The sequence below is a fragment of the Sesamum indicum genome, linkage group LG15 (assembly GCF_000512975.1).
Source record: "Sesamum indicum cultivar Zhongzhi No. 13 linkage group LG15, S_indicum_v1.0, whole genome shotgun sequence".
In the NCBI taxonomy this organism is placed as follows: domain Eukaryota; kingdom Viridiplantae; phylum Streptophyta; class Magnoliopsida; order Lamiales; family Pedaliaceae; genus Sesamum; species Sesamum indicum.
This window is the reverse complement of record NC_026159.1, coordinates 7,652,642-7,724,730: the sequence shown is the minus strand read 5'-3', so window position 1 is coordinate 7,724,730 and position 72,089 is coordinate 7,652,642. Positions and strand designations below refer to the sequence as shown.

The window sequence follows — 72,089 nt, the reverse complement described above, 5'->3', positions numbered from 1 at the left end:
GAGCCTCTAGAGCTTTTTATTTGAGAGAGCCACGAAATAGAATATGCTTTGAATTAGATCCATTCGCTATATTTTAATATGCCATATGCATAGTTGCATCGATCCTTTTTCAAAGTGGACTAGCAGCATTATTAATGGTCATGTGCTCTTATGTTGATTCTCACGAGAGTTCGTAGGATTTACTCAAATTCAGAGCCACGGTAGACATGACAATATGTTAATCTCTTAGAGCCATATCATCCTCGCCCTTCCACCCCGTCCCCTCAATCCCCCTTCCCCTCGGCCTAACAACAATGCCCTAACACAACCCCTTCAGCCCCCCTTCCCGGCCTCTCACCCCTCGGCCCTTTCCACCTCTATTTTTATTTATAAAAAAAGAAAGTTCTAACTACCAACAAGTATTTTTTTCCCAGTAGTAAAATGAATTTCAAAATGAACAGTACAATTTATTCATTTTTTCAAGAAGATTGCATTCAATAGTTCTTGAGATGGAACGCCACCGCAGTCTCTTCTTCAAAATAGAGAGGTTGAGAAGTCCGTTCTACCATTGTTACAAAAGAAGCAGGTCAATTAGTTATTATCTACACAATTAGGGATTATGAGGTAATTTGGTTGCAAATATTTGAGGACAAAATTAGAAGTCATTAGCTCGGGTGACATCATAATACTAAATTGATGGACCTGATTGCGATCAAGCAAATATCATCTACAATTACAAATCTGAACTGCTAACATTGGGCCGACTCAAAATGAAGTAAATAAAAAATAAAGAGTGATTAAGGGTGAGATCACCCAAACTAAAGGTGGCCTAATACTTTGCTAACCTTTCTTAAATACATAAAGTGTCATACAGTTTTCCATGACTAAAAATATGATTCGACCAATAGATTCCAATATTTCAAATGGTTTTTCCTTAAGATTTGTTATTTGTCAATATAAAACTCAACCAAATTGGAAATTATTCGCAAGATATTTCAATATTTGGATTTGCTGCACTTTTCAAAGGGAAAAAATGCAAATAATCCCCTTGTGATATTGCAAATGAGTAAATTATTTCTTTATGAAAAAATAAATAGTTATTTATCTCCCTATATTTTTAGAATACAAATTGCTTCATTTTAAAAAATATAAGAGAGTAAATTGCTATATTTTTTTTTTTATAATTTTCAATATCACAAAGGAATAAATTGCTATTCACCCGATACTTATTACTTAAATATTTCTACTTTTGTGACATTTGAACTAAATGGATGGCATATAAGTTCGGTTGCATTGCACAAATCAATCTTTGGCACAGTGTTGCCGAGGAGCATAATTAGAGAACATCACTTGAGTATCAACCAATGAAGTGGAATTCACAAGTGGCCTGGAATTCAACAACTTGGGTAGGTACGAAATCTTATGTATCATCAGACACAGAGTCAAATAAACTATATGTCACTTCGCCTTCCTCACTTTTTCACTCCACTGCTTCACTTAATCATTCAAAGGAGTTATTGTTCCATTAGACCAATGCCCCAAGATTTAATTAATTGAATTGTGGATTTGATATTTTAAATTAACTAGATCAATTTATTTCACTTATAAAATAAAATATAGTAGACTTGAATCTTTTAATTAAATTAAAAAATATAAAACTTTTTTTAATGGGCTTAAAATTAAATTAAATTAAATTTAAATGAAAAGGCCATTGGACGTTGGGCAATTACCACCAAAGTATCTTATTGCAAAATAATCTCCACGACATAATTAAATTTTCTATTTCAAATTCTTTTAAATGTTTAATCCATTTAGCATATACATGTTTTATGTATAAAAACTCCTTTCTAAATAAAATATACAATATTATTTTTATACACGATACATACATACATGTTACAAGAAAGGAAAAATACCAATTTTTTATCCTTAAGTTAGATTTGTTTCACTCTTAATCTCATCCATTATAAGATTAACCTTTTTAGTTCCGTAACTTACAAAAATCAGTATTTTTTGTTCTCATCCACTATTTTCATCTACAATTCTACTGTCTTCACAGTCTACGCCGTGAAGTGAATGAAGACCAAAATTATTAATTTTTATATGTTAAATAACTGAAAATATTAATCTCGTAAAAAATGAAACAGACGTAATTTACAAAACAAAAAATACTATTTTTCCGAAATCTTAAAATAGAAAATCCGATTCGCGGTCACATGTGAGTGCTTGAGGGATGGAGTAGAGAAGTTCAACGGTAACCTTGTCGTGGAAATTATGAAGGTGTTGAATAAATCTACCACCTTCATTTCATGGTGCCAACCTACGTACGTAGTTGTAGCTTAAAAGCACTGTAGCAGAAATCTAAAGTGGCTGACTGACTGCTCCATCATTAGATACAACCACTCAATTATGAGAAAAGGCTGGAAAACCGCGTTCTCCCTTTTTATGCTTCCCTTCATACATTCAGACCCATATAAATCCCACCTACCCACCACCCTTCTCTCCTCACTCCTTACTCTCTCACTCTACATCTCTGCGGTTCAAGAATGGCGTACTGCAGTTCCCTCCTTTTTCCTCTGTTGGTGCTATTGATTCTCAATTCTTTCGACCTTACAGTTGAAGAAAACACGATTTCATTATCTTTCCCTCTGACCTCAGCCCCTCTCTCCAAACCTCCAGCTTCTAGAGCAAAATCTCTGTCTTCTCTGCTCATGTCACGGCGTTCCAATCAAACGAAGAAGACGCTTCCCCCGTTCGATTACAACTACAAGACATCGTTCAAGTATTCAATGGCCCTGATTGTTTCTCTCCCCATTGGGACCCCACCTCAGTCCCAGCAAATGATTTTAGACACCGGCAGCCAGCTTTCCTGGATTCAGTGCCACCGGAAATCCCCCAGGAAGCCTCCTCCGCCGACGTCGTTTGACCCCTCCCTATCTTCTTCCTTCTCCGTCCTCCCCTGCAACCACCCTGTCTGCAAGCCCCGAATTCCCGATTTCACTCTCCCCACCACGTGTGACCAAAACCGCCTCTGCCACTACTCCTACTTCTACGCTGACGGGACCCTGGCCGAGGGCAATCTCGTCAGGGAGAGGTTCGCCTTCCCCGGTTCGCGAACTACCCCTCCCTTGATTCTTGGCTGCGCGGCGGAGCCCGGCGAGGCTGAGGGCATTTTGGGAATGAATCTTGGGCGGCTGTCGTTTATTTCCCAGGCTAAGGTGCCGACATTTTCTTACTGCGTCCCATTCAGACGCGGCAACGAAAAGATTACCCGCACGGGCACGTTTTACTTGGGCCAAAATCCCAATTCCCACACATTCCAATACATTAATCTGTTGACTTTTCCTCCAAGTCAACGCATGCCCAATTTTGACCCCCTGGCGTACACAGTGCCAATGGTTGGGATCAAAATTGGCGGAAAAAAATTGAACATATCCACGGCTGCTTTCCGGCCAGACGCCGGCGGCTCTGGCCAGACGATGGTCGACTCTGGCACCCAGTACACTTTCCTAGTGGAAGCCGCTTATGCCAAGGTAAGGGAAGAAGTCGTGAGTTTGGTGGGGACGAGATTAAAGAAAGGTTACGTCTACGGAGGTGCATTGGACATGTGCTTCAATAGAAACGCATTGGAGATTGGGCGGAAGATAGGGGACATGGTTTTTCAATTCGAGAAGGGCGTCGAGATATTAATTAGTAAGGAGAGGGTCGTGGATGATGTGGGGGGTGGTGTCCATTGCGTTGCCATCGGACGATCAGAGTCCCTCGGTATTGCTAGCAACATTATTGGGAACTTCCATCGGCAAAATCATTGGGTCGAATTTGACCTAAGTCGTCGACGAGTAGGGTTTGGAATAACTGATTGTAGTAGATCGATATGATAATTTTTTTTGTAAAATATTCTTTAAATTAGCGCATAGTTTTTAAAAGGTATAGTAGAAATTAAGTAGAGTAGAAAAGTGATCAATTGGTACAATTCTTCTTTGCATTGATGCAAACTTTTGTTACCCAATTAGAAGGAAAGAATATATAACAAATTAAGCGGTATTTGCAATAATTTTTGATTTTGTGTTGGAAATAAGTTAGTAGTTAAATTTTATTGTATTTTTTAACTAAAATAAGGCGCGATGTGACTAAATTTATGTAAATAAATATGATAAGCTCTAAATGTTTATTGAATGTTATGAAACTTATAAAATGTTAGGTGTTATTTTGAAAATAAATTATAAAGTGCTTGTTTATAATTAAATCATGCATGAAACTTGTAATATGTTATGAAGTGCAGTTTTATCATTGATCATCTATATGGTTAACACTAAAGTAGTTTGATATTAAAAAAAAAAAATTATTTATTAACATTTTCTTTTGGAAACATCTAGAATTTATTTTTAAAAAGTTAAATATTGTCTAGCATTTTTTATATATTTAAAAAATTTATTAAATATTTTAAAAACTTTATAAGCTCAGTCACAACTGTAAAAAAACAACCCAATAATTCAGAAACCCTATAATTGCAAAATGATGGAGTCCCCAACCTTTCCTAGTTGACAATGGACCACCCAACATCAAATGACTTGCCGTGGCCAGTGGAAATTTGCCGGCCCCCTCATGAATAAATGTCTCTCTCTCTATCTCTCATATACACAAAGATATTAATATGGTAATATCAATATATATATATATATATATATATAAAATTATTCGACACGTCGATTCAATCGATACAGTATTAATATAATAAGGGATACTTACATTTTTTTTTCCTGAAATTTAGTATAATTACACGTAGATCCCCTATGGTTTGAGAAAATTAAATCTAGCACCTCCATTAATGTTTGCTTTTATAAATAGTACATATTAGTTTAATTCTAAATAAAAATTAATAGATAATCTTTTTATAATAACAAAAAAATAATGATTATTACCTAAACTTCTGAATAAAAATAATATATATGTACATTAATGCTAGCCGAATATTAATATACATATAATTGATATTTTCTTTGTTAATGTAATGATTATTTCTAGTAGTATAAATGTCTTAAATTTATATTTTCAGTAAATATAATATCAATATCAATCTTATTTTTATTTATCTATAATAATTTATTATTAAATAGTAAAGTATTTTTTCTTACTTGAATATTAGAAAAATTAAATAGCAAAACAAAATTAGTCCTAGAGAGAAAATGCGTGTGTGTTTGTGTTTGTGTGTGTGTGTGTGTGTGTGTGAGAGAGAGAGAGAGAGAGAGAGAGAGAGAGAGAGTGCATGTAAGTATATGAAATAGAGATATTTTTGTCTTATGACATTAATTTTAAGGATAATTACACTTCCTCTCCTAAAATTTGGTGTAATTACACATAAACCCCCTATGGCTTGGAAAATTATTTTTAGCACCCTTGAAGTTTGATTCTATCTAGCAAATAAGTTTTATCGTTAGTCAAAATTTATCGAATTTGCTGATATTAACAAAAATATACAAAATTTTTTTTTTGTATTTACCTATGATTAACTTATTACTGACTTGTTGAATGTCAAATAAATCTTTTGAAGATCAAATTACCCTCATACGTATTCACGCGTTAATCTATAGAAGCAGGTTCACAGTTATAAGTGTAGTTTAGTCTAAAAAAATTATTTAACCTGTAATAAGTCAGTAGTAAATCAGTCGAGGGTACATATCAATTTGAATTCAATGTTATTGTTAATATCAGCAAATTCAATAAATTTTGACAAATAGATGGATTTATTTGTTAGACGAAAGCAAACTTCAGGGGTACTAAATGCAATATCTCAAACCATATGAGGTTTACGTATTAATTACACCAAACCTTAGGGGAGGGGAGTGTAATTTCTCTCTTAATTTTATATAGCTTATAAGATCTTAATTTTCATTTTATAATTTTGATACTTTGATATTTTTATCTTTTATTTTTCTAAAATTGCAAAATAGTCCTAAATTTTTTTGACATTACACAATTTTGGAGAAATGTATCATATGGGGTGCTCCAATAGGACCTCCCTCATACAGTGCCAGGGGTGGGAAAATGGCTGCGCACCATAGCCTTGATGGCTAGGTGGAACGTTCGATCCAATTTAAAAAATAATTCATTAATATCCATTTAATAAATATAATAAAAAAATTATAGCAATTTTTTTTCCTTCTCTAACGTCAGAGAAGCTAATACAGGCTGGCCGGCTGGTGGTGATATTGGTGGTAGTCGGCTTAATTATCTTTTTATTATAAAAAAAGAAAATTATATCACATTCTTAATCCTAAGAGGGTTTTGGGAGGGGTGTCCATGGAGCTTTGAGAAAAACACGCTTATTCTAATTAAATAGAATTGGCGGGAATGAAAATTGCTCGTGTTTGTACTACATTGGGGGAGGAATTGCTCGTCTCCTTCACGTGCGAGCAATGGTATCTCTATGGTTGGCTAGGACATGTCTTCAAGTTCCGCGAGATGCGGTTTTAGGATAATTTTCAGGACCTGGGGGATGAGACACCGTATGGTCCGTGGCTTCAGGTGGCAATGAACACCTGGGGGCCAGTCCGTAAGGGACAAGGGGATACTTCGCATCAGCAGCAACGTAGTAGGCCGCTACTGCATAAGGGAGAAAGACACAGGTTCTGATAGGGAAATGAAGCTTTCAACATCATCACTTCAATGGGAGATGGTGAATACGAAGACTTCAACGACTAAAATTGATGTGCCTTTGTCAGAGAGGTTTAGACTTTTACTTGAGATTCTGCAGAGAAAAAAAAACCCTAATGTGGGTGGTTACGATTGAGAAGCGGGCATGCTCGATAGTTTGTAAAATTGTTATGAAAACTACCAATAACACCATAATTTTTTATTTTTATCCTCCATAATTTCATTTTATTGAAAGAAATCAACAACTACATTTTCTCTCATAAATGACGATTATGATATCGCGACACCAATTTTATTCTAATGCCGATAATACCCCCTAAGTTGATTTTCTTTTTGCTCTTTGTTGGTTTCTTTTTTAGAAATATAATGTATATTTTTATTCATAATATATTTTAAATCGTAAAAGATTATTTATTATATGTACGCAGAAACAGTGTGCCATGATGATTATAGTTATTTAAAAAAAAAAAGAACAATTTTTGTAAAAATACATCAATAGTTGTTATTTAAGATACAATTCAAGTTTGTCTTTTATAAACGAGTTAAATGCAATTTACCGTGTTATGCAAAAAACTCCATTTTGAAAAAATAAAGTGCAAAAAATTCCCTTGTAAACAAGGGGTTTTTTTGCACTCTATAAGTCATTTTTGTGGATTTTTTTAATTCTGAATTTAAATTCCCAATATACAATTTAATTAAAAAAAGTCCCTTCTTAACGAATAAAAAGAACTAATGTAATTTGCACAAGACACGCCCATTTGATTTTCCTGTCGCCAACGACGAAATAAATGATGGTGCTAATCAATTTGACAATTTCCTTCAAGTAAATATGTTTATTTTCATCTTATTAACATGAATTATTTAAAAGTGATAATTTTACGAATATATTTTTTATTTATAGGCAACGAAGCGTTTTTAAGTTTACTTTTTCTCTACACTCATAAAATCAACATTTTCCCGCCTTCCTTCACAAAGCAATGCAATGCTTAATACAAATTTTGGTAATTAATAACAATTTTTTAAAAATAATAGTAATTATTAAAATTATAGAATTATTATCATGATAAATACAACTTCTTGCTCCTAAATACATATTAACGTTAATATTAAAAGTATCATTTTGATTTTTTTTAATCGCTAATGTCCCAACTTTTTTGCAGTGAAGATGAAAATGAAAAACATGAAAAAACAAAAAGAAAAATTGAGCTGCTTCAAGTGATGATGTATATAGATTAAATCCACCAAAATCAAATACATGGAAATGAACGGCAGGAACATATGTGATCTTGCTCGAATCCGCGACCTCGAGGTTGACTTATAAGCTAAATGCTAATCCCTGAAAATGAAACAAGAACGTGAAACTCGTCAGGTGCGTCCCCGACAATGACCCTCCGACGCTCAAATTTGTGGTGATCGAGGTAAAAATGTGCGATTAATAGAAGACAGGTCGAAAAAGCGATGATTCAGTTACCTCAACATGTAGCGTCTTTGAGTATTTATAGGGCTTATGTAGATATTGTTGTCTGGGCCACATGTCAGCATCAGATGAATACCCGTCCTCAATCTGACGGTTCTCATGTCAGGTTCTTCATGCACAATTCGGATTTGGGTTATGGGTAATCCGATCCGGCTTCCAAGAATACGCGGATCCAGAGTGATACAATGACCGAATTACCCTTCGTTAAGGGTATTTCAGGTATTGTACATAAAAAGAGGGTTTTACCCATCAATATGTATCAAATGAGAGGAAAAACAATAACGAAGAAATATAACACTATTTCAAATTTTTAAATGTAGTTCTTCCGTAATGAATTCCACAGTTTAACAGCACACATAATTATTAATATAAAGTAAAGTACGTATTGATCAGATACCGGATGCATGCATGCATGCAAACATCTGATCAAGAACACGCCACCAATGTCCAAAACCCTCAACCTGCAGAAACAACAAGGAAAAAAAAACATCAATGTGTAGAGTTTATGACTTCAAGCTTTCTCTTGCATTCATTTAATTAGCATCAGGTGGTGGTGGGTTGTTCAAATCTGGCAAGCGGTATTTCCCGGAATCGCCGGCTTCCTCTTCCTCTTCACTTTCGGCGGCCTCATCCTCTTTCTGATGATCATCAGCAGCGCCCTCTTGGGCATCTCCACCTCTCCCCGCTTCAGGCAGATTCAGACCATGAAGATCAGCGAATTCCTCCTCCGCCTTGAACGTTGGGGGCGGATGTGCCCCCTTCCACCCCCTGTCAGGGTGAGATCGCATGTGCCCGAACAAAGCCTTTTGAGACGGGAAGCCCTTCCCGCAAACGCTGCAATTCACAACGTTACCTGCACCCTCCCCGGGCTGATTTCCTCCTGCCGCAGTCGTGCTGCCAGCGCCACTCTCCCGAACTCTCTTCCTCGCTGCAGGGCTCCCACCAATCCTCAGCGCCCCTGGTGCAGCAACAACTCCATAGCCACCGCTTCCAACCGGCACTACCTGAGCCCCTTGTAACCCAGGCCCCCCCTCGACCCCGCGCCCACCACTTCCACCTGGCTCACTGCGTGGCTTTGTGTAAGGAGCGAAAGCAGATTCACCAGGAACGCCCATAACCGGCCTAGTTTTAGGAGGAGAAGAAGGGCTTCCACGGCGTCGGGGACTGGCAGGAGGAGCATTTGCTCCGCCACTGCGCCGGCGTGGGTTCTCCTCCTGGCGTGGGCTATTTGGGTTGGGATTCGGAGTAGGCTTGGAAGGAGAGCCATGATCACCACCAGTGTTGCCGTTCGTCATGGTTGGTTGAATGGGATGAAAGGAGAGACGAGAGTTGGACGATGGAGGGAAGGTGGGGAAATGGTGGAGAGATTTATAGGTGGAGGGGCATATGTGAATGGTGGTATTGATTCATGTCATGTCCTTTGAGACCATTTTCATTTTCTATAAGGACATGTCTGTTCAGACCATCATTTACTAATTATATTTTATAATTTCACAAATTTACGTCTTTGTTTCTTACAGTGCAGGAACGGAGTTATTGACATCTTGTAAACCCTTTTTCTGCTTAATTTAACTTCTGATCATAGATGGTTGGTATGAACTAATATTTGAAATTATGATCTTTGATGTTTTTGTAGTTTTATATATTATTAAAATGAAGTTTAGATAAAATTAAGGATAAATGTTTAATTCTCAATGTTAAGTGTAGTGTGGAATCTGTGATACAATAACAGACATTTAGACATTCGTATATAACTAAGATATAATATATATAGATATTGGGTTAAAGGCAATTTTAGTCCCCTAACTATAGGCCATTCTTGTTTTAATCCCGTAAGTTATTAGGGTTTATTTTGGTCCTGTAAAACTGAAAATTTCTCAATTTTAGTCCAAATTTGATCGAAAAAATGTGTGGGTTGCCGGAAAAAGTGACATGTGAGGCTTGTGATTTTTTAAATTGGGGGCTGGATCGTGATTGGCTGGAAAAGTTGATGTGGCACAGACGTGGCGCCTAAATGGAAATTAAAAAAAAAAAAAACTAATTGACGTGGATTAAAAATCCACGTCGGCTGTTTGCGTTGTTGCTGTTCCTGTTGCATGATCGGGTGAGTCAACTAGTCGAGTTGGCTGAGTTGACCGTGTTAGCTTCCAAGGAAGCTGACACCGTCGAGGCTCCGGTGGCCACTTCTGATAAGAGAGGAAGGTCTGCCAGTGTAGGGCGAGCTCAGTGGTGGTTCTCCGCCTAAAATCCGCTGTCATATGATGGAGAATCTACCGTGCGACAGTCGGCAAAGGCGGAGGATGGCTTTTGTCGGATCTTTTCACAGAGGTGACCAAAATCGATGGGACTGGTCTCAAAAGATTCGCCAGAACGAGAGGCGTTCAACGGTGGTCTTTCGAGCCGGTGGTTCGTTTAGACGAAGGAGAAAACGCCGGCAAAAGGTGCAGTCGCGGCGGACGACGACCGAGATTCTCAAAACGATGGATCTTTGCACCTAGTTGATGAAAATGGATGAGACTAGTCCCATTAGAACTACAGTGAGGAGACGAATCCAATGGTACCAATCCGCATTCGTAGGTCGTCCTGTCGACGGCAAATCGATGAGAATTGTCCGCGCCAATAAATTTCAAAGCCCAGTCGCTGTCGTGGTCGGATCTCAAAATTAGTTGAGGGGTTTTGTTCTCCTTGCTATGGGGAATCGAATGGTATATGTAGTGGCTAGAAATTCCAAGTAACGACGGTGGAATTGAAGAGAGAAGGTGGCGGCGACTGGCGGACGATTTCACGACTTTGATTTCCCATCTGTTTGTGCTTCTTTCCCCTTTAAATCCATGTCAGCAGCTGATGTGAATTAAAAATCTACGTCAGTCAATTTTTTTTAATTTTCATTTGGGCGCCACGTCTGCGCCACATCAACTTTTCCGGCCAATCACGATCCAACCCCCAATTTAAAAAGTCACATGTCTCGCATGTGATTTTTTCTGGTGACCCACATATTTTTCCACCCAAATTTAGACTAAAATTGAGAATTTTTCAATTTTACGGGATCAAATTAAAACCCTAGTAACTTACGGGACTAAAATAAGAATGGCCTGTAGTTAGGGAATGAAAATTCCTTTAACCCTATAGATATTTATGTTTTTAATATCAAAACTATACATATAAGCTAGATCCTTAAGTTCGGACAAGAAGTACATACAATTTCGAAATCGTATGTTCTAGGCATCAAATTCCATCTCATAACTTTGTTTTCTAATAATTAATCCTCTGAACTTTTAATTTAATATTCATAATGTACTGGGAATATTAATTTATATATGTCACATATACTCGTATGATTATTTCATTAATTTATGTATATCAATATTGTAATAATTTACATTATTACAATAACATGACATATAATTTCCAAATAATGTATTATGAAAATGAAACGCATACTTGAAATTTATAAATAATAAGATTCAAAAGAGTATTACATGATATAACTATTTGGAGAATTTTGGACGGACCAATTTAACATTTTTACTGGATCCTTGGTACTTAATTGTAATTACTTTTTAATCCAAATTTTGGAAATTAAATTTAAAATCTCAATTCAAAAATTTTACTTCAAAAAGGCCTATTTAGTATTCTTCCTACACGAATATAATTTTACCATAATCATATAAAAAACTAGTCTTATTAATATAATCTAAAACTATATAAGATGAATACTTGAGACCTAATTAGACATTGAAAGGTTTTATATGTATACAGAAATTCAATGTCGAGAATGGTGTACATCGCTATGTAATAGTTTGGGGGAAGTGACACTTTTCATCCAATAATTTAGGGTCTTTTAACTTTTGATGTTAGTTACGAAATTCTCATTTTGGTCTTTAAAAAATAGTGCACTTTAAGTCTCATGACACATTTTTGTTAGATATTTAACGAAAAAGGCCACATGACCTTTAAGTGCACAAAACAAAAAATATTACTTTTTTAAGGTTGTGGGACCAACCCGTAGCATATAGGACCAAAAGTATAAAAGCTCTAACACCGTCAGTTAAAATATATAACAAAAATGTGTCATGTGATCAAAAGTGAGAATCTCGTAATGAATGGGATCAAAACTTAAAAGACCTTAAGTTATGGGACGAAAAATGACATTTTTCCTAATAATTTGATAGTTATAGAAACATTCACATAAAAAAATAGATTATTTATAAGAAAGGGCCATAAATTCACACAAGTTTTTTATCAGTAGGAGAGAAATAGGAAATTAAAGTAAGGTCTCTTTGCATGGGAGTGGTCGTCTGTGTTGCATGTTCGGTCATTTTGTGTAGGGTTGTGTGTTGTAGTACGTTGAGTTCCATTTCTCCTTTATTGACTTTGGTCGGTTTGGATACCAGTGAAGGCATTTGCATTGTGGTTGTGGTGGAGATATTCTGAAGATGAATTATGTTCTATCGCTTATGGAGGAACAAGAAGAGGGGTGGTTATCCCACATTCGGTCTGGTTGAAATAGAAGGAGAACTTCGAGTTGATGTTAGCGGGTCATCACATTGACCTGTAAATTTTGAAGCGTTGAAGGGAACTTCGCTGCAAGTTATCAGGTCCGCTCGAGGCATGGTTGTCTGGAAGGTAACGAATAAAAGATTTTGTGTTGTGTTTGCTCATATGGAGGATTTAAGGAGATACCGATATATACCCATGGGCTTTTGATCGTAATTTGTTGTTGCTGCAACGTTTGGCATATGTGAGGGATCCAACTATTGTATATTTGGATTGGTGTCCATCCTTTGTGAATGTTCATGATCTTCGGTATGGGCAACAAAAGATCTTTTTTTGTTTTACAAAAATAAAAATATTGGAAAATTTTTATTCTAAATATATATATATATATAATAAAATAGCTCTAAAATTATAATTATTTGTATTTGAAATAATTTTTAAGATCTTTTCTACTATTTTTGAGATTAAATTATTATTTGGTCTAAAAATATATTAATATTTGATCAAAAACTAAAATTTATTTTTTGAGTAAAAGTATTAGATATATTTTTTTTTAAATAATAAATTAATTTTTAAATTAAAATTATTTACATTCAAGATAAATTATAGCAACTATTAACTTTTTTTTAAAATTAAAATTTTATTTTGTTTGAAAATATTTTAATAAACTTTGATCATAAATTATAAGAAATAATTTTTTAAAAAAATTAAAAAAATAAAGAAATTTTATTTTAATATAAATAATAAAATAGTTTATGGGACCAAAAAGGGTTATTTTGGGGTTTAATGGCAGTAAAAGCCAAATCCGCAATAATTGTGGTACCAAAAATAAAAATGACATTTTTTAACGATACCAAAAAAAGATTTCGCCCTCAAAAGAGATATGAAGTGTGATGTTTTATTGAATGATTGTTGTGAAACATTTAACTCAAACATTTTGGAGGCTACGGAGAAACCTATTGTCACTATGCTTGAATGGATTAGAAAATATTTAATGAAAAGATTACAGGAGAACAGTAATAGGCAAACCTGAAATGGAATAGTGCTATATGTCCTAGGAATGTACATATTATAGAGAAAAATATTGAAAAGTCGGCAAACTGCATTCCCATAAAAGTTGATTCATCTCATTGGCAACTAAACTGTTTTGATGGCACACAACATTCAGTGGATTTGGATAGGAGAAATTGTTCTTACAGAAAATGGGATTTGAATATGGAATCACATGTAAACATGTTTGTAGTGACATACTGTGTAAAGGTGATGATCCCATTGATTATGTGAATGAATGCTATACAGTGGCAGTTTATAGGAGCGTTTATAAGACTACAATCATGGCTATAATGGGTAGAGAATTATGGACTATTACACTTTCATCCCTCCTTTGCCACCAAACATTGTTAGGGGGGCTGGTAAGCCTCCAAAATACAGAAGGAGGAAATCTAATGAGGTAGTATTGAAACAAAAAAGAAAAGAGGCAGAGGGAGCCACAAAATAGGTTGAAAAGGGTGCAAAACACAATGCCAGAAGATGTCCATTGAAGAAGTTACAAACAGATACACAAATCACTGATGTATTTAGTCAAGTGATAGAAAAATCAAATAAAATGACTCTCATGCAAGCAAAAAAATGAGGGTAAGACTAATTTCTAATTGTCATTTTGGTGCGTTAATATCATTCTTATTTATGACATTTTTTTGTTACAAGTGGTCACTTTTTTCAGGGGATGCAAGATAATTCTCAAGTGCTGCAGTCAATCATACAAGCCAAGAAACTGCAACTTCAGTAAGTATTTTCATCTGCAGTAAGTTATTGAACCTGCAATCTATCAATCACTTATTCAGTAAATTTCATTCTCTTTACAGGTAATATATGACTACCCAACTTCAATAAAACTAGGACCAAGACCTCAAACCACTAAAGCACCCCCATTCAAACCAGTCCGTTATAAATAAAAAGTTGCACACGAGCAACCATGGCTGCCACCATACAAGTCTTCTACACCCCAGACACAAACTGCAGCTCCAACCTTCAGCCCCCCTTCACCCAATACAAACACAAACCCTATACCACCAACTCATCTGCAGCCAGCAGTACCAAAGGTGAATATTAGAGCCCCACGAAGATGGACTGGAAAATAGGAGGTTTCTCCAAAACAACCTTTACATTCAAAGACCAAATCTCTTATGTCAACATGCACTTTTTTGGAGAAGGATGGCAAGAAGTATGTCACATTATCAAGGTCGAACAATGTTTTATCACAATCAAATGACAAGGGTGGAAAGGGCAAAAACAAAGATGGGAGGAATGCACCTTTTGTTTAAGAACTTTTCTGTAGGAATGAAAATATTTTTGTCTATAATCTCAAGATACTTTAAAAACTTGTGGAATCAGTTGTTATTGCTTATCCTATGAATTTGGGGATTTTTTGAATGGATTTTCATGTTTTGTTGAAACAGAAAACATGTTTATGAAATGAATGTTGAAATAGGAAACATGTTATTTAAATGAATGTTTTCATTTTTCATTATATTGCTATCTTGTTTGAGACATTTTGTCTTTTGCATCAATTGTAAACAAAAACAAAACTTGCCATAGGATACAACTGTTGAAAATTCAAGCCCTTAATTGCTTAATTCAAGACCTTAATTGCATATTTAAAACAAAAAAACCTCAATTCACAAAAGTTGAAAATTTGAGACTTTCAATTTCATTAACAAAACCACAAAATACCATTTACATAATATGCATATGCATATCTAACATACACATTCATCCATCGTATATTTAAACAACATAAGGGAAGTCCCTACCAATCTAGCAACCGGGAACGATTCATCCAGCAACCACCATCCATTTACCCATTCAAAAAGCGACCAACACAAACCATGATGCCACCAAACAAACTTTAAGCCAAAATATCTTCTTCTTATACACATTTGCTTTGATTTCCATTGCTTGGAGCTTGTGATGCAAGCCGGGTATGACACACATAGCTCTAGCACACAAAGCGGGGACACCCACCACTCTGTAATCGGAAAAAACATAAACCAATAAATCACTTTTCAGAAAGATATATCTACAAAATTTAAACTTAAACTTCACATTCTTACGTTATAATTTTGGTAGGAATAAAACCTTCTTTCAAAATTTTCATTCGTTTAATAGATTCTCAATGGAGCCCTAACGCCACAAAAACTGTTTACAATATTGGAGTTATTGGCTGACGATAATGAAGATATTTTCAGCTGTCTTTTTTCACCTTCAGCTTCATTTGCAGTGATGATGAGAGAGGGAGGGGTTTTCACTTATATTGAGGTGAAAAAAAGCAGGAAGAGGGCATCTTTTCCCGCCGAAGCCACACCATCAGTCATGCGAGATGCTAGTTGTTTAATTTGGAATGACGTGGCCACCGAAACCCTAAGCCCCAAATTTTCCACCTCGTTTTTGGGCTATTTTGATCGGAAAGACCAAAATTACCATAAAATCAAAACTTATAAGACTAAAATTGCCAGTCTCGTAGTTATGGGACTAATTTTGCCACCCCTTATACTTACATGACCAACTTTACAATTTTACCAAAGTATAACACACGTGCTAATTTTTAAATTTTTAATTAAACAATCACATTTATACCCTTAATTATAAACATTCAAATCGTACTTGATTAAAATCACCTATCAAATTTTATTGATAAAAGTTAATATAAGAATGATATAGCACTATTAAACTATATCATGCTTTCTTGTAAGTATTAAACTTTGTTCTGTAAATTGAATATTTCGTAAATTATACTTACAAAGTTGATTTTGGTTATAAAATGCATGTACCTAATTTAGCAAATTATTAATTTTTTCACATACTACATTCAATAGACAATATTTGGTAATGAATAATTATTAGATAATAATTTTCAATATAAAATAAATAACCGTTAGATATAGAAATATGTCACTATAAACAAAACATCTAAATTTGTTTTCAAGTATATTTGAAAAAAGTTTCTAGTGAAATAAGTTAAACTTCTATTTTCTAATAGTTGTTAACAATTTTTCAATACTTTTTTTAAATGAAAACTTTTTAATCCATCGTGATACTCGGCCTCATAAAAGCCTTTTTTAAATTCATTATAATTAAGATTAGATAAAATCGGTTAAAGCCTCTTAATTGAATGTTTATTTGAAATTTGTCATTGATATTGACTCCTGTAATGTCTGTAAGAGTAATGCTATTGCAAATTAAAGCCAAAAAATTAAAAATATCTATAAGTATTGTTCATGACTTTATTCTAATTGTAACATTTTATTAGTTAAACTTGAATTAAGTAAGAGGTACAGTTACAAAAATTTAGTTAAAGTTAAATAATAAGATAATTTTTTTGAGTTGTAAAGATCAAACATAAAAAAGAGGAATACTGCAGACATATTAAATGCTTTAGCTGATAATTTGTGTTAATCGAATTTTATTCAGTTTAAGTCTTCATACACATTAAATATTTATGGTTCCAAGATTGTAACTCAATAATTTTGGTGAGATTGTATGACTTATTTAATGTATATATTTAAAATGACTTACAAGATATAATATTTAGAATGTGATAGAGTTTTTCACAAAATAAGCATTTGAAATCAAAAATAAAACTGCAATCATATTAATTGAAATATGACTAAAATATTTTCTCCATTATGGCTTTTTTGAACTAAGTTTCGCTATTATATACATTATTCACGTACAATGCATGTAATTTTACTAGTTATTTTGAAAAGTACAATGTTCCCCTACGTACAGGGGTAGAAACAACTTGATTAGTAATAGCAAATAATCATAGTTGGGAGCCCGCTAATAAAGCTGCATTTTCTGTTAATTCCGTTGGGAGAGTGTCCGCAAAAACAAATATGCTCCATTCTCTTTCCATATCAATGTTAGTTCCCTCCAGTGCTCGCTCACCCTCATTCGGCAATTCCCACTTTCAAATTGTTCATTTCTCTATTTGTTCGAGGCAATTGCAAGTGAAAATTTATCGCTTCTACACCAGCATTCTAGTTTTCAGTGGTACAATTGATAATGATGGAGAAGGTTGATCCTACACAAAAATTGTACAACAGAATGCGATTATGGGAATTCCCTGACCAATATGTGGTGGAACCCAGCGATGGCTCGTCTGCTCCGTTTTTGGCTATCAATCGTCTCGATGGGTCCATGAATCTTACTGGTCATTTAATTTATCATGTTTCCCATAATTTTTAATATTATCCCTATTCTCTGTTGGGAGTTGTTTGTGCATGCTTATATTTTTCCTTCTATTTTGTTGTCCAGATGAGGCACCACAGATTACTCATCTTCGTGTACCTAAGATTTGGATGATCTTTGGTGTGGTTGGGACACTCAAGTTTCTAACAGGCATGTTTTATAGTCTTCTTGTTAACAAAATATAATGCTCTATTGATGGATGGTGTGGGACTAATAGTTTGTTGTGTCTTAGCCTCTAGTTTATCTTAAGGGCTTAATAGCTTTCATTTCCTATATGCGTCAAAGTATATGGTGGTCTGATGTGTAGATAATTCATTTATTACATGAGTTTGTGTTTTTTGTAGAATTTTGAGAAAATAATTGGTTATATCCATACACGAATATGCACATCTGCATATTTTTATTTAAAATTTATATTTGATCCTTGATTGAGTAAATTCATGGTCGTTGATAGATATTGAACCTAAGGGAAAATTTCATTTTGCATGCTGCAAAGTTCAAAAGAGATAAATCTCAATTTGTAATTTAAAAGTAACAACCAACATTTGTTGCTAAGGAGCATCTGGGTGAGTCTCATGCACCTTTTTTGGTAGTACCTTGTTGCTGGGGAGATTTTTAAGACTCTAATTTACACTTTCGTTTTCTTGCTATTTATTCAGCAAAGTGATTATTTTTAGTCGCGGCAACCTCTGTGAGCCACTTATGACAATTAGGAATTCATTAATGGTGACTGTCATTTTCTACCGACCATTTTGCTAGAACCTAGTGTAAACATGACATAAGATTAAAAAGATGTCGTTCATGTGGGGATTACTGTTAACCCATTTATTCATAGGGTGGACGTGGAAGCAAATTCTTGGTGACCAACTATCATACACCCCCTAAGTTCTTTAGAAAGAGGACTTAAGCCTTTCCCAAGTCCCAATGAGCCACCAATTATAAATTATATACAAATCCACCTAAAGATACACAATTAATGTTTTGAAGTGATATGTTGTCCTACAATTAGCTCATGGATATTGATTGAAAATTGTTGTCTCATCATATTCAACATTGGACTTTGGAGTATTGCTTCTGTTGTAAGTCATGTTGGGGGAAAGAGGAACATAACCAACTTTGAAGTTGCGATTGGGTGAATGATGTATGAAGTTGTTAAGCACAATAAGTAATAAGACCAATTGGTCGATCCCTTATTTCGAGCTATTCTATTGCTTAAATTTGCTATTGTTGATTCATCGACAATCTTGATTCTATTGTGCATCCCCTGTACTCTAATAGAAGGTTTCTTTCTACTTTACAAAATCCCCCACTTAAATTCATGAACTACACTTGGGGACGATTCAATCTCCATCTATTTTTGCCTTTTCCGTATGTTACTATTCCAAATCTCTAAATCTCTTCATATCATAATTCATGGGTTTCTCCCTTAGGTTTTGACCAAACCAAGCTTGTGGAATTGTTCCTGAGGCATGAATATGTATAATATTTATACATGAAAAGGCATGTTTGTCATCCATCTTTTTCATCAGTGACTTAATGTTAGGGCATAGATCTCTCTTTTCAATCTTATTGGTAGTCTAAGTATATAATAAGCTAATTTCTTTATAGTATTGCGATTATGCTATGATTAGGGAACAAGTGCAAATCACTCCTGAATTTGGAATCTAGCAGTAAATGTAGAGGAATGTGTCATTGTATTAATGCATGGAGTTTGTCATAATAGTATATGTTTTCTTTGCTTGATGTCTCTCTTGTTTTCCGATGGTGTTGAGAGATGTAAGAAGCTGCTTGAGTTGCATGTATTTGAATGCGTTAATAGTGAATTGTTAATAATACATAGTTATGTCATCATCAAATTACTTTGTTCCAAAATAAGTTATACATCAAATCAGGAGGTTTAAAAGTTTAAGATGCATGTAATGAACCTGGGCTTTACCCAGTCTACTGGTTTTTGTTTTAAGAGTTTGCTAAGTTGTCAATAATGTTCCTAGTAAACAATAGAGATATGACATATGTGACTTCATTGCTAGTAAAAACACTTTCTACAATAATCTAGCTCATGTCAAGAACTTAGATGCTTCTCACCTACATGTCAACATTTTTATTTTCCAAGACAAAAGCAATAAAAAGTAAGTTTGAATTAGTGTTTGAAGAGGGAATGGTGAGTTAAAATACAATCTTCAAGGGTATACAGAAAAGGCTTAAAGTTCTCAAGGGGCACTTTTAAATTGAAGCAATAACACTAAAATAACTAAATAGGAAAACATGTTCAACGTATACAGTAAAATACGATTATTTTGTGGAAGTCTATGGTAATAGCTTGAGATATTGTAATATGTTCACTTTAGGGGTCGCTTTGCCTAAACTTATCTATCAAATGCAAGGTCAAATTTTCTCCTTATACAACATTGGGTTAAAATGAAGAAACATTAGTCAGGAATAGGATTGAGAATCTGATAGGATAACTTTATTACAAAAACGAATAAACATGTAATGAATTTTTTTTCTAGTGGAGAATGAACTTTCAAAAGGACGAGTGCAAATTAGTATAGAAAAATAACTGATCTTAAATTCTTTTGTGCACTTATCTCTAACAATATCAAAAAGAATATAAGACGTAAGAAAATATTGTGCAAAAGTCATGAGGACATTATTGTTTTTCATGAAATAATAACTCCTAATCGTCATCTAATTCTTAAGTTCCATTAAGGCTTAGTTCATGATTTCTGTAATCTTAATATTCATTTCACTTTCTTTTCAGGGTCATATTTGTTAGTGATAACTGAACGTGAATATATTGGATCTTATCTGGAGTACCCCATCTTCAAAATCATTTCAATGAAGATTTTTCCTTGTGATCATTCTCTTAGGAATGCTCCAGAAGAACAAGTATACTATTTACCATTTCTTTTAATTGTAGATTAAGCATATTCACAAGTTTTTTCCTCCAATGCTATATAATGTACACATGTTTTTGCTAGAAAACGATGGAGAGTGAGTTTTCTCACTTGTTGAATGTTGCAGAGAGAACCTCGGGACTTTATTTCTCTTACGATGTGAATATAACATTGAGGTGAAGTTTTTTCTCCATTCTGTATGGTTGCTTATACTCTTATAGTTGTTTATTTTCTAAAATAATGCTAACAAGATGATCTTATGACCACTTAGTTCTTTAACTGCAAGTTACAGGAAGCATCATAGTATTGTTTCCCCAAATCATCACTGTCAAGAGGACAATCAGAAACAAAATGAATGTCTGTTTTTCCTTTTTGGGAGTTTATAATCATAATACGTGAATGAATATCCTACATGATTTTAATTACAAAAATAATTAGTCAACATACTATCAAGGAATTTGGTTCATGATCGGTAGAGGTATTTAGTTTTATTTGTTCATTAATGTGAGGAGAACAATCTGAGTACATTTGTTTGTCATCTAGAATTTATGGACTTTAAACATGATTTGGGTACTTTGTTAAGTTTGCAGCTTAGGAGGTTAGCATGTGTTACTTTGCTTGCTATATCTTACATTGTACATACTACTATTTAGTGTTTTTAATAATTTACAAAACTTTTTGAAACGTATCCTTTTATAGGTTCATGTTACTTATCAATCTTTAGGATTATAAGGTGCTGAAATTTTATTTTATTGATTCACATATATGGTACTTTTATCAACCTGTTCAAATACGTTATTGTTTATTTTTTGCAGTGCTCAACGACTGCATGATTTGGGTGATGAATCAAAATTGCTTCCCCTTTGGAGACAAGTAAGTGTCTTGATATCATTTTGAATTGTTCCACATGCCAGTTCTAATAAAGGTTGGTCACAAACAATAGTGTCATGTCTTGGTGTAGCTTTATTTTAGTAGACTGACTGAATTAAATGATTTTGTTTAATACGATACCTTTTCGATATCCGGTCCACCCACATTATTGTACCATAGTAATTTTTTATGTAGGCGGATCCTCGATTTCTTTGGAACAACTATATGTTGGAAGTGCTTAGAGATAAAAAGGTTAGTCTTATATGGTTGAATATAACAAATAATTCATTCTCTTTCAGACAAAGTCCCGTCCACAGTTTTTTATCACTAATATAAGTTTGTAGTTGTGCAGCTTGATCCATACTTACTTCCGATTATGCAAGGCAATATCCTTTGGATGTGTCTAATTTTCTAAATGTAAAGTATGATACAATTATTATGCATTTTTACATGTGAAGTTAAACCTTAACCAATAATCAGGTTTTCAGACCTTTCAAACTATTATTGGGAGAAACATCCTTGATGTCACATTGATTGCACGAAGATGTATTAAAAGAACTGGTAAAATGAGTTTTCTCAATCAACTTCCAAAATCTCTCCTCTCTATCTCTCTCCTCAAATTTCCTATATGTTTTTGTTGCTCTTATCAAGTTCAAATTGGGTTCTTTGTTGATCAAATGAAGAAGTGGCACATGATTCTACCATATAATACATGATTGAAATGTGTTCATATTCTTTTTTATATATTTGGGTTTAAATAGGTAGCATGTGAGGATGAACACTTTGGTTTCCTAGGTTGTTTTTAGTTAAAAAAATAGTTTTTGATGACAATATTACCCAAATTTGTGTAATCATTTGTGCTAATTACTAAAATAATTATTTCATATATATACACATATATGCTACAATCACTAAATTCCAACTAAACCATTTGGCTTATAAAGTTTTTGTGAATTTGATTTTTTTGGCGAATTTGATGTGCTACTCTATTTGAAATATTTATTTACATGGCCCTAGTTTTGCCCTAAGGGACCCGAAGTTGATGGCTTCATTCAATTCTTAACTTGAATAATGTAGCTCTCACCTTTCTCACAATAGCTTCTTTTAGTACTTATTGTTTATAGGGAAAAGTATTATTTTAGTCCGCTAAGTATGTCTTTTAATTTTAGTCCGATAACTAATGTCCATTTTTGTTTAGGTCCAGTAACTTACAAAATTGCTTACTTTTAGTCCTCTCGCAGATTTTCGGACAATTTTATCCCTATGCAACTTTTGAAAGGCAGTTTTAGTCCATATGCACTCATAGGGGTAAAATAGTTCGAAAATCTGCCAAAGGACTAAAAGTAAGTAATTTCGTAAGTTACTGGACCTAAATAAAAATGGACATAGTTATCGGACTAAAATTAAAATTAGGTATACTTAACGGACTAAAATAATACTTTTCCCTTGTTATATTGAATAATACAGCCTTCACCTCCCTCAATCTCTAAATGGCTTGAGTACTTAATGATTCTTCCTTAATTTTGAAAATGAATTAGAAAATGAACTAGCTAAAACATTAACAACCCAATAGTGCATTTTTGTAGCAAAGTTCATAAAAGTGCTTATTGTTTACGTGTGAAGAATACTATTTTTATTCTAGTGGGATCTTATTTTGAGTCTTTTTGAAGGCACTAGGATGTGGAGAAGAGGAGCTGATTCTGATGGTTATGTTGCGAATTTTGTGGAAACTGAACAAATCATACAAGTGAATGGATACACCGCATCGTTTATTCAGGTAACTCCTCATAGGATTATAATAATTTTTTAATTTATTTTTTATAAAACCTAGTCGCGCATACAATAGTCTTTTGAGATGTACTTTGTTGGTATGCAGACTTGCACTGAATGAGGCTTCATCACTTGATTATTTAGACACTGCATTTATATTGTAGAGTGAGTGCTCATGTTGATAAATGAGCAACAACTTAAGACTTCATCTTTGGTGTTACTAGAATATTTACTGTATATGTGCTATGAAAATTTAGATTGTCATTGTAAATTGGTTGAGAAATTACTTGAAAACACATTTTTTAGAATGAATTTATTTCATTATGAAGTGAATCATATCTGATTAATATACTATTTTCATTATATATAAGTAAAGAAACATTTTCTATAAATAATTCAACATAGCCCTAAGTTAATTTCTTAAGTTTTCATTTTGTAGTTAGAAAGAAGAACAAGAAATGATTTTGCCAATATAGCCATGAGAAGTTTGTTCTACATAGAATAAATAATAGCAACCGAACATTAGAAAACATGATATTGATTTTTTCAATGTTGACAGTTTATATTTATTCGTTGAACATTAAAATATTTCAAACTCATGACAGCTTGTTGCATATCTGACTTTGATAATCTTTTTAAGACACATACCCAACACACTCACCCACACACAAAAGCTCAAATACAAAACCTGCGATAGGAAATTTTGACACCAAACTATTGGATTGTCTCATACGGGACATATATGACGTTGATCGTTGTTAGTAGCATTTTTCTTGAAAGTTTCCTTAAATAATAAAGATGAAATGCATACTAGCAAAAGTGTCAATCTTCACACACTTATTCTAAACCTTGCTCCCTTGCCTCTAAATTTATCAAGCTTGGTTCATCTTATCAACCAATATATCTAAGTATTCTAGCAACACGGAACTAATTTTTCATTCTAGATGCATGAGAATTAGATATTTTTGTTTATCATTTTTTCTCTATCTCATTTGGTGTACTAAGACCAATGCATAGTGTAAAGATGGGCAAGAAGAATTATGTTCTTGAGCAATAGAAAATATAACTTTTAATTTTAAAAAAAAAAATATCGCATTGACTACATATCAGTCATTGCTATTCAAGTAGTTGTTGCTTGATATTAGGAATTGACTTGTGTAGAAGAGTTGATGTGAAAGTATCAAGGTCTAGAGATGGACCCAACAATTGCAGCCTATTCCCCACTCTGATTACAATTTCAAATTTTATATTTAAAATTAAATCAAAATTTTAAGATTGTCCCAATATAACCATGGTTTATTTAAATCAATGATAGATTTAAATGAATACTAAACAAAAAAAAGGAGCTACTATCATGGTTTATTTAAATCAATGATAGATTTAAAGACTATATTGGACCGCTTATTTTAAAATCGTCTTTGCTCAAAAACATGAGAGTTATCCCTTGTTTTGTACGGGAACAATTTTTGCATATCTAAATACCAGTTTCCCCCTATATGTAGTTAGGAGCGACATGAAAAAATGAGTAAGACATATTACTCAACAATCTAAACGTAGGCGTAGCTTGTCTTCATTATTGTACATCACATTTAACACTTTGAAACATGGAGGACAAAACTCATTTTCTTTTGGTGCTTTTTTTTTGTTTCCTCACCACTTCCATAGATGCATAACTCACTTTATTCATTGAAGTTGCCATATATAGGATTTATACCTTAATTCAACATATTAGAACACGTTTTAAATGTAGGGAGACATTAGGACTATGGATACTTAGTAGCTAAAAAGTGTATAACCATATAGACATACACTTCAATGGGCTAATACCATGACAAATAATTTGAACCTAGTCATATGAAATGAACTCATATCCAATCTATTTACCACCCCCACGTATTTTGGTAGGATATTTCTTAACTCTACCACAACACTTTATCCTATTCTTATTAGCACTTAGCTATAGAGATTTTTACGCCAGCCAATAGATTTGATACTGAGAACAAATACTGGTCTGTGTCCATGAATTATATCATCAAAGTTTGTTTTATATTTGTCTTCCTTCTAAAGTGTGATAAACAAATTAATATTATATTTCTTTCTTGTGAATTTGCTTTTGTAGATTCGAGGTTCAATCCCATTATTCTGGGATCAGATTGTTGACTTGACATATAAGCCCAAGTTTGAAATCACAAGAATTGCACAAGTAGTGAGTCGCTTTCATCTTTTAAATAATGATCTGCAATACAACTTATGAATAATATAATAAATTTCTTTTTTCTTAACTTCTTGTACATATCCGTGCAGCCTCAAGTAGTTGAACGACACTTTTTAGATCTAAGAAAGAAATATGGAAATGTTCTTGTTGTTAATCTTGTCAACAAGGTACGCGAATCCTCTTACCCCGTCAACTTTGCAAATTTTAATCATAGCTTTTGTAAGGAAGAATAATTTAAACTAATGATGTATCTTTTGTTGTCATCAAGACCATCTTCACAATTTTTCTCTAGTGGTTCACAATCATGAATAAGAAATTTCAATTGAAATTTATTTTTACTGATATTCATGCGTAATTTTAATAACATCGTATTTGGTTAAAATTTAACTAATTTTTCTTTTCAATCTCTTCAATTTCAAAGGACTGGCTTGTTGGTAATGATAAAGTGAGGTTCTCTTTTGTTTTATATATTTTACATAAAGATATTCTAGTTTTCTAGATCATTAGATTATAACCATAACCTCTGACAGATAAAAAAGCTCAACTTGTAACTATTTATCATGTTGAGAATGTATTAACTAGACATGACATGTTGTTTCAGCAGCTTGTCTTAGAAAAAATGGGCATGTCAATGTGATTGACTAATTATGAAAATCAGCTGACAATATGCCGTTCTTGTCTTAGAAGTTGTCTTGCTTGTTTGACTTATAAAATAAAGATGATTGAAAAGCAAAAAACTTGAAGATGCATCACATATTTCTGACCAAAGTGTAGTCACAATTAGAGTATTTTGATTTTCTGGGTTTATTATTTCTTTCTAGTATGGATTGTTATCATCATTTTTATATATTTACTTGTCGTGCAATATATTTTTATATAGTTATATTTCGATGTTCATATTTTTTTAAATATTTAACAGCATGGCGGTGAGGGGCTCTTATGTGAAAAGTTTGGCAGTGCAATGCAACATGTCGCTAGTGATAATGTAAGGTAGATTCTCTTTCAATTCGCTCAAAGCACTATGATTTTTCACAAACCACACTTAAGTTTCATAGATTGTGGCCTTATCATTTTATACCATGAAAATTTTTTAGGTTTCAACAACTTAAACATATTACATTATATTTTTTTTAGGGAAAATGATATTTTTCGTCCCATAGTTTAGACTCTTTTCACTTTTAATCCCATTGGTTATGGAATTCTCAATTTTAATCCCGTAACTTCTAAAAAATAGCACTTTTGATTCCATGATATATTTCATTAAACGGAACATGCCACGTGCTTAGCACATGGCCATTAGAGCTCACTTTTGAACCAATATATTACAAAATTCTTACTCTTGGTACTATAATTTTTAAAAAGTAACACTTTTGATCCCATGCTTAATTGCCACATGGCCTTTTCCATTAAACATCTAACAGAAAGGTGTTATGGGACCAAAAATGCCACTTTTTTAAAGTTACTGGTCCAAAAGTGAGAATTCTAAAATTAATACCATCAAAAGTTGAAAGGTCCCAAGTTACGGGATGAAAAATACTATGTCCCCTAATTTTTTACTTTTACTAGATGTTAAAATGCACACACTTTAAACTTTCTGAATTCATCCCTCTCACGTACTCACCTGTATTTAATCTTGGTCCCTTGTGACTTCTATTCGATCATTCCTTTATACTTTATAGTATAAATGCAGTCTAACTCATTTTTGTTTTTTTTTTTTGGGTGAAAAGTCTAACTCATTTTGATTGTACAACATTATGTAGATATTTGCACTTTGATTTTCATAAGATGTGTGGAGATACTGAGTTTGCATGGCTTTCCATTCTTTACCATCAAATTCAGACTTTTGTCTTCAGAAACAGGTAACCTTTCCAGAGGCCATATGGATGTTTGTCAAGTCTAATTTGTATATGTAGAGTTTATTTTTCTTGGTTTTTGCCGAACTTAACCTTGCTCATGATAACCATAGTACCAAGTAATAGAAAATTTTAGTCCGAACCTTATTCGATCAAACCTAAACCGATCATATGACGAGTGCAACACACTTATCGTGTGATTGATGTACAATTTAGAAAAAGTAATCAATTACATGGCAAATGTGATACACTTGTTCTATGATTGTTTTGGTTCTACTGAACCTAATCCGTTCAAGAATTTTCAGTAACTGAATTCTATTACTATCTTTTCTTATTAGATTCTTGCAAAAAAGGAGTAGGATTTAGTTTTGCACAGTGTTGAAAGCTAAATTGTGAAGTATATGATTGTATCATCTTTGAACGAAAAAATAGCATTTTTAGTTCCATAAGTTAGACCCATGTCATTTTTTGTCCCATTTCATTACAAAATTAGCACTTTTAGTCTTATAACTTATAAAAATTAGCACTTTTGGTCCTCATGCACTTTTCTATCTACAATTTAATGATGTAGGTCACATGTCTAGCACGTTGCCCTTAAGTATTTTTGGTTGGAGAAAAATTTAGCCCTTTTTTAAATAGTAGCATTTAAGTGCTTCATTTAGCCTACTTGATTCACTTTTGGAAGACATGATTCTTTCTGTTGCTTCTCGTTGGCTTCAACTCATAGAAATATGGGAAAAATAGGATTCAATTTTTATGAGAGATTGTTTTTTGCCCTAATTTCCTTCAAGATTTATTTTTTCTCCTCAAATGTAGTTATATTTTTTTCCAAAAAATGATCCCAAGCTGGAAATAAACCAACTTTCTCTCCAGTAAAAAATACTAAACAATCACATGATAGGCATGTGCTCTACACCATTAAATTATAGAAAAAGGAAGCGGATGAGGACCAGAACTACTAAGTTTTGTAAGTTAGGAGATTAAAAGTGCTAATCCCATAATAAATGAGATTGAAAGTAAAACGAACCTAACTTATGGGATAAAAAATATTATTTCCCCTCTTTGAAGCAACCATAGAGAACAATTATTAATTGCAAATTCAAAGAATTGTAAGATGGAAAAGTTTTAATAAGTCTTGTATTTTTGTTGAATAACTTGGACAGAAAACATAATGATTAGAGAAGTAGAACTAGCATATGGTTAATGTTGTTGGAGAATTAATTTGAACACTTGAGTTGGTACTTGATTTGTTCATAATTTTTCTTTTTATTACCTTTTTTAGTACTAAAAGAATATAAGATATGCTTAAATATATTTTTGGTTCTATAATTTTAGTACTTTAATTATTTATCCTTTATCTTTTTAAGGTTGTAAAATAGTCTTATAACTTTTAAACATTTCGCAATAACAGTCCTTCCAGTGCCAAATTTTAAGAGTTGCCAGAATAAATCATGTGCCCCTTGCAATTTTGGCATTTCTATCATTTATCTTTCTGAGGGTAGCAATTCTTCTGGTGCTAGATTTTGAAAAAATTACCGGAATAAATCGTGTGCCGTGTCATGTTTTTTTAAAGTTTTTTATCCATATTCACATATGAATATATAGAATAACAAATTCAGCTTGATTCAAGCTGACGTATTTTTTAAAAGGATTTTAGTCCAATAATATAGGGGTTGGCAATTTTAGTCTTTTATAATATTGGTAATTTTATTTCTTTTTCGGGTCATTTTGACCAAAAATTATAATTTATTTGTAACTTTAGTCCTGCAAATAAATTCATGAAAAATCAAAAATGTCAATTTTTTCAAGTTATAGGACTAAAATGTTAATGTCCATAAGTTTCAGGATTAAAATTGTAATTTAATTGAGTCATGTGGAAGCCACATGCAATTTTTCAGTCAATAATTGCGAAATTTTCAAAGTTACAGAACTAAACTATGAAAATTAATTCGTGCAGGATGCTACACCCATAAATTACAGGACTAGAATTGCATTCTTTCCTTTCTAAAACTTGTGTCATCGAGGTCATTTAGCAAGTAATTTTTCAGTGACGGGATGAATTCACTGATCTCTAATATGTGATAAAACAAAATAACTTAAGTAGAACTAAAATAATCGATTTTTCTATACATATATTCTTTCAAGAAATTGTTTGTTTTTCATTCCAATCTAATGATAGTTGTATATATATATGCATATATATATATATATGTCTTTAAATCATCATATTGTTTTCTTATCAATGTTATTGGCATCGATAGGTACTTTTTGTTAAATGAGAAGGGAGAGAAAGTTGAGGGGCAAATTGGAGTTGTACGGACCAATTGCATTGACTGCTTGGACCGTACTAACGTCACCCAGGTTTTTTTTTTTTTTTTCAGATTATTCTTTTCTTTTTATTTGAGTAATTTCTTAGCTTAAATGCTTGATCAAGTTAAAGAGTATTTGGCAACTTTGATTGTATGAAATAAGTAAAGCCACCTTTGATTGATTAACAAAGCTGAATTTTATACACTGTGGATTTGTTAATTCTTTTTTATATAAATTTTTCTACTTATTTCACATATTACAGTAGAGATAAATTACATTTAACCCCATATTCTGTTATCATTTTCTTTGTTTTTATTTTATTTATTTATTTTGCAGAGTATGATTGCTCGTAAAGTGTTGGAATCTCAACTTCGAAGGCTCGGTGTTTTTAAAGCTAATGAAACTATTACCAGACATTCCGAATTCGACAAATGCTATAAAATTTGTAAGTATGCCTTTCTTTTACAATTTTCTCTTTGATGTTGTATATGAGTTAATTATCCCTTTATAAAAATAAAATAGCAATTTACTATTTATGTTATTTAAAATGAAGCAATTTACCTTTTTAAACAGGGATGTAAATTGCTGCATTTAAAAGAATAAGGTAAAATTACATTTTTGGTACTGGAACTTAAGGTCATTAGCACTTTTTATCCTATATCTTACTCCATTTAAATATTTCATCTTTTTTTTTAACGAATTTAGTCCTAAACATTTCACACTTGGTCCGTTTTAGTTACAAGGCTAAAAATGAGATCTGTTACAGTGTGAAGAAGACTGAAATTGTCAATACATGACTAAATTTATTAAAATAAAATAAATGTGAAATGTTTAGGATTGAATTCGTCAAAAAATAACTAAATATGTAAATGAAGTAAATTGCAGGATCAAAAATACTAACGATCTAAGGTTACAGGACCAAAGATATAATTTTGCCTAGAAAAAGTATAGAAAAATAAATTATTTACTTTTTTATAAGAATGTAATTTGCTTATTTATTATTAGAGGGAGATTGCATTCATTTTTCTCCTTTAATAAATAATAAACTTGATGTTCATTTTATCATCGCTAACGTCACTCAAGGTCGAGACCAAGCCCTTTCAAGCCCATAAGGCTGACAAGGCTTGGGTCTGGCCACCTTTTGGACATATAGCCCATTGGATTTATTTTCATAAATATGTAAACTGAGCGTATTCGACAAGGTTTAGCCGAACTCCTTTTAATTCTTGTAGGCTTTTAATTCATCAATTAATGTAGTAAAACATAAAAAAAGAAAAAAAATAAGAGGTAAAAATCATGAGGAGAAAAATTAAATTAATCATGACTATATATCAAATACGTAATCTTGTAGAGATGTCCTCTCAGTAAAAGTCTAGAAGATGGTATAATAATAAATATATTGAATTCCATATTAAATTAATTGTAACCCAAACTCATATTTGTACAAGAAAATATAAATTGTCATCTAATCTTTTTCATCGTTATAAATTATCGTCTAATATAAATTGTCATATAATCTTCCTCATCAACACGCGAGCAGCAGCTGTACTAGAAAAAGAAAATCACAAATTTTCTTGTATCATAAAAGTTTGTTCCATCTCGTGATTTTCTCAGCATCAGGTTATAATTTTTCTCAAAATTCCTTTACTTTGATATTTATGTTATTTTATCTAAATCCCTCAGAACAAATAAAAAAGTTCAAATATAAAAATTATTTATAAAATCTGTGATTACAATTTATATAAATTTTTCAACTTGCCCCTCGTTCTCGGAGTAATAGTGATAGAAATTAGTTGTATTTATATCCTAATATGTAGTTAACTTGCAATGATAAATTACAATAATTTAATTTTTTAGATGAATTTTCAATAATTATAAAATTTTGACATGATTAAGCCAAATTTCTAACTTCGTCACTGATAGCACTGCACTCTTTTTTCTTCGGCACGAGGTTTTCCCATAGAGGAAGTCCTCATATTTCTTTTTGCATGTTCTTCTCATACATTGCCATTATTTCAAATGTAATGTTAGTGTGGGCTAACCATGGGGACGACATTAGCATCCAGTACGCTGGTACTCCAGCTTTAAAAGGAGATTTCGTCAGGTATTGTACCAAGCATGCTACGAATTATTGGTTGTTTGTAGATCAATTTTGAATTGTGTGAACCAAATGTTTGTTCTGTCTGCAAAAAGTGCATTATTAATATCTTGTTGAGTTGGGATTCATCACAATATGATATGAAGATATATGACTTGACACCATCATTGTACTTCATGCATTTTTGGTAGCACCAATTTTTTTGGAATTATATTTAAGGTTAATAACATTTAGCTTTCCTCTAAAAATAAGAAATCATACTTTTTTTTTTTTATTAAACTGCCCAGAGGTGGGAAGAACTTTCGGGGTCTCCGTCCTTATTAAATCAAGGGCATTCAGAAATTACGATGGGGAGTACTGACTCCCTAATCATTCTAGTAAATTAAAGAGTTAGGATTTGAAGGAAGTATATTCCCACAAAGAAATCTTGAAATTACACTACAGCCCCTCCTAAAGTTCACCGTTTTACACCCGACCTACTTGCATTAGGATTTGAACAAAAAATCTTGACGGTAGCAAAAAAATAATTGATAAATTTTCAATTTTGCCCATTATTAAACTCTCCCAAATATATTTTGTACTTGTAAATTTTCACTTTAGCCCATTATTTGACAATTTTGTTCCTAATGGCGCATATTTACAGAACAAAAAATAAAATCTATTAAAGTGTGAAGGGGATCAAAACTGTAAACACGAGACTAAATTTGCTAAAAAATAATCAAATATGAGATGTTCAGAACTAAATTTGTAAAAAAAAAACACACACACACATAACTAAATGTATAAATGAAGTAACATGACCAAAAGTACTTACGACCAAAAGCCACATAACAAAAAATATAATCTTGACTTATTATGACATGTCCCATAATTTTTTATTATGCTCATGTATGTATATGGCTTTTCAGACCAAACTCATTTTGCTAATTATTATTCAATAAATTAAGGTTTGCTATTAATTACATTGAGACAACTTTAAAAAAATTTAATTTCATTTGGTTTAAAATATTTTCCCAATAATAATATCAGATTGGGGAAGAGGACAATCCAAGGAATTGTGAAAGATAGCTGGAGTGCTCTTGTGCGGTACTATTTAAACAACTTCTATGATGGTACAAAGCAGGTTTGATGCTTCCTCTTTACCTACACAAAGTCCAATGTCTTCTTTGAAGCTGCACTAACATGTTCAATGTCAATGCTACCAACATTTTCTGGATGATTTTAATTGGCTATTTCAACAACTTGTCTCTATTTTTGAAAGTTCCCTTTTACCATTATATGGAGATCTTAAATGTTTAGTTCCATGTTTTTTTTAGGGGAATAATATTTTTGATCTCATAAGTTTGGCCCATTTTATTTTTGATCTCATTTGTTATGATGTTACCACTCTTAGCCCCGTAACACCATAGGTTAAGCGCCCAGCACGTGGCCATTTGGTTGGAGGAAAGTTAGAGTATTTTTCAGCTTGGGATCAATTTAGGGAGGGGGAGGAGAGGGAATATATATAACTACATTAACGAGAATAGATAAATTTTGAAGGAAATAAGGGCAATAGCAGGGGGGTTTCTTTCTTCTTTTATAAAAATTGAATCCTACCCTTCTTATATTTCTGTAAATTGAAATCAAGTAGAAGCAACACAAAGAATCATGTTTTTCACAAATGAATCGAGTAGGCCAAGTAGGGTATTCATATGCTATTGTGGGAAAAAGAACCAATTTTTTCCTCCAGTCAAAAATGCTTATGACCCATATGCTGGGCACGTGCGTTACACCATTAAATTATGGACAGGAAGGTGGATGATGACCAAAAGTGCTAATTTTTGTGAGTTGTGAAGCTAAAACTACTAATCCCGTAATGAATTAGACCAAAAGTAAAATAGGCTTAATTTATAGGATCAAAATCTATTTCCCCTTATTTTATAAAACAGTAGTATGTTTATGCATACATTTTCATTAGAATATGCATTAAGTCGGTAAAAATGTGGTTTAAGCATTTGCAATCAATTATATAATATGCAACAATTATTATGTATATTAATCGAGTTGAAATTTTACCTTTACTTCTTCATGAAGGATGCAATTGATTTATTACAAGGACACTCTATTCCCTCTGTTTCCCGAAGTATGACTCCTTCGATCAAGAAAGATGGCGTTGAGGCAATAGTTGTGAGTTACCAACATTCATTATTTTTTGTATATATATTGCATTTCTACATTTCTCTCGTTCGGACATCCATAATTACCTTATATGATAATATACAGTTTAGTTTTTATTAATTTTTGCAACAACCCAATTTTGTGTATAGTACGAGGTTGTACAAAGTTTCAAAAACATCCCATCTCACTTTTTACTTTGTCATCTTAGCTCTTGTATATAATAACAGGTTCAGGATCGTGTCGATCTGTTCATCGTTTTACTTCACTTCTGCCATTCCCTACTCTGTGCTTTTCACTCGGACTACTGAGTGAAAGCAAGACAAGTAAATCCTGATATGAAAAAATGAATGTGAATGAAAACAACGATTAGGTTGCCATACATTATGCATGTAAGAATAACTTCTGGAGACTAGTTATATATCTCTTCTAGAAAGCCAGTGAATATCAATATCTCATTCATCCGGTGCTTGCCCAAGAAAGACATTATTGCAACGGAAAATTCTTGTTCGAATCAAATTTGACCAAATCAAATCAATCATAAAGTAAGTGTTCGCACTTGCTATGTGATTCCTCACCTTTCCCTAAGCTATACACCTTTCACACAAGTGTATTGCATTTGTCATATGATTTGTTTAGATCTGGTAGAGTCGGGTCCGATCTAGAATTATGTGTACAAGTAATGCGACTAGAGGTTCTTACACTACTTTAGACCTATCTAATATAAGCTATTTTTATAGGGATTCTTTTATAGTATAATTTCATGTATATCCCATATGGTTTGAAAATTATATATAGTACCCTAATGTTTGCTTCTATCTAATAAATAAGTCCCTCCGTTAGTCAAAATTCACCAAATTAATGATATTAATGAAAATATTTGGATAAAAGTTTATATTTATCCCCGATAGACTTATAATTGTGCAAATCAAATAAATTTTTTCATGATATAATTACTCTTATACATCTCCATATGTTTATGCATGTAATAAGATGATTACCCATAGATGGTCTTTATTAGAAAAAAATTAAATATAAATTGAGACATTATCGAAAATCTAGTGAGATACGAGAAGCTATCTATGAAGAAGACATTTCTTGCTTATCTTTATTAGGTCAAACATCCTAATTTTTCACATTTGAAATCCAATTTTATATAACTAGAAAAAGTAAAAATCTACCCAAACCTCAATTTTGGAATATCACTTCCACTACCTGATGCAGGTCGCACAATTTGGGGTCGGGTCGCTGAACCTGGTAACTTGAGATCGGGTCACTGAATCCCGCTTTGAACTTCTTACGAGTGGATCCTGAGAACAGAACACACGTTAGGCTTGTTGGGTAGCCTTAGCTAAGGCCCTCCGATACTTAAGTTAGAAAGTGGGATCGAAAGCGATCAGTAGAGAGCGAGTGAGATAAAAAAAGTGATAAATGCACTTGCCTATAAATGTTCATAAATGCTATTATTTATAGTATACGGACCCATTTATAAACTTGCCATGTGGCATTATCTGGTTCCTCGAGTGTCAGGTAATCCGACGGTTATCAGAGAGGGCAAGTCAATTGGATCGGGTCAAGACCCGACCCGCGTCGTCATGCGCATATCCTGCCCTTTATTGCAAATTTCATTAAAATGGAAGGGCAATTCGATCTTTTAGTAATTATCCTGATCACTACCAAAAACAAAAGTTCATGGCAACTTGTTTTTGCAATGGTTTTCATAAAAAATTCATTACAAGGACAGATTAGCCATGGCCTTTTGCGACGGAATATTGTTCGTTGCTATAGGTACTGATGCTATGTAGCAACGACTTTTTCTGCAGTTGCAAACTTTGACACGATTTTTGGTCCGTGGCAAATTATTGTTGCAAAATGCTTTGCTAAAAGATTTAACTTTTCATATTTGCAATGACTTTTACTATGGTATATTTTTGGCAAAGTCGATGAAAATTTCGTTCCAAGATTATTTTTTGTTTGCGAGGGAAAGTCATTGCAATTCATGCGTTCTTCGTATCGACATTTGTTCATAGAAGATCAAATTATCGATGTTTCTCTTAAAGATCATAATTTTCTGATATAGTGTATGCGCATGATGCTTTTATATGTCATAGTAATATGGTTTATTTCCTCCTGCAGTCTTTTCGACTTGCTTTTTGGTTGATTATGACTGGACTCTTCTTTGCAACAATTTCACTAAGACGAGGTTAGAATGCAGTTAATAACAATTTCAGTTTATAGTTATTGCGCTTTTTATTAAAGTTGCTTCTCAATATTACACTTGCACCTGCATCTGAATTTGGACGTGTTGGGACAACTGTTCCATTGTCTTTTTGAACTATAGAATTTAACATCTTCTTGAACAAATTACACAAAATTAAACAATAAGATTCTTGGGTTATTATATCATTTTAGAACTGCTCGTTTTACGTAAACATTTTCATACACATCATAAAACGTAGAAAGATTATTTCTTTTTTTTTATATATATTTGATATCTACTTAGATAGTACAAATTAAGTGAAAGTCTATATACATAGGAAGTTTGATCCTGCACAACTCCTATTCAGAATGTACAAGCTTTAGAATTAAATATTATATATGCTTGCTCTTAAAAAGTTTGGTATAGTTACAAATATTTTTTTGTTATTAGAGAAATTATAAATATCCCTTGATTTGAATGCATGTCAAACAACGAGCCCATTTCGTTAGGTTTTCATCTAATTTTTATGATAAACTGATCAAAATGCCCTTTTGAATTACAAATTAAAATTTTATATAATTTTCTAAAATTTTTTATGGATTATTTATCATACACACCCTCAATTTTTTTTATATTTTTCAAATACTTTTTATTTCTTAAAACATTTCAGCAAGGGTAAAATAGTAATATTCACTTCACCATCTGGGACTACATAATTATTTTTCATTGGAGTGGAATATTTATAATTTTTCAAACAATAAAAAGATATTTATAATTATGGCAAACTTCAAGAGAGATAGCTATAATTTGCCCTTTTTTACTATGCTAAGATAGAACTTATAAGTTTTATTGCATTATTTGTGAAAGAAAACCTCTCATACTGCACCTAAGAAAAAAATGCATATGCATTGTTTGTTGGCCACAAGGCTATAGCAACATCTAGGGGGTATATATATATAATGCATGGTTGTTCAATATTTGGATTGATTAACATCTAACCCTTTCTCTTGATATTTCCATACTCAGTAACTTTTTATATTTCTGCAGTTCGATACAACCTGTGGAATTTACTATTTTCAATCATGTGGGCAAGTATGAGTTTTCTTATAACATCGCTTGTGAGGGCCAACGGTCGGGCTTTCTGTAATCGTCCTCGTCTGAGCCATCCTCAGCAGTGACGGTTTTAAGCCCTAGTCGTTGTCGTAATATTCAGAAAGTTATAACAATACGATTTCGGAGTTTTGTTTTACCTTTTGATATGTTTGAAGCGATTGTGGTTGTTCACCTCGTTTGTTTTTCAAACTTTTCCATAATCTTTTACTTTCAATTGTCTTCTCATAATATTTAGGGGAAAAACTCAAAAACCTTTATAATAATTTCTAAAAGCAATTCATTAAGTTTAATGAATACGGTCTTTTCATTTATAAATCACTTATTAAATTTCTAAATAGTATTTCTTAATTTATGAAATATGTCGTAGTTTTACTTAATTTAAATTTTAAAATATTTATAATAATATAATTATTTTATCAAGATAATAAGTATCACATGCAACGTACGTAATCCCTATTAATAGCTGAATCAGTACCTCAACTCAGTGGCTTTCTTAAGAAATTAGCTGTGTTTCAACCTGGAAACTATTGAAACTGAACATTAGCTATCTCACAGAATTGCTCATAAGAGGAATATTTGCAGGTAGATAAGCATAAACAGAATAACATTACATACCAAATCTTTTAGAAACATCACGAGTATATATATATATATACATGCATATACATATAAATACTTGCAGCGACGCATGCTGCAACATTTTTCATTATGTAGTTCGTTTCGTAAATGAACTATAAAGAATACAGATATGCTTGAGCAGAATATGTCAAAATGCAACAGAATTTGGGACAGAAAAATAGTTAGTGTGAGCAACCAAACGACGATAAGATCAGGACCCCTTTTTTCTCATTTTCAGCAAATCGTAGAACCTCTTTGGCCATAGAAGAGAATGAGCATGTTGTGTCCTGCGTTTTCAGGCTGATGCCCTGCCCAACCGAAGCAAACTTGTTTTAGTTGATTCGGTTCATCTTCTATTACCGAAAGACATGATGAACCACTTAAAGAATCCATCAATTCAAATACAACGTAAAGAAAACTGAAGCTAGGTTCTAGAGGGAATAATATGGTGCTTATGGAGGGAAATGGAAGGGAAGGAAAAGAATTTTCTCTTCTATGCCTAGACACATCGAATGATGAACCACATGTCCCCCTAAATTATAGCCTCTTCTTTTTGCGTCTCTGTCTCAATCCCTTTTTTCCGACGAATGCTGTAGTGTATGATCAATACTTGTTTCAGCTTGCTTATCCAAACATATATAGAGGGTAGCGACTACGATGAGATAAAATCAAATGTTTTGCAAAACCAATGACTTGGTACACAAACTCAGTGACGTTCAATTGCAACGGAGAGCATAAAAGGATATAATACCTGCAACTTCCTCAAATTTTCGCTCAGCTTGTTCTTTGCCGTATTTGCAGCACTTGACTCCTGCATTTGTATCAGATACTGAGACAAGCGCTTTTGCCCTTTTTTGCATTTAAAATAGCATTTTGATCAGTAAAATGTGAATGGTTTACAATGTGTTTTTGTACACATTCCATCTCACTTTGAATTAGAGCTCAATAACATTCTGCGTAACATGTGAAGATTCACCAGTAGGAACATTGAAGGTGCAACGAAAGCCATTCTAGCAAACCGTCATCTGAATTCAGAAAAGTATAACCTTTAATTGCTTGAAACGTATTCGTAATGTTCTGTCTATTCAATCCTGCTATCACTGGATATCCTCTTGGTTTGTCTTTTGGATCTTCAATGTCGATGTCATCTTTACGACCAGAACCAGCAACAACGAAAAATTCATAAATGGAATAAGGTGCGTAGTTATTAAATCATCAAATAAATATGCAACATGGAATACGAGAACAAAGGAAAGAAGCTGAGAGAGTTAATTAAATAAAAGAAAACTTTGACTTTGCAGGAAATCAGTACCTATATCCAAGTTCACATCCTCCTCATTCATGATGATCTTTTCTTCAGTTTCAGTATTAGTTGGGAAGTTAATGTTCAAAGCAAGGAAGAAGATGGATTGAGCCATCAAAACTCATAAGGAAGCAGTGCGTTGTATTGCTTCAAAGATAGATGACACAAAAGTGCAGAAAAAATTACAAAGGAGCAGTGTTGGTCTCTACTTAAATACTAGAGGAAGATGACCAAACAGAATGCAACGAAAATAACTAAAAAACAGATTTAGCCCACACAGTTACAGGTGGCAAACTAATCAGCTCCACATAAGCTAACTAACACAATCGTGCTTGGTAAATAAAAACGCATTCCACAGAAACCCACGTCTTCTTCGCAATACTGAAAACAGAGTCCATTCAATCAGGTTCCCAAGCAACCAAAACACCTTCATCACCACCATGATCAGCTTGCTTATGCTCTGTATTCTCAACACCCCTCCCACAAGTTGGACTTGGAAAACCCAAGAACAAGTCCAACTTGCGCACCAAACAGGAAAACTGAGCAGAAGATAGGGATTTCGTAAATAAATCGGCCAACTGATCCTTGCTGCGAACAAAAATAGGATCAAGAAATCCCTCCTTGTAACAATTACGAACAATATGGCAGTCTATGTCTAAATGCTTCGTACGCTCATGAAACACCTGATTCGCCATGATATGAAGCGCAGCTTGACTATCACAATGGAAGGGAATAGGAACATCCAAAGTGATGCCAAAATCTCGCAACAGAAAGGAAATCCATTTCAATTCGCATGCTGTTGCAGCCATACTGCGATATTCCGCCTCGGTAAAGGACCGAGAGATGGTGCACTGTTTCTTCATCTTCCACGAAATGAGAGCAGGGCCAAGAAATACACAGAAACCCGAGAGAGAACGCCTAGTGTCCGGGCAAGCCGCCCAATCCGCATCACAGAATGCACGAAGCTGCAGACAGTTGGAGGCGGGGAAGAAAAGATCATGAGTGGAAGTACCCTTCAAGTAGCGAACTAAGTGGGTAGCAGCAAGCCAATGCGAACGACGAGGGCGCTGAATGAACTGACTCAGCTGCTGAACCCCGTGCGAGATATCAGGACGCGTGAAGCTGAGGTACAGAAGGCATCCCACTAAACGACGAAATGGTTCTAGATCCTCAAGCAAGGAATCATCATCAACATGTAACTTGATTCCAAGTGGTAAGGGAGTTGCAGCAATCTTAGCCTCGAGAAGACCACAATCAGCCACAATGTCTGAGATATATTTAGACTGAGTTAAGGAAGTTCCAGCTTCTGATCTAGCAATCTGCAAACCAAGAAAATAACGTGCAGAGCCCAAATCCTTGATGGTGAAAAGAGTATCAAGATGAAGCTTGACCTGCGAAATGAAATCATTAGAAGGAGCCATGATGAGGACATCATCAACATAGACCAACAATCCAATAAAACCAGAGTCCAGTAGCTTAAGAAATAAACAATGATCGTGTTCAGATTGCTTGAAGCTAAACGCAGTACGACTTCGTGCAAACTCGAGATTCCACTGGCGTGAGGACTGCTTCAAACCGTAAAGGGATCGCCTAAGAAGACAGACATGTCCAGGCTGAATAGAGTACCCTTCAGGTGCGCTCATATAAATCTCTTCATCGAGATGACCATGAAGAAAAGCGTTGTTGATATCAACCTGATGCAGTGGCCACTGAAACGAAGTGGCAATGGCGATGAACAAACGGACAGTCACAGCCTTCGCCACAAGAGAAAACCGTTCAACATAATCCACCCCCTCAACTTGTGTGTATCCTTTGGCCACTAACCTGGTCTTATAACGCTCAATCGACCTATCATCTTTCAATTTAACTTTGTACACCCATCGGCAACCAATAGGGCGTTTACCAGGCGGTAAAGGAACCACATCCCAAGTGTGATTCGAATCCCCTGCAGTTCTTTGTCCATTGCATCAACCCAATGTGGAATGGATGCGGCTTCCTTATAACTTCATGGCTCCTGCAAAACAGATAGAGAGGCAACAAAATCCAAAAATGTGGAGCCAAAACTGGACAGTAGGGACAGAAGAATGAGCAGCCAAATTGCAGACAAAATCAGAAAGCCAAACTGGTTTTGTGTGTGTTCTCTGAGACCTACGAATTGGAACGGGAACAGTGATAGATGTAGACTGAGGTGATGTAGGCTGAGAGTGTGGAGGAGAAGGAGAGTTACCATTCGAAGTATCAGTGATAGGAGGAACATTACAAGAGTCATCAGATAAAGGAATAAGGGGCAAAGGAACGGCTGGAGTTGTTGGGGAAGATTGAGCAAAAGGGAAAATTTCTTCATGGAATATGACATTCCTAGAAGTGAATATCGTGTTGGAATCAAGCTCAAGCAACCTATATCCCATTTGGGCAGGAGGGTAACCAAGGAGCACACATTTAACACCTTGTTTATCAAATTTAGACTGAAAAGAATTGGGTTTAATGGCAAAGCAGAGATATCCAATAGTTATAAGATGTGTGTAAGAAGGGACTTTCTGGTGCAAGATTTCATAGGGACTTTTCCATCCCAAAATGACCGAAGGGAACCTGTTAATGAAGTAGGTAGCAGAGAGTATGGCATCACCCTAAAAACGCCTAGGAAAAGAGGATTGAAACATAATGGAACTAGCTATATCAAGGAGAAACATGTGTTTTCTCTCTACAACTGCGTTTTGCTGCGGAGTGTAGGAGCAACTACGTTGATGAATGATGCCTGAACTGCTAAGGAAGGATTGAAATTGAGAGCTTAAGAATTCGGAACCATTATCGGTACGAATGGATTGCACGTGTTTATTAAACTGAGTAAGCACAAGCTTGCAAAAATTTTGAAACATTTCCAAACATTGAGTCTTGTATCGCATAAAGAACGTCCATGTGGACCGACTGAAGTCATCTACAATGGTTAAGAAATATCGACAACCAATGACAGTGGGCTCTTTATAGGGCCTCCAAATATCCATGTGAACAAGAGCAAAGATCGAAGATGAATGAATAGAACTTGAAGTAAAAGGGACTTGATGCATTTTAGCTAATGGGCATATTTCATAGGCATTTTGATGAAATCTAACTGAGGCAGTAAAGTAATGTGCTTCATTGAATTTTTGGACAAATGTCCAAGACAGTTATGCCACACATCACCATTATTCATGGCAGCATTAACACTAGAATTGACATTACAATTAGCTTGAAAAGAAGCAAAAGGAGTGTTCTCCTTTGACACAGATGTAGATAATAGAATATACAGATTTCCTATAAGGTCTCTTGTAGCCATGACCCTGTCATTCCCCAGGCCCTGCAGGATGCAAGAAGACTTTAGAAATCGAAATTGAACTGGCATATCATGACATAATTGTCGAACAGACAGTAAATTGACAGAGAAAGTGGGAATGTGAAGCACATTTGTTAGAGTAATTTCAGATGAGATAACAACGGAACCTATGTGAGAAACTATTTGTGTTTGTCCATTTGGCAAATGAATGGTGAGAGATTGCGTGGATGTGGTAAAGGATTGAAAAAGACGAATGTCTCCACATATATGGCTTGTTGCCCCGCTATCAATAATCCAAGAGCCGAAAGTAGTGCAAGGAGAGTTCATGCTATTACCTGCAAAATTGTCCATTTGAGCAAAGTTCACTTTCAAAGGATCAAGAGGCATCTCTTCATGCATCAACCTCTGCACTTCTGTGCGAATAATGTCAGCTATATTAGTAGTTCCTTCTGATCTGATATGAACTTGCTCACTAGCTGCTGCAGCTGCAAAGCCTCGTCCCCTACCTCCTGACTTTCGTCGCTGGTCTGTAATCTCCTTGTACCACTCAGGTATACCATGAAGTTTAAAGAAACTATCCTTGGAATGGCCCGTTTTTGGCCCGTTTTCTGGCAATGTTCACAGACCAGATGCCTTTTATCAACAAAACTCTTTTTCTTAAAACTGTCGTGAGTCTTAACTTGAAAAGCGGCGCCACTATTCATTTCAATGCCGCTAACGTTATTTGCATCTGTTTTTCCATGCGAATGAGCATAGAATACGCCTTTGTAACTGATGGTAAAGGCTCCAGTAGTAAGATTTGGCTCCTGGCTTGGTCATAGACCGTGTTTAATCCAACCAAAAATTCTATCAATTGATTCGAGGCAGTCATCTCCATCATTGCCTTATTAACTCCGCAAGTGCACCCTGCACAAATGCACTTCGGAGTGGGCGCTAAACAAGTTAATTCATCCCATAAACGTTTGAGTTTAGTGTAATACTCCTTAATCGACATGTTTCCCTGCGTTACCTGACCGATTTCCCTCTGTAATTGGTAAATCATGGGGCTATTACTCTCACCAAACCTCACCTCCAATTCTAACCAAAGTTCTCTCGCAGAACTTACGTACATGAACGACTCAGCTAATTCCTTTGACATACAATTCAAAATCCAGGTAGTGACCATGGAATCAATGTGATTCCATCGTTTGAACTCATCAGTGTTCTCCGATGGCCTAACCGCAGTACCATCGACGAAATCTAACTTCATTTTAGCTGTCAGTGCACGCTTCACTGCTCTGCTCCATGCGAAAAAATTGTTCCCAGTCAACATTGCTGAGACCATCACCATTCCAGGCTGATCAGAGGCTTGCAGTTGCATAAAATACGGATCTGGTATGCCTTGCACCATGCCTGGTTGAGAATACAGAGCATAAGCGAGCTGATCATGGTGGTGATGAAGGTGTTTTGGTTGCTTGGGAACCTGGTTGAATGGACTCTGTTTTCAGTACTGCGAAGAAGACGTGGATTTCTGTGGAATGTGTTTTTATTTACCAAGCACGATTGTGTTAGTTAGCTTATGTGGAGCTGATTAGTTTGCCACCTGTAACTGATGTGGCCTGAATCTCCAAATTCAGTGTTCGCCATAATTGAACACCAAAGATTAGATTTTGTTTTTGTTTTTTTTTTTTTTTGGAAAATTTTACAGACACCTTCACTGAAGGCTCTGATACCATGTTAAAAGCAAGGAAGAAGACTGATTGAGCCATCAAAACTCATAAGGAAGCAGCGCGTTGTATTACTTCAAAGATAGATGATACAAAAGTGTAGAAAAAATTGCAAAGGAGAAGTGTTGGTCTCTACTTAAATACTAGAGGAAGATGACCAAACAGAATTTAACGAAAATAACTAAAAAACAAATTCAGGCCACATCAGTTACAGTTGGCAAACTAATCAGCTCCACATAAGCTAACTAACACAATCGTGCTTGGTAAATAAAAATGCATTCCACAGAAACCCGCGTCTTCTTCGCAGTACTGAAAACAGAGTCCATTCAACCACGTTCCCAAGCAACCAAAACACCTTCATCACCACCATGACCAGCTCGCTTATGCTCTGTATTCTCAACAGTTAACAGCTGAAAATATTATCGACAGTTCTTCCATACTATGTGCAGAATCTTCAGTTTCTACCTCTTGCCCATTCTTTGGTTTTGTACTCTTAGTATCTTTGATCACGGAGCTGAATATACCCTGTTATATTATTCACAAAAAGAAAGGTACAAATAAACAATCTTCAGGAAATATATACACAATCTACATGGTTCAGACGAGTCTAGCAACCAACCTTTCTTTTCTTTAGTTGAAAATGAAGAGATGAGCCCTTGTGCAGTGACCAAGTCTTTGTTAAGATCTTGAGAAACAGAGTCCAGACATCTTGAATAGAGTAAGGCCATAACAGCATGTGAAACAATTTGAAAAAAATAAGAATAAACTCCAGTAATTTTCTTTACAACACCACACTCCTAACTCTTATTAGGAAGATAGAGCAAGTGATAATTGGTGATGAAACCCATTGGTTGAATTCTTTATATTAGAATTTGAGAGTAGTCAGTAAGAAAATTAGAAGTAGTTTAACAACTTTTATTACCTGTAAGCCTCCTTATGAAGCAAAGTTGAGACAAAAAGTATAACCCCAACATCACGGGAGCCCAAAGTTGATGCCCCATAACAAGATGAATTTAACTTCTTTTTGTACATCACTTTCTTAACACCCTAAATATAAGAGATCATAAAAACAGAAAAGATAAAATCAGCTGGCTTTTCCATGCATGTTACAGTAACCTGAAAGAAGATGCATTTTTATACCTGGACTAAACGCAATAAGGAATATGTATAAACGGCTTTTTCGGAGAATTGCAATAGAAATGATTGCTTTGGCAATGAGTTGTCAGAATTAATGTTGTTGATGTCCACACCATCTGGCACGGTGGATCCTCTACCTAATGTTCCATGATCACCTATTAAAATATTTGGAAGACTCATAGAAGTGAATAAGAAAGTGAAATTCTTTAACTGTTACAGAGGCCCTTGTGTTATAATCTCCAAATTATAACAAAAAGAAAGCCTCAAGAAAAATGATACTCATCCAAAATCTGCGTGAATAAATCTCTTGATGGTTTAGTTGGACGAACAATACCAGAGCTTAGTGTATTTCCCATATCCCGCTCAAGTGCCAAAACAGACGTATCCCGCTCAAGAGCTTAGTAAATGATGGTCTGTACAGACATGTCCTCATAGAAGATGAGGACATTGTCGAGGTATACATTGTCAAAGAAATCGGGCTATTCACTTTCCACTAGTTTGAGTCGCAGGCTTTGCAAGCAAAGCAGGCCGGTAGAAACGATGATCTTACAAGCAACAAAAACTTATTAGCGAACAATATCACATTAAAATCTTCACAATAGAGTATGTAAGTCCTCCCAAGCCACTTTATGTTTTAACGAGTTCGATTCACCATAAAACACATATATCTCCATTGGACCCTATCACTCTCCACCTCTACATCAATATGGTAGGTCGAATAACTAAGGAGCGGCACTGACAAATCGTTAAGCTACAACATCAAAAACCCACCACTTTGCCCAACAACAGCCACCGAGATATCATACATATTCGTTGTAGCTTAACAATATCTCCACCCTCCTTTCCCGACATTTTGTCTCAAACAGAAACACCATCATGTGTTCATGAGGTCGAATAAGCTCTTGAAGATGCCAAACTGTCTTAATACCCCCAATCTCATGGCAATTCCAACACAATTCTCGCGGCCCAATTGATACCTAATCTGAAGCATCAAGCACTGACCTAAAGTTATGCCATTTCTCTGGTATTTCCATTGTACCAACTGTAAGGGACTTCGGCTGCTTATGTTTCTCCCCTAGCTGCCCCTTCCACCATGAGCTAAACCTCCTCAAGAAGTGCCACCACTTGTATAAAAAACTAAAGCATCTTACTCGAGTAGGACATCCACCAACTCTATTCGCACATCCCCTAAATCAGAAGACAGGGATTCATTTTTGGTAAGCTTCGAAGGAGACTAGAACTTATTAATTGGGTCAACCACAGTAGTTGTGCAAAGGATTTGAATTAAGGATCATACATACTAAATTTTTATGGACCGAGATAGGGCCATCTCTATTGGGCTCAAACACGTAAGTTTATGATATGGGCCATAATCATCTTAGCTTCATGATTTGAGCTGCCCACATCCTGAACAACTGCATCAGATTTGTTAACATCAAGATTAGAGACCAACGCAATTGAATGCCGGGTTAGCCATTGACTCGTTAAACTACCATCCCATCCAGCTTAATTTTATTCCTCTAGACTTCCACTATCATTACCATCCCCTATCTTATCATCTCGCCCACTATTACCTGCAACTTCCACAATCCCTTTCCCCTCCGTAGGCGCCCATCAATCCAACTCCTCCACTATCTCAATCAAATTAGCAACCACTTTTTCCCTATCCCCCCCCCCAAGATATCGACAATTGGCATGATGGTGAACCTTTCTAAACCAACCCAAGATAGAGTTCCTCTCAAGGCATCCTGCCCAAGGAAGACGAAACACCATCATTCCGCCCTATCGTTGGTGAGTTCCAAATTTAGGTAGGTTGAATAGCTACAAACTAAGCACCCACAGTACATAGCCAGCTCGCACGCAACCATGGTCTACAAAAAGTATCAATACTGAGATCCTGATACCACCTTGGAATCGCATCTCACAAACACGACTTATGACCGAACTTGCCACACATTTAACAAAAATAAGACAATCTTTCGAATGAAATCGAATGATCAACTAATCACCAGTCTTATAGTGTATCTTCATCCCCGGTATGAATATTAACTCGGATTCGAACAGTTTCAACCACAATATATCCCTCCTAATATTTCTCATTAGTCTAGCCCATGCACCCAAATACTTCCCAATTAAATTAGTAAACACTTCTACCCTTCCCCCCTCCCCCCGATATCGACAATTGGCATGATGGTGAACCTTGTTAAAACGACCCAAGAGACAGAGTTCCTCTCAAGGCATCCTGCCCAAGGAAGACGAAACGCCATCATTTTGCCCTATCGTTGGTGAGTTCCAAATTTAGGTAGGTCGAATAGCTAGAGACAAAGGACCCATAGTACATAGCCTGCTCGCACGCAACCATGGCCTAAGGGAGTATTAATACTGAGATCCTAATACCAACTCGGAATCGCATCTCACAAACACAACTTATATGATCGAACTTGCCACACATTTAACAAAAATAAGACAATCTTTCGAATGAAATCAAATGATCAACTAATCACCAATCTTATATTGTATCTTCATCCCCGGTATGAATATTAACTCGAATTCGAACAGTTTCAACCACAATATATCCCACCTAATATTGTTCTCATTAGTCTAGCTCATGCACCCAAATACTTCTCAATGCAGCGTAGGAAATCTTCTGTTGCCCATTCCGAAGATCATGAACATGCACAAAGGATGGACACCAATCCAAATTTACAGTAGTTGGATCCCTCACACATGCCAGACGTTGCAGCAACAACAAATTACGATCAAAAGCCCATGGGCATATATTGGTATCTCCTTAAATCCTCCATATGAGCAAACACAACACAAAATCTTTTATTCGTTACCTTCCACACAACCATGCCTCGAGCGGACTTGATAAGTTGCAGCAAAGTTCCCTTCAACGCTTCAAAATTTACAGGTCAATGTGATGACCCGCTAACATCAACTCGAAGTTCTCCTTCTATTTCAACCAGAACAAATGTGGGATAACCACCCCACTTCTTGTTCCTCCATAAGCGATAGAACAGAATCCATCTTCAGAATATCTCCACCACAACCACAATTCAAATGCCTTCACTGGTATCCAAACTGACCAAAGTCAATAGAGGAGAAATGGAACTCAACGTACTACAACACACAACCCTACACAAAATGACCGAACATGCAACGCAGACGACCACTCCCATGCAAAAAGACCTTACTTTAATTTCCTATTTCTCTCCTACTCATAAAAAACTTGTGTGAATTTATGTGAATGTTTCTGTAATTATCAAATTATTGAGAAAAATATCATTTTTCATCCCGTAACTTAAAGTCTTTTAAGTTTTGGTCCCATTCATTACGAGATTCTCACTTTTGGTCCCGTAACTTCTAAAAGATAGCACTTTTGATCATATTACATATTTTTGTTATATATTTTAACTGACGGTGTTAGAGCTTTTACACTTTTGGTACTATATGCTACAGGTTGGTCCTATAACTTTCAAAAAGTAATATTTTTTGTCTTGTGCACTTAAAGGCCATGTGGCCTTTTTCGTTAAATATCTAACAAAAATGTGTCACGAGACTGAAAGTGCACTATTTTTTAAAGACCAAAATGAGAATTTCGTAACTAATGCATGGAACCAAAAGTTAAAAGGCCCCAAATTATTGGATGAAAAGTGTCATTTTCCCCAAACTATTACATAGCGATGTACTCCATTCTCGATATTGAATTTCTGTATACATATAAAACCTTTCAATGTCTAATTAGGTCTCAAATATTCATCTTAGTTTTAGATTATATTAATAAGACTAGTATTTTATATGATTATGGTAAAATTATATTCGTGTAGGAAGAATACTAAATAGGCCTTTTTGAAGTAAAATTTGTGTATTGAGATTTTAAATTTAATTTCCAAAATTTAGATTAAAAAGTAATTACAATTAAGTACCAAGGATCCAGTAAAAATGTTAAATTGTAATTACAATTACAATATTGATATACATAAATTAATGAAATAATCATACGAGTATATGTGATATATATATAAATTAATATTCCCAGTATATTATGAATATTAAATTAAAAGTTTAGAGGATTAATTATTAAAAAACAAAGTTATGAGATGGAATTTGATGCCTAGAACATACGATTTCGAAATTGTATGTACTTCTTGTCCGAACTTAAGGATCTAGCTTATATATATAGTTTTGATATTAAAAACATAAATATCTATATGTATTATATCTTAGTTATATACGAATGTCTAAATGTCTATTATTGTATCACAGATTCCACACTACACTTAACATTGAGAATTAATCATTTATCCTTAATTTTATCTAAACTTCATTTTAATAATATATAAAACTACAAAAACATCAAACATCATAATTTCAGATCAGAAGTTAATTAAGCAGAAAAAGGGTTTACAAAGATGTCAATAACTCCGCTCCTGCACTGCATGTAAGAAACAAAGACGTAAATTTGTGAAATTATAAAATATAATTAGTAAATGATGGTCTGAACAGACATGTCCTTATAGAAAATGAAAATGGTCTCAAAGGACATGACATGAATCAATACCACCATTCACATATGCCCCTCCACCTATAAATCTCTCCACCATTTCCCCACCTTCCCTCCATCGTCCAACTCTCGTCTCTCCTTTCATCCCATTCAACCAACCATGACGAACGGCAACACTGGTGGTGATCATGGCTCTCCTTCCAAGCCTACTCCGAATCCCAACCCAAATAGCCCACGCCAGGAGGAGAACCCACGCCGGCGCAGTGGCGGAGCAAATGCTCCTCCTGCCAGTCCCCGACGCCGTGGAAGCCCTTCTTCTCCTCCTAAAACTAGGCCGGTTATGGGCGTTCCTGGTGAATCTGCTTTCGCTCCTTACACAAAGCCACGCAGTGAGCCAGGTGGAAGTGGTGGGCGCGGGGTCGAGGGGGGGCCTGGGTTACAAGGGGCTCAGGTAGTGCCGGTTGGAAGCGGTGGCTATGGAGTTGTTGCTGCACCAGGGGCGCTGAGGATTGGTGGGAGCCCTGCAGCGAGGAAGAGAGTTCGGGAGAGTGGCGCTGGCAGCACGACTGCGGCAGGAGGAAATCAGCCCGGGGAGGGTGCAGGTAACGTTGTGAATTGCAGCGTTTGCGGGAAGGGCTTCCCGTCTCAAAAGGCTTTGTTCGGGCACATGCGATCTCACCCTGACAGGGGGTGGAAGGGGGCACATCCGCCCCCAACGTTCAAGGCGGAGGAGGAATTCGCTGATCTTCATGGTCTGAATCTGCCTGAAGCGGGGAGAGGTGGAGATGCCCAAGAGGGCGCTGCTGATGATCATCAGAAAGAGGATGAGGCCGCCGAAAGTGAAGAGGAAGAGGAAGCCGGCGATTCCGGGAAATACCGCTTGCCAGATTTGAACAACCCACCACCACCTGATGCTAATTAAATGAATGCAAGAGAAAGCTTGAAGTCATAAACTCTACACATTGATGTTTTTTTTTCCTTGTTGTTTCTGCAGGTTGAGGGTTTTGGACATTGGTGGCGTGTTCTTGATCAGATGTTTGCATGCATGCATGCATCCGGTATCTGATCAATACGTACTTTACTTTATATTAATAATTATGTGTGCTGTTAAACTGTGGAATTCATTACGGAAGAACTATTACATTTAAAATTTTGAAATACTGTTATAATATTTCTTCGTTATTGTTTTTCCTCTCATTTGATACATATTCATGGGTAAAACCCTCTTTTTATGTACAATACCTAAAATACCCTTAATGAAGGATAATTCAGTCATTGTATCACTCTAGATCTGCGTATTCTTGGAAGCCGGGTCGGGTTACCCATAACCCAAACCCAAATTGTGCATGAAGACCCTAACATGAGAATCGTCAGATTGAGGACGGGTATTCATCTGATGCCGACACGTGGCCCAGACAAAAATATCCAAATGGGTCCTATAAAAACCCCAAGACGCTACATTTTGAGGTAACTGAATCATCGCTTTTTCAACCTATCTTCTATTGATCGCACATTTTTATCTCGATCACCACTAACTTAAGTGTCGGAGGGTCGTTATTGAGGACGCACCCGACGAGTTTAACTTCTTGTTTCATTCTTAGGGACCAAATACTCGATTTTGGTGGTGTTAGCATTTAGCCTAAAGGTCAACCCTCGAGTTCGCGGATTCAAGCAAGATCACATATGTTCCTCCCGCTCATTTCCATGTATTTGATTTTGGTGGATTTAATCTATATACATCATCACTTGAAGCAGCTTAATTTTTCTTTTTGTTTTTTCATGTTTTTCATTTTCATCTTCACTGCAAAAAAGTTGGGACATTAGCGATTAAAAAAAATCAAAATGATACTTTTAATATTAACGTTAATATGTATTTAGGAGCAAGTAGTTGTATTTATCATGATAATAATTCTATAATTTTCATAATTACTATTATTTTTCAAAAATTGTTATTAATTACCAAAAGTTGTATTAAGCATTGCATTGCTTTGTGAAGGAAGGCGGGAAAATGTTTGATTTTATGAGTGTAGAGAAAAAGTAAACTTAAAAACGCTTCGTTGCCTATAAATAAAAAATATATTCGTAAAATTATCACTTTTAAATAATTCATGTTAATAAGATGAAAATAAACATATTTACTTGAAGGAAATTGTCAAATTGATTAGCACCGATTTATAAATACATCATTTACTTGGTCGTTGGCGACAGGAAAATCAAATGGGCAACGCGACGTGTCTTGTGCAAATTAAATAAGTAGTTCTTTTTATTCGTCAAGAAGGGACTTTTCTAATTAAATTGTATATTGGGAATTTAGAAACCCACAAAAATGCCTTAACAAGTGCAAGAAACCCAAGGGGATTTTTTGCACTTTATGTGTTTTTACAAAACATTGTCCTTTTTTTTTTTTTTTTTTTTTTTTAATAACTAGCCACCGTGGCACGCTAATAATATTTTACGGTTTAAAATATATTATGAATAAAAATATACATTATATTTCTAAAAAAGAAAAACAAAAAGAAAGAGAGAAAGAAAGAAACCAACAAAGAGAAAAAAGAAAATCAACTTAGGGATGTTATCGATATTACAATAAAATTATGATGCCATAATCGTCGTTTATGAGAAAAAAAGAAATATGCATTGTTTGTTGGTCAGAAGGCTATAGCAACATAGGGGGTATATATATATATAATGCATGGATGTTCAATATTTGGATTGATTAACATCTAACCCTTTCTCTTGATATTTCCGTACTCAGCAACTTCTTATGTTCCTCCAGTTCGATACAATCTGTGAAATTTACTATTTTCAATCATGTGGGAAAGCATGAGTTTTCTTATCGCTTGTGAGGGCCAACGGTCGTCTTTCTGTAATCGTTTTTGTCTGAGCCATTCTCAACAGTGACGGTTTTAAACACTAGTCGTTGCCGTAACATTCAGAAAGTTATAACAATATAATATCGGAGTTTTGTTTTACCTTTTGATATGTTTGAAGCAATTGTGGTTTTTCACCTCGTTTGTTTTTCAAACTTTTCCATAATTTCTTACTTTCAATTGTCTTCTCATAATATTTAGGAGAAAAACTCAAAAAATTAAATTTATTATGTGAATAGTTTATGACTTCCATGCAAAAAAATATTCGCTGTATAAACTTAAGATACTTTTATTTAATTCTACAAAAAATATAAAACTTTGTGGTATTTCTTTTGGTAGGATACAATTATTTATAGATCGAACAATAATCAAATGAGATATATAATAGACCGGAGATGAAGTTGCCAAGATCCCAAACGAAGTCACTTAATTTTGATTCGTTTAAAATACCCAGTAAAATTGATAAAATGAATGCATCATATTAATAAGAAATATGATGCAATATCTTGAAAAGATGACGAGAATAATAAACGATAAATAAAAAAAACACTGAAATCCAATAAAAACATAGGAACATAATAAAGAATTTTATCGAGAAAATGCAAAATACACAATAAACCAAACAAAAAGGTTTCTCCCACCACAAAATGGAACAAGCAAATGAATGAAAACATGTGTTTACATAACAACTTATTTAGTTATATTATTATTTTGCCTCTGAATTTTCATTAATCAGAAAACTTTTACAATAATTTTTAAAAGCAATTCATTAAGTTTAATGAATACGATCTTTTCATTTATAAATTACTTATTAAATTTCAAAATAGTATTTTTTATTTTATGAAATATCTCGTAGTTTGTAAATATCTCGTAGTTTGTGGGTAAAATTAATACCTGAATCAGTACCTCAACTCAGTGGCTTTATGAAGAAATTAACTGTGTTTCAACCTGGAAACTCTTGAAGCTGAACATTAGCTATCTTACAGAATTGCTCAAAAGAGGAATATTTGCAGGTAGACAAGCATAAACAGAATAACATTACATACCAAATCCTTTAGAAACATCACGAGTATATATATATATATATATATATATATACATGCATATACATATAAATACTTGCAGCGACGCATGCTGCAACATTTTTAATTATGTTGTTTGTTCGTAAATGAACTATAAAGAATACAGATACGCTTGAGTAGAATATGTCAAACGCAACAGAATTTGGGACGGAGAAATAGTTAGTGTGGGCAACCAAACGACAATAAGATCAGGACCCCTTTTTCTCATTTTCAGCAAATCGCAGAACCTCTTTGGCCATAGAAGAGAATGAGCGTGCTGTGTCCTGCATTTCGGTAGTTTTCAGGCTGATGCCCTGCCCAACCGAAGCAAACTTGTTTTAGTTGATTCGTTTCATCTTCTATTACCGAAAGACATGATGAACCACTTAAAAAATCCATCAATTCAAATACAACGTAAAGAAAATTGAAGCTAGGTTCTAGACGGAATAATATGATGCTTATGGAGGGAAATAGAAGGGAAGGAAAAGAAATTTTCTCTTCTATGTCTAGACATACAAGGGAAGAGAATGATGAACCACATGTCCCCCTAAATTATAGCCTCTTCTTTTCACGTCTCTGTTTCCTTCTTTTTTTTTTCTCAATCCCTTTTTTCCGACGAATGCTGTAGTGTATGTTGAATACTTCCAGTTCCGTTTCAGCTTGCTTATACAAACATATATAGAGGGAAGCGACTACAATGAGATAAAATCAAATGTTTTGCAAAACCAATGACTTGGTACACAAACTCACTGATGTTCAATTGCAACGGAGAGCATAAAAGGATATAATACCTGCAACTTCCTCAAATTTTCGCTCAGCTTGTTCTTTGCCGTATTTGCAGCACTTGACTCCTGCATTTGTATCAGATACTGAGACAAGCGCTTTTGCCCTTTTTTGCATTTAAAATAGCATTTTGATCAGTAAAATGTGAATGGTTTACAATGTGTTTTTGTACACATTCGATCTCACTTTGAATTTGAGCTCAATAAGATTCTGCGTAACATGTGAAGATTCACCAGTAGGAACATAAAAGGTGCAACGAAAGCCATTCTACCAAACCGTCATCTGAATTGAGAAAAGTATAACTCATCTCGCTTCTTCTAACTTTTCCTCCTTATGACATAAATCCGAAAAGCTTTTGGGATCAACTTTTGATCATGAAAATAATCTTGTAAGGCATATGTTTATTCTCAAAATCGTCTTGGTTTTGCTTCCAAGAAGATTTCTTTCTCATGGTGGTCATGGTTATTAACCATCAGTTCAGAAGATAAGCAGTTATCATGCATGGTTACGTGCACTTACACCAGAAGAAGCGTAGCCATATTTTTTCTTTATTTGATCAACAGCACCAGTCTTCTCGTCCTGTTGTTGCTCATCATTTATTGGCACTTTATCATTTTTTACCTTCACATGTTTCAACTTGCCTGTAAAAGAAAAATAAAGAAATTTGACTTTAAACAATCCAAGTCAATAATGCCATCATACTAAGAGCTCTTGCCGTATGATTAATTATTTCTGGAGTGAGATAAAAGTAGTCCAAATGATATTAACGCAAGTCTACAAATATATAATTAAGAAAAATTACACTAACCTCTCCTGGAATTAGTATAATTACTAATTATAATCCTTCCCTTTTAAAATTTACGAAAGCCTTCCCTCCAAGTTTTCCCCGTTCAAAACCCAAGTGGCAGATTAGAAAGATTAGTTACCTTGAGTTAAAAATAAAGAAATGCAGGTAACTCCCGAGTAAGTTGGTGTAGTTAATGACTACGGTTACGATATTTAACATGCCACCAGTTCCAAGTCCAAGTTTACAATGGTTACATGCTTGCCTTCTAAATTTTCAAATATAGGGGTATTAACCCTTGGGATAACCATAATAATACAGCTCTGTCTTGGTAACCAACATTCTCCAATGATACATATCATTGCAAATCCATGAGACCCTTGGAAATGGGAATGTGTTCGTGTTCAGCGTAAGATTTCAAGAATCTAAAAGAAAATCGTCCCGCTTTCATGAAGTTGTGATAAATTCTAACTGCCTATAACAAAGAGGTGATAGTGCACGTGAGGATCCAAGCAATATTTTGTAAAGAGCAGTACATACAATCCCAACTTACCTTTAATTGCTTGAAACGTATTCGTAATGTTCTGTCTATTCAGTCCTGCTATCACTGGATATCCTCTTGGTTTGTCTTTTGGATCTTCAATGTCAATGTCATCTTTACGACCAGAACCAGCAACAACGAAAAATTCATAAATGGAATAAGGTGCGTAGTTATTGAATCATTTAAAAAATGTGCAACATGGAATAAGAGAACAAAGGAAAGAAGCTCAGAGAGTTAATTAAATAAAAAGAAAACTTTGACTTTGCAGGAAATCAATACCTATATCCAAGTTCCCGTCCTCCTCATTCATGATGATCTTTTCCTCGGTTTCAGTATCAGTTGGGAAGTTAACAGCTGAAAATATCATCGACAGTTCTTCCATACTTCGTGCAGAATCTTCAGTTTCTACCTCTTGCCCATTCTTTGGTTTTGCACTCTTACTGTCTTTTATCACGGAGCTGAACATACCCTGTTATATTATTCACAAAAAGAAAGGTAAAAATAAACAGTATCGTCAGGAAATATCTACACAATCTACATGGTTCAGATGAGTCTAGCAACCAACCTTTTTCTTTTCTTTAGATGAAAATGAAGAGATGAGCCCTTGAGCAGTGACCAAGTCTTTGTTAAGAACTTGCGAAACAGAGTCCAGACATCTTGGATAGAGTAAGGCCATAACAGCATGTGAAACAATTTGAAAAAAATAAGAATAAACTCCAGTAATTTTCTTTACAACACCACACTCCTAACTCTTATTAGGAAGATAGAACAAGTGATTATCGGTGACGAAACCCATTGGTTGAATTCTTTATATTAGAATTTGAGAGTAGATAGTAAGAAAATTTGAAGTAGGTTAACAACTTTTATTACCTGTAAGCCTCCTTACGAAGCAAAGTTGAGACAAAAAGTAATTCCTGGTCGCCATTAACCTGATTATAGAGAGCATAGAGCTTGTTTGTTAAAGACTTCCTAAGATAACAATCTGGAAATATAGAGTAATGCTGACTTACAATAATGAGTTCACCATCATCAGACGACGACACTACAACATCAGATACAGAGAACGGTCTCAAATTGGAAAATGTGACCGCTCTTATTGAACTTTCCTTCACAAGGGATAATTCTGGCACGGACCTGAAGTTTTTAAATTTAAAAAGAAAAATAAGCATCAGGTGGACTAACAGTGAACTTAATCTGGATTTACTTATATACAGCTAAGGCTCCAGATAGCAGACAACTCTGTTTCATGGTTGGTAAACGAGACCTGTACATAATACTCATCTAAACTAATTTAGCCTAAGATGGCTCATGGCTCCTTCCATTTTGTTGTTTTCTTTTTTTTTAAATGTTTACAAATGGTCTCTTTTCTCTTCTAGTTTATTCGAATCTCTGGCGTTTTACCTCTTAAAAGAGGATGATTCATGAACTAAAATAAATGGAGACTATGCATGGTGCGAGAAAGTGCCTACTCAAGCATGAGGAGTGTTAACAGAATAGTTAGCAAAGTAGTACGAACAGTGCACAACCAAAATAAATTGATTGACCCAAAATTTTCACAGTAAGTCTTCACATGTAGAAAGACCTGCAAATGTAAGCGTTCAAAGCATGTCCGAATATTAAGGGCAGAAAATCAACTGATCAAAGGTACAAATGATGGATGCGACCACCGTAGATAATCAATCAGGCATGATGAGCAGAGAAGTATCACCTTATCTCAACTTTACCACTGGCAAAAAGAAGTATAACCCCAACATCACGGGAGCCAAAAGTTGATGCCCAATAACAAGATGAATTGAACTTCTTTTTGTACATCACTTTCTTAACACCCTAAATATAAGAGATCATAAAAACAGAAAAGATAAAATCAGCAGGCTTTTCCATACATGTTACAGTAACCTGCAAGAAGCTGCATTTATACCTGGACTAAATGCAATAAGGAATATGTATAAACGGCTTTTTCAGAGCATTGCAATAGAAATGATTGCTTTGGCAATGAGTTGTCAGAATTAATGTTGTTGATGTCCACACCATCTGGCACGGTGGATCCTCTACCTGATGTTCCATGTTCACCCATTTAAGATGTTTGGAAGACTCATAGAAGTGAATAAGAAAGTGAAATTCTTTAAGTGTTACAGAGGCCCTTGAGTTATAACCTCCAAATTATAACAAAAAGAAAGCCTCAAGAAAAATCATACTCACCCAAAATCTGCGTGAATAAAGCTCTTGATGGTTTACTTGGGCGAACAATACCAGAGCTTAGTGTATTTCCCGTATCCCGCTCAAGCGCCAAAACAGACGAATCTTTTGTTGCTACAATCATAACATTCTTCTCAAAGCCGTGGAAGCTGCAAGTTTCAAAATGCATTGAAATGATCCCTGTGCAAAGTTCGCTGGCAATGTGTGTTTGGTACAAGACACTAGGTCCCTCAGGATCAATTAATGACACCTGTGTGCAACACGCACATTATGAATAAATAGACTTTGCATAGCACAGAATGTTTCTTGATTTTGTGTGTTTACTATGCTAAGGTTCCTATGAATGTGGATAGATGCTATATATCTCATAAGGACAAGCAACAATGGCTTCTCAAATTCGATGTTATTATCATATCAACTTCCATAGTCAAATACAAGTGATTAAATCTGTGACATACTTGATCTCAATGTCAACTCAAGATTTATGCATGAAAATGTTTCTTAAAACTGTTTTATGGAGAAACAGATTGAATTGACAAACCCATGAAACTAATTACTGTTGTTTCATTTGAATTTCATGCAATAATTTGAAATATTCTACTTTCATCTCTGAAGAGTCTTAACAAATAAAACTGTCAAATGTAGTCAAATCTTTTTCATTTGCCTTCTGTTCTGCCAAATCTCGAACCTTATATCCTCAATGAATACTGAAATGTATATGACTGACTTCAAAGAATAACAAATGAATGTTTTAGACTCTGTTAGTAGCAATTTTATTGTGTTCTTGCCTTCTCTACTATACAAAATACAAAAACCTGTTCCTCTGTCCATTTTCAACAGAAATCCTTCTTGATTTATTTCATGGTTATAACCTTTTTAGACCAAAAGCAAAGATCCACGTCAATGATGCTTGAGATGATACCCATTAGTCTTAAAATAAAGAAAATAAGTAATCAAAATAATAGTTTCCACAGTTAAGTAAATAACAATTCTGAAGCCAATAAAATTGGACCAAACAGACAGAAATCAAGGAAGCCTCTACTGATTGCTACTAAAATATCATTTGCATCAAATAAAGTGAATATTTCTCCACGGTATCCGAAAACCTTTTTATTTCATGCAAGCGCCAATGCAAAAACAAAAACACGCATGAAAATTATAAAGTTGAAAAATCAAATCGAAACAAACACTGGTTTAGTGTACCAACTTTGTTTTCTTGAGTTTTTTTTTCTCAAAAACAAAACATTGATCATTTTTATCTGTTTCACATGCTTCGCTACATCGATTTTGGAACTTAATTGTTCGACATTAGTTTTCGTGATTATTTAACAAAGAAAATCAGATGATGACGCCAATAACTGGATGGTGTGACTCAAATATAATAAAATCTGGACTAATAGAACAAAAAATACTGACGTGTGTAACCAAAAACAAAAGAAAAGCTTACATATCCTTGGTCTGACCCAACAGCAAGCTGTTTTAGAGTTTCAGTTGTACTTATGGAGAGTACTGCACCATTAACCTTCACCACTTTGATTCTACGGATGATGTGATTGCTTCCCTTCTTTGAACTTCCTGGTAACCAGCACAAAAAGTAGAGGACACTTTACATTCTAATTTAGCTTTTAAATATTACGAACCCATATGAACATTTGGACTAAGTTATTCTTTTATCAGAGTCCCAGGACATTATACCAACATATGAGAAATCCATCATTAAAGCAAGATGAATAAAAACTAGAGAATGATTAAGATTTTTCTGTAGAGTATGACTGGAGTTCACTAGAGTTGTCAACTGCCAGGACGATTATAGTAACAACAGAGGTTTAAAATCAAAAAGTTCTTACATACAGATTGCGCAACTATGATGCAACTTCTCTATAGATCTCATGTCTCCAAAAAGAATTTATTACTGTGATACTATTACTATTCTATCAAGAACTGTCCCAGGGGGCCAATGTGTCAGGTATGTGTTCACAATCACAGACAAGACAAACAACACCATCGCGGGCACAGCCACGATATCTTTCTTATGATCTGCATTTCCAAAGATGTAAAAATGTAAAACCCCCACCCCTAAAACTTCCCAACATTGTGAAATAAATTGTGTGGACATCATATTTTCTTAAGTTTCTGGCTAAACAGTCAACTTCTCTTGATTTCATGTCGAACAATAAAGGATTATACTTGTTCACAATTTCAAATCTTTCCATCTTCACATGTTACAACTATTTCCTTTTCACTTAATTCAATTGATGACATATAGACATAGACCTTTTCCACAGTCTGTTGAAAATAAATTTGGGCACAGATTGATCAGGTTCAGATATCACTTCTGAAGTTCAACGTAATAGCCTCATAGATTCAATTGCAGTGTCAAAAGTCATTTTGCTTAGACAGTAGTAAGAATATCTGAGATCAGAAATTATAGAAACAGTACGTCAATAGTACCTTGGAAGGACGCAAACGTGCTCTGTGGGACAAATGTCTCAGATTTTAATGTGTATATACGGACCTGCATAAAACATTTCACGTGAATTTCTTTGCAGCTCTGGAATCTGAAAGCATGTTCAAGTTATGTCTCCATAAATTTATCAGGATAATTGTTATACCGTTCCACTTTTATCTCCAGACACGAGAATGTGTGAGTCGCAGCTAAAGTACAATGCTGTCACTGGTATGCCACTGACAGAAAAATCATTATCACTCTGCAAAATCATATCAAATAGAATAAGATTTTGCTAAGGTAACTTTCTAACTACGACAAATAAGCAAAAGCAACCATGATTTGATGATGCACAAGCACAGTGATCCATCACAAGCCCTTCCATGTCTCCAGAAAAATGTACAGGCCCTTGCATTGTGAAATAGACTCGTTTCAAGTAAAATGAAAAAAGAACAAACTAAAAGTGATGTTCAGTACGTGTCTCCAAGTTTCGAGTGGCAACAATGTTTATATTCTGCATGTTTTCTGAACATTAAAAGTGCTAGTGTTGCAAGTAAAATAGATGCATTGAGTATGAGTGGATATCAGGAAAACAAGAAATAAAATTTTGAACATCCACATCGTTGTTTTGGTGGACGTTTAGACAAAAATAAAGTAATTCCACTCTCAAGATTACCTGTTGAGTTATAGATGCTACTGGAAGCAAAAGTGGGCAAGATGCATCCCAGAAGTTAATTGCCCCAGAACTATGTCCTGTTATAAATATATTCCTAGCCTTTGAAAATGGACTAAAAGTGGTTGAGTTTGAGTTGCTTCCATCTTTCAGACTTCTTTCAAATGGAAAAAGTGGCAAACTGTTTTTTGCCAGCATATTGAAGTCCTACATCACAAGAACAGAAAAACGCCCACGTTAACCATGGTGGCAGTAGTCAACATTATCATATTTCTCGGGGAACTAATGCTTACCTCATCTGCAGAACATGGCATAGATGGAGTACTTGTTATAAACTTGCTTATGCTGATGCTTGAATCACCATATGGCAGCTTTACTATTACCTCCTTTGGAAGTGAAGGTGGTGACTTGGTTTGGCACTGTACCAGGTATCTTTCAATTAAAGAATCATCATAGACATACAGATGACTTGACCTCCCAAGCAAAAGAAGAGAATCGTGTCTATGCTTGTTTTGTTCGACACAGCTTGTTGTGATTTCCAAGTCAACCAAGGACTCAGGGGGTTGGAGCCCTAACTTAATAGTGCGAGTTTCAGTATATTCATTCAGCAGAACGACCTGCCAATTTTATTAATTTAAATGAGCAAATCTGTAGAAGCCAAACTCAATCCTCGTGCAGCAAAAGCCCAAGTCTATATTTTGTTCATTGATTCTGATTGTAATTGAATTACAGGAGATATTTAAGTCAGCTGTTTGCCATCACATTCATAAACAGCCGTAAATAACAAGTGCAATTGTTCCTGCTAGAGTCCTAAAGTAAGCTCAGAAGGCTGTTGTTCAAACCTGGTGGTATAATCTTTGACTTTCTCAAAACAGAGAGCCAGTGTATAATCAAGAATTCAATAGGAGTCCGGTGGCGATTTAGTACCTGCAGCGAGTTGGCAGAATGATGGTTGGAGCAGCCTAAAACATATAGTCTACTTGATTTTCCATCTGCATAAGCCCATTTTAACTTTGCTATTGGAATTTTTTCTGCTTTATATCCAAGATTCAGCTTAGAAATTGGAGTAATTTGACTAGCAGACAATTCATTTTGCGAAGCTTGTTCAGTCTTTGGATCTGGGGGACATGGAACACTCCAGAGAATTATATCTCCACTGCTGTACCCAACAACTACTTTAGTTCCAGCAGGGCAAGCCCAACATGCTGCTGTTACTTTCTTTGCTTCTTGATGCATAGATTGTAAAGTCGTACCACCAGTACTTGCAAAAATGGTTTTGCTTTCTCGGATTGCCCACAATGTAATAACACCATTAGAATAGATAATAAGGACCCTGAAGAAAAATAAAAAATCATTGTCCACGAATTACTGGAAGGTAAAAAAGTTCAAGCTCCAAGAAAGATGAAGCCATTGGGAAAAATTCATTTCTAGTATCCAAACTATTTCAGTCAGTTATCCAAGTGAAACAATTACACAAGTGTCCAACTGTGCTAGAACGAGAGGAAACATAGCATATGTGTGTGTACAGTTGACGCATGCACCTAGTGCAATGGAACTAAAGGATGGTTTCCTTCTACGATATCAAAGTAATGAGCAAAGAGATCCATCTTTTTGATCATTTCTAACCCTGGTTGACCAATATCTATTTCCAGAAGTTCTCTATATGTAACAAAATAAAAATACTGGGGGAAAGAGATATATTGAAATGAATACCTTTTAGTTTCAGCTGTTGGTTGAGGTAGGATATATTGTACTGCAGTATCACTTCCAACTTCATCTGTCTTGCCTGCATGCAAAATAATTACAAATATTAAATAACTACAAGAAGAATGGTTACTGTAAAAGTTTTTGTACCCCAAATCATGTGGAACCATATAAAACAAAACTCAGATATGTCCATCATATATATCATTACAACTAGTCTATCATTCAAAAGTGTGTGAGAAGTTCGTAAGTTTGAATAGCTCATTGTAGCAAGACCATATTTTCCAAAAGCCTTGTGCAATGGGATTCAGTCCTACCATAAGATGCTGAAAGAGGAATGCTGTAATTCATGAGTTCAATATGACGTTGATCTTGATGTAGTCTCAGGATCAATATATCACCAGCAGAATCCCCAACATACCTGCAAATCCATATACAACCTATATAAATATATAGAGCTTCATATATATATATAACAAATTTCCGTCAAAAGAGTTGCATCCAGTACAGGTACGATCCATTGCGCATGGCTGCAAATGAAGTGATATCCTTCTCAAAGTGATGAACGGCAGACAAACACTTCCTGTCTATATCCCAGATCTACAAATAATTCTATTAGAAATTAGATGCCAAAACTTCTTAACAGTGGAAGTACAGCAAAATGACCAATGTTGCTATATTGGTCAAGACTAGAGAGAAATTTCTCAAGTCAGAGAAAACGAATGTTAGAGAACACATATATCCAAAATGGTCAAGTAACTTGCCTCAATATGGTTGTTGACATTTACGTTTAGAAGGACACCCTGGTTCTCAATGAACTGTCAACAAAAACTACCATTTGGTATCAGTTCACAGTTGTAAATGGAAATAAAAAGATAGGTTGCTTCAGACCATCTCATGAATTTCATCCAGAGCACACAGTAAATGATGCAGAAGGGACGCTTACCAGCAAAAATTTGCTTGCTACTGTCTCTACAGATTCCAGTAGAGCTTGTGAGCCATCTTTACCAAACAATTTGATTTGTCCATCCCTGAGAATAAGAGTTCCATCTCATCAGACCTTACTGGGTTACAAACGGCATGTTGGAAACTAAAAGCATAATCGCTTTATAAATTGATTCAGGGGGCTGTTAGGGTGACAAATCCGTCAACACAGAATCAGCAGTCAAAATGACCACATTTATCACAAATCAGAACTTAACATATAGTGTGTGACTGTAATAATCTTAATAACAGACCATTATTACACTTTCATGAAAAGAGCTTCTCTCAACAAACAACATGTCCCTTTCTGCCAATCTGTTCAAACAAACTTAGATACTTAACCAAAATCTGGATGTGAAACTTACATAGTTGAAATAGCAAGAATTTGTTGAATTGAGTCATATGCCAGCAGCTTAGAACCAGATGGAATCCCATAATGGAAAACTAAATGAGGGTTTACATCATCAGGTCTCAAACTGTCTGAAAACCCTGCAGGCTGCAAAAACAATGTAAAAGTGTTAATAGTTAAACACAACTTAATATCCATACTAGTTCAAAAACTTCCAAGACGGTTAATTCATTTATTGTCCACAATATTTTGCTAGGGACCAGACTACATATTAAAAGTTACATTTCGTAAAAGCACCCCAGTAGATACAGAAAAACTTTGAAGCGCTTCACATTTTTTGTTGTGTCTTTAGGCTCCATCCAACGCTATTAAATCATTCCCAGACAAGCACTAATTTTGAACCTCACACTCATATTATTAGCCTAAAGTTGTTTGTTTTAACATGGTATTAGAATTGAGCTTGGCAAATGCAGGACCCAGCCCTACTATTCTGCTAAAATTATAATTATTAGCAATTCTGCAACTCAAATTTTTAAATAGTGCAGCAGCCCATGCACCAAATTGACTATGGTCCTGCTACCACACAAACCAACAATCCCAACCCTAGTAGTTGCTGCAGCTATGGTGTTAATACCAGATTGTATCACATTATGCACTTTGCCAAGAAATGCACATGCAAGAGGTTATCTGTCTAAAAGTGTTTCAGGTCCATAACTACTACTCTTAATGTAGGATGTTTCATGCTTACCTAGACAACGCATGGATCATGCTTGATAAAACATTTTTTATACCACCCAACTTCTTTTGTCATCTTCTTTCTCTGTTCATTGTTAAACCTAGTATGTATATAATTTTGTCGATAAGCATAAGAACAGTATTATGAGAACCTTAATCTATTCAACACAAAAGCCAGTTCATGAACTTGTGCATACTCTTCAGTCTTCACTTATTATCGATTTGCAAAAATACTTTTATGCACCTTAGACGTCCTATTCAAGTATGTATCCACCGAGTAAGCAAATTGAAATATCTCAACCCTGCTTTACTAAGGATAGTGAACTAACCTCTACCTGAGTCAGCATCAACAATTGTGTAATTTTTCGGTTCTATTTGAAAAACTAATGAAAACATTCTATTGTTTTTGAGACAAAGTCTTAACCTTAACACCTCTTTCTCCAGCTATTATAACTTATCCATCTCAAAACTACGGTGAAAAGGATGTATGTAATATCTTGTCATAAACCTGGTCTAGGGCCATATTAGTGATATCACAATCTTTAAATCTTTAAGGCCTTGGCTGCTCATTTTTGTGAATGTACCTTTTTACATCAGATGGCTAGTCCCTGACAATGATGATCGTGCAAAGACCTGAACTTATTAATGATGTTCATAGTAGTGCTATATGCTCAACTACTATAATATAATGAAATGTGGAATATAAATTTATTGCAAAGAACAAGAAATTGGGAATCAATCTTCACAAAAGAATCAATTTGTCATATAAAGTTTGTATAATAATTTATGTAAGGAGTTCACCATTCAATTCAAAAAGTTGGACGCATTAAATTGTTAATGGTTCGGCAGCATTTGCTATATTCTTTGGAAGGTCTTAGACTCAAAGAGGATCAATCAAAATCCAGAAAAGATCTAGATAATACCTATAGAAAATATCCAACCTAATCAATGGGGAAAAGCCCATCGATGCATAAATACAAGTGAAAAACAGATTAGAAAGAGAATGAGCCCTCATAAAGACAAAAGCTAGATATATATCTTAATTTTTTATGAATTAAATTTTAATTTAGTCCTCCACTTGAATTTTTGGTATTTAACCTTAACTTATTCGCCTTGCATGAACCTTCATGATTTTTTAAACAACCTTTTGATTCGCTATTCAAGTTCAAAACGAGTTCTCATCAAAACAAACTCTACTTAAGCTCAAGTAACTTCACTGAATTACACCATATGATGTAGATGTTGCTAAAAGGCCAAGCTTCATCTCAGTGGAAATTATTAGAAGGCACATCTAGGCTCATTAAAGCGCACTTTAGCTCAAGTTCAAGCTTAAACCATCTGGATGGCCCTCATTTTCATCACAACTCTCTCTCTCTCTCTCTTTTAGTGTTTCCCATGCATGTAATTGCTTTTTTGGTCCAATAAACAAATTGATGGTACTACTGTTCTTTACTTTTCTCTTCCTCTCATCCACTAAAAACATATTCGAAGACAGACGATGAAACAGCAATTAACTTATGAAAACAGAAAAAAGGGGAGAATATTTCATATATCTTTTTCCAAGAAAGAATTTCTATTTTGAAACTTCTAACCCCAATTTTAACATTCTATCTAAATTCTCCCCAATTCTTTGTCACCTCCTGAAAAGAAATGTTATTCGTTCTAGCTTTGACCTCCAACCTTCATATGGAAATTGTTAAGAATAAAAGGTTGAGTCTTTAAGATAATTGCAAAATCACATAATATCTAATTGATTGTTGTGATATTTTTTTATTTGATTCTAGAGTGAATTCCTCCATGTTCTATGTTTTACATGTGTAATTTACCTGTATAAATAGGTGAACATTGTAATACCAAATTAAGAGATAATACCATAATTTAGCCCTTTGGGCATTTGTCTTGTAATTGTATGCCATATGGCCAAACAACCGAATTGCTTATTTTCTGTTTCTCTATTCACGTATCTAAATTTTGATAGAGACGATCTCAGTATATACAACAACTCTAATTAATCAATCCATCCAAGGATTAGCAGCAATCCATGGTTGCCAAAATTCATAGCTACACTGATAAAGAAAATTATGAAAAACACACGCATCGTTACATATATAGATGTATATAAATCAGTGTATGTTGTTATACGTGTGTGCATAGCTATGATCTTTAGATAGATCATTCATATTGTTTATTTTTCATATTACATTTTGAATTGAAAAAAGGATAAGAAGATGCAGGTCCAAGACAACTCTTTGATTTAAAGCATAAGTTCTTCTCACGCATTCGTACATGTCTGCTGTAAGAGAAACTCAAATACCAGCATGCTTCATGTTTTTTAACTATTTCTAATTCGGTACACTTTCCATAGACAAAATATCTTAAAAATTTACTTGAATGCAGGATAGAGGCTATCAATTTCTACCTTAATTTTCCATTTATGAGAATTTCCTACTCCATTTGTCATAACAGTTGATTTTGTCTCACAAATCATGTCACTAATTGATCATAAATATGAGATCCTTATCATACAGTAAGGTGTGAACATAGTAAGAAACTAGGCAGTCAACTATTGACTGGATAACTTCAACCAAGTCACACTAAAAAACCTGAAGCATCAAACAGATGAATACAAGAGAAATCTTGCACCAGTCAACAAACAACTTTCACTACCAAATTTCAAAAAAAGAAGAAGAAAAGAGAGAACTTTCATAAAGAAGAATCGTCCAAAAAAGAAAAGCTATGCGCCCAGTGAAAATAGAACTAGCAGAGAAATAAGCCAAAACATGTGCTTGGAACAAACACTCAGCAACTAATTTCCAACCACTACGAACTTACGTAGAAAACTCTCCAAATTGCAAAAGAAGGCACGCCGTCAAAATACCCAACTAAAACTGAAATGGGTCGTCAAGAACGAAGAAAACAGCGCCCAAACAAGAAAGATTGAGTTGGGCTGATGACTTTACCTTCTTCAAAGAAGCCTTCTCAACAAGTCTCTTCACGAAGACAGACATACATACAAACGAAGATCAAACGCTTTTGGGGGGAACCCGAGGCTGTATCTTGACGAGAAAATGGATAGCCGATCAGTTCCGAGTGCAGTGAACAAGTATAAGCTTGCAGAGACAAGGGAAATGGGATTCAAATGGAGTGAGAGAAGAGACCAAGAGCAGAAAATGAATAGAATAATGAGGCAACGGTTGATTAGTTTTTGTTTGAACCACCTTTCTTTGTTTTATTACAAGGGAATGGGGACAGATGCAAGAGAAGTAAAGGGCCGGTCGGTCCCTTTTCTTGATTGAGACACGTGGCAGTTGACAACGTTGATCCGAAGATTGCGAGAGAGGAGAAAGAGGGTTGACGGTGCGATCCAATTGCTTGTTTTGTCACTACCCCAACTGTCTCCAACACGACAAAAGAAATCCACGCACGTAACACGGGAAATTATATGACATACCAGGGATGTTTTAGTCAATTCACGCATAATGACAGTGTTGCAGATGGGATTCGGTCTTAGCTCAGGTGGTCATAAATTTAGTACTTTATATTATGATTATTGGATCGTGTGAGTAATTATTTTTTCTTTTTTGGTATGGTGTAGGTTGACTGGCAGTACTAGTTGTGGTGCTATTTGGGTTTTCAATGCTAAACATTTTAGGATGAATAACAATTTATCCTCCGCACATATTGAAAATAAGTAAATTATTTTTTTATAAAAAATAAATAGTAATTTATCGTTCTATATTTTAAAAAATAAAACAATTTACCTCCTTAGGTAGGGAGAAAAATTACTTTATTTTTTATAACATAGGGGGTAAATTGTTATATATTTTGAAAAATATAGGGGGATAAATTGTTATTTTATTTTCATAAAGGGGCTGTTTGCCTATTTTTCATAATACAGGTAAGTAGATTGCAATTTACCCTTAAATCTTATTATACTTTTTATTTTATTTAAAATATATATTGATGTCGGGATATTTATAATGTTTAAGTACGAATATATCCATGTGACCTTATTTAATGAAAAGTACATTCGTCCCGCACTGACGGAGTTAACCACTTTTGACAGTGTGGCAGGCATTATTTTCCCAGACCACTTTCTGTCACTATTTTATATGCATATGCGCACTACATACCGTTGGTCATGTTTTAGATTTAGGGTGCACATAGTAAAATCGCACAATTCAATCGATATACATAAATATAGGCATTCGAATCAAGTATAACTGTTGTTATCCCAACTATTGCTTTCTCTCTTACTGAGATCTACCTTGAACCTAGACTGACTTGAGTGTTGGAATGCCTTCACAGGAACTCCTTCTGGCCAGGCCCTAATGCGGTCTTGTTTTGTAAGTTTGCTCATATCTTTCTGAGTTTACTAGAAGAATTTTGAGTGGTAGAATACCCTTAAACCCACACTAAATACCTTAAGCACACATATTATCATTTTCTGATACAACATTTGGATCCATTGTGGAAAAATTCTATAATGCTTCTCGAGTACTGAGAGCATGGATGAGACTCCTGGCAACCCCATAGGGGCATGGAACACAAATCAGTGTTAGTCCGTCGAGTACGTGCCCTGCTAACCTATCGTGGAAGCACCAGAATTGCTCACTATATCAGAAAATTGTTGTAGATATTGTGTGATTTGTGCTTACATTATATTTTTAATTTAATTTCACATACAAAATATCAATATAATATATTATCACAATATATAAAAAGTGATAAAACAAATAAAATAAAGGTTGAAATTAGAAATGTTGCACCGATGGAGAGTCACGACACTTGTCGCTGACCTAAAGCCATGATTACCTCCCTATATACAGGTTTTAACAGACGAACATGATTCTAGGATAAAATCCTATTAACTCTCAGCAGTGCATCATTCCATGTGTACGACCATGAGAAGACTAGGAATCAGTCCACAATCACGTTGTCAATACTCTAAAAAATACTTATGGAAGTATAAATGTGTTTGTCAAATTCATAAGCCATATATAATATATCCCTCTCAATGTGCCAAATGAAGAAAGCTAATGGTTCTCTTAAATAGTCGTAAAAAAATTTGATCGCTATAAAACATTAAGTGATCTAATTAAAACTCATAATATATGTATATATATATATATGTTTACTCATTATGAAGCTTTAATTAAATTTTATGAAAGTATAGTGATTATTTATTGATCAAACTCAAAAATGGAAGGATTTTCTCTTCCACTTACAAATATGTATTTGTTTCTTTAAAACTCTATGGAAATCTATTTTTCCTTAAAAAATAAGTCTTTTGAGTGGGAATTAATTTGAAAAATTATTGATTTTTGGTTATGTCATAAGAGATTATTACTAACGTACAGAAATTTTCGGTGACTGGAAATTTATATTTGGAATCGATTAAGGAATTCAAATCTCCTCTTAATTCATTACGTGCAGCAATAAATGACATCTAACTGTTAATATTCTTAATTATTGCTGATTTGGGTACAATTATGACATATGGAAGTGGAAAATATTTATCCAAATTTTATTTAAGAAAAATGCAATTTACTCCCAGTAATATGATAAATGAGCAAAAAAATCTCTGTGGAGAAAAAATAACAAATCCCTCTGTAAGTTATGGAAAATAAAATAAATTGCACCACTATCTAAACCATTGATAGAGGGTAATTTGCTTTATTTTTCAAAAACACAGAGGATAATTTGCAATTTCTTTTTTCACAGAATTTTTTTTTTACTCATTTCATATATTACCCCTATCTAAATTATTGATAGGGAGTAATTTGCTTCATTTTTCAAAAACACAAAGGGTAATTTGCTGATTTTTTTTATTATTGATTTATATATTATAGGGGATAAATCATTGCATAATAAACGTAATTGATTATATTTCCCTTATGATTGCAAGAAAAATAAAAATAAAAAGAGATATAAGTATCAAATAGGCTATAATTCAAATTTATGATGTGATGATGAATGGTCCCTTACCAAGAAAAAGCAATGCATTCACTCATTGAGGCCATTCAGAAACTCATCAAGCTTTTTGGGTTGTTTTCTTTCTTTAATTAGTACCAAAGCTTTTAGGTGGCATGTAGGGCACATGACACATGCACGTTCTCCATATCATTTATATATATATATATAATAGGAATAATTGTACTCGTCTCTTCTGAAATTTGGTATGGTTACACATAGACTCCTTATGATTTGAGAAATTATATTTAACACCCCTGAGTTTACATTTGTCTAACAAATAAGTCCCTTCGTTAGTCAAAATTCATTGAATTTACTGATATTAACAAAAAAAATTCAATGAAAATTGATATTTACCTTTGATTGATTTAAAACTAACTTATTACAAGTCGAACAATTTTTTTCCAAACTAAACTACCCTTAATAACGGTAAAGACATACCTTATCACATATATTACTGCGTGAAGATGTATGAGGGTTATTTGGGCATAAGATTTATTTCATCTGCTATAAGTCAATAAGAAGTCAATTGGGGTTAAATATAGACGTTTTTATATTTTTTTTGTTAATTATCAGTAAATTAGATGAATTTGAACTAATGAATGGACTTATTTGATAGACGAAAGCAAACCTTAGGGGTGCTAAATGTAATTTTTCAAACCATAGGAGGTCTATGTGTAATTACACCAAATCTTAGGGATGAAAAGTGTAACTATCCCTATATAATAATAAGCCAATTTGCTTTACAACCTAATTGATCAAACCCTAGAGACTAAACCCTCTTTTTCTTCTTAATTTCAAAGTAGCTAGTTGCTTTTGGTGATCTCTTTTGATCTATGTACCAATTAATTAGTAATAAATCGATTCTTTTAATTGTTCACGATCAATTGGGGACTACTCTATCTCTCCTCGTTGTATGTAGGATATCAAAGGCATTTTTTACGCTACAATAAAATATAATATTAATAAGGCTAAATTATAATTTTGGTCCGATGTATTAGAGGATTGGCGAGCATGTTCAATACTTTTCGATCAAACTGTACAAAATTTAAAATTTAATGTCGTAACTAAA

General features: G+C 34.5%; 5 protein-coding genes and 1 long non-coding RNA gene across 6 annotated transcripts; 4 read left to right on the top strand and 2 right to left on the bottom strand.

Moving 5' to 3' along the window:
* LOC105178190 (aspartic proteinase PCS1) lies at positions 2,462-4,033 on the top strand. The gene has a single exon (XM_011101600.2). It carries the CDS (start codon positions 2,526-2,528, stop codon positions 3,855-3,857), a length of 1,332 nt encoding a protein of 443 aa, XP_011099902.1. The 5' UTR covers positions 2,462-2,525; the 3' UTR covers positions 3,858-4,033.
* LOC105178398 (translation initiation factor IF-2-like) lies at positions 8,644-9,405 on the bottom strand. Its single transcript, XM_011101862.1, has one exon. The coding sequence runs from the start codon at positions 9,403-9,405 to the stop codon at positions 8,644-8,646; it is 762 nt and encodes a 253-aa protein (XP_011100164.1).
* LOC110013187 lies at positions 20,626-21,628 on the top strand. Its single transcript, XR_002288385.1, has 3 exons — positions 20,626-20,746; positions 20,839-20,930; positions 21,570-21,628. It is a non-coding gene; the product is annotated as an uncharacterized LOC110013187 (long non-coding RNA).
* On the top strand, positions 22,111-37,551 carry LOC105178396 (phosphoinositide phosphatase SAC6). The gene is made up of 13 exons (XM_020699270.1): positions 22,111-22,185; positions 23,295-23,401; positions 25,514-25,600; positions 25,699-25,776; positions 26,529-26,599; positions 27,370-27,468; positions 29,724-29,823; positions 30,109-30,217; positions 31,804-31,876; positions 32,900-32,993; positions 33,944-34,036; positions 36,161-36,227; positions 37,272-37,551. The coding sequence occupies exons 2-13, from the start codon at positions 23,303-23,305 to the stop codon at positions 37,400-37,402; spliced, it is 1,101 nt and encodes a 366-aa protein (XP_020554929.1). The 5' UTR covers positions 22,111-22,185; positions 23,295-23,302; the 3' UTR covers positions 37,403-37,551.
* LOC105178395 (translation initiation factor IF-2-like) lies at positions 50,079-50,840 on the top strand. Its single transcript, XM_011101860.1, has one exon. The coding sequence runs from the start codon at positions 50,079-50,081 to the stop codon at positions 50,838-50,840; it is 762 nt and encodes a 253-aa protein (XP_011100162.1).
* LOC105178189 lies at positions 53,803-68,302 on the bottom strand. The gene is made up of 24 exons (XM_011101598.2): positions 68,005-68,302; positions 64,326-64,456; positions 63,923-64,007; positions 63,741-63,794; positions 63,485-63,576; positions 63,294-63,397; positions 62,986-63,058; positions 62,200-62,605; positions 61,566-61,889; positions 61,276-61,479; positions 60,766-60,861; positions 60,605-60,668; positions 59,601-59,728; positions 58,157-58,403; positions 57,876-58,009; positions 57,666-57,784; positions 56,968-57,091; positions 56,828-56,886; positions 56,523-56,613; positions 56,237-56,426; positions 55,970-56,071; positions 55,152-55,273; positions 54,641-54,700; positions 53,803-54,163 (listed from the first exon to the last, which is right to left on the bottom strand). Exons 1-24 carry the CDS (start codon positions 68,050-68,052, stop codon positions 54,059-54,061), a joined length of 3,162 nt encoding a protein of 1,053 aa, XP_011099900.1. The 5' UTR covers positions 68,053-68,302; the 3' UTR covers positions 53,803-54,058.

Excerpts from the sequence above, each read along its gene's own strand:
- LOC105178190 (XM_011101600.2), top strand. The coding sequence starts at position 2,526 with ATGGCGTACTGCAGTTCCCTCCTTTTTCCTCTGTTGGTGCTATTGATT.
- LOC105178398 (XM_011101862.1), bottom strand. The coding sequence starts at position 9,405 with ATGACGAACGGCAACACTGGTGGTGATCATGGCTCTCCTTCCAAGCCT.
- LOC105178396 (XM_020699270.1), top strand. The coding sequence starts at position 23,303 with ATGTGGAGAAGAGGAGCTGATTCTGATGGTTATGTTGCGAATTTTGTG. Across the intron at positions 29,824-30,108 it reads ACCGTACTAACGTCACCCAG|AGTATGATTGCTCGTAAAGT; the intron begins GTTTTTTTTTTT and ends TTTATTTTGCAG. Across the intron at positions 36,228-37,271 it reads AACAATTTCACTAAGACGAG|TTCGATACAACCTGTGGAAT; the intron begins GTTAGAATGCAG and ends ATATTTCTGCAG.
- LOC105178395 (XM_011101860.1), top strand. The coding sequence starts at position 50,079 with ATGACGAACGGCAACACTGGTGGTGATCATGGCTCTCCTTCCAAGCCT.
- LOC105178189 (XM_011101598.2), bottom strand. The coding sequence starts at position 68,052 with ATGTCTGTCTTCGTGAAGAGACTTGTTGAGAAGGCTTCTTTGAAGAAG. Across the intron at positions 60,669-60,765 it reads CTGGAGATAAAAGTGGAACG|GTCCGTATATACACATTAAA; the intron begins GTATAACAATTA and ends TGTTTTATGCAG. Across the intron at positions 56,614-56,827 it reads CTTCGTAAGGAGGCTTACAG|ATGTCTGGACTCTGTTTCGC; the intron begins GTAATAAAAGTT and ends ACTCTATCCAAG.